Genomic DNA, 72,089 nt, shown 5'->3' with positions numbered 1-72,089 from the left:
GTGTGGCGGTCTTTGATCCCTTATTTCTTGATCATCTTCCTTGTCTTGATCATTTTCATCTCCCCCTTGATCCATGTCCTCCTCTTGAGGTGGCTCATCCTCTTGATCTTCATCTTCATCATCTTGAGCCTGATCCTCGTCTTGGGTTGGTGGGGATGCTTGCATGGAAGATGATGGTTGATCTTGTGCTTGTGGAGGCCCTTCGGATTCCCTAGGACACACATCTCCAATGGACATGTTCCTTAGCGCAACACACGGAGCCTCTTCATCATCTAGTTCATCAAGATCAACTTGCTCCACTTGGGAGCCATTAGTCTCATCAAACACAATGTCACAAGAAACCTCAACTAGTCTAGTGGATTTGTTGAAGACTCTATATGCCCTTGTGTTTGAGTTATAACCTAATAAAAAGCCTTCTACTGCTTTAGGAGCAAATTTAGAACTCTACCTCTTTTGATAAGAATAAAGCATTTGCTCTCAAAGACTCTAAAATATGAAACATTGGGCTTTTACCAGTGAGGAGTTCATATGATGTCTTCTTGAGGATTCAGTGAAGATATAACCGGTTGATGGAGTAGTAGGCGGTGTTAATCGCCTCAGCCCAAAATCAGACCGGTGTCTTGTACTCATCAAGCATGGTTCTTGCCATGTCCAGTAGAGTTCTATTTTTCCTCTCCACTACACCATTTTGTTGCGGTGTGTAGGGAGAACAGGACTCATGCTTGATGCCCTCATCCTCAAGGAAGCCTTCAATTTGTGAGTTCTTGAACTCCGTCCCATTGTTGCTACTTATCTTTTTCATTCTCAATCCGAACTCATTTTGAGCTCATCTTAAGAATCTCTTTAAAGTCTCTTGGGTTTGAGATTTTTCCTGCAAAAAGAATAACCAAGTGAAACAAGAATAATCATCCACAATAACAAGACAGTACTTACTCCCGTCGATGCTTATGTAAGTGTTCGTGCCGAATAGATCCATGAGGAGTAGCTCAAGTGGCCTGTCAGTCGTCATTATGTTCTTGTGTGGATGATGGACTCCAACTTGCTTTCGTGCTTGACATGCGCTACAAATCCTGTCTTTCTCAAAATGAACATTGGTTAGTCCTAAAATGTGCTCTCCCTTTAGAAGTTTGTGAAGATTCTTCATTCCAACATGGGCAAGTCACCGATGCCAGAGCCAACACATATTAGTCTTAGCAATTAAACAAGTGTCTAGTTCAGCTTGATTATAATTAAAATCAACTAAGTATAGCTGACCATCTAGCACTCCCTTAAAGGCTACTGAATCATCACTTTTTCTAAGGACAATAACGCCTATATCAGTAAAAAGACAATTATAGCCCGTTTTGCATAATTGAGAATCTGAAAGCAAATTGTAGTCTAATGAATCTACAAGAAAAACATTGGAAATAGAATGGTCAGGAGATATAGCTATTTTACCCAAACCTTTGACCAAACCTTGATTTCCATCCCCGAATGTGATAGCTCTTTGGGGATCATCATTTTTCTCATAGGAGGAGAACATCCTTTTCTCCCCTGTCATGTGGTTTCTGCACCCGCTATCGATTATCCAACTTGAACCACCGGATGTATAAACCTACAAAACAAATTTAGGCCATGTTCTTAGGTACCCAAACGGTCTTGGGTCCTTATACATTAGAAACAAGCACCTTGGGTAGCCAAACACAAGTCTTTGGACTCTTGTGTTTGCCCCCAACATATTTGGCAACTACTTTGCCTTATTTGTTTGTTAGCACATATGAAGCATCAAAAGTATTAAATGAAACATTATGTTCATTTGATGTAGCAGTTATTTTCTTTCTAGGTATTTTAACATGAGTGGTATGCCTAGAGCTAGAAGCCTCATTTTTGTACATAAATGCATGGTGAGAAACAGAATGAGGTTTCCTTGCATGAATCTTCCTAATCTTATGTTCAGGATAATTTGCAGGATATAAAATGTAACCCTCACTATCCTGAACCATGGGATCCTTGCCCTTCACTAAGTTAGACAATTTCTTAGGGGCATTAAGCTGGACATTGGATTGGCTCCCTTGTTGGAACCTAATGCCATCCTTAATGTTAGGGCGTCTCCCATTATAAAGCATGCTGTGAGCAAATTTAAACTTTTCATTTTCGAGCTCATGCTCGACAATTTTAGCATTTAATGTAGCTATGTGACCATTTTGTTTTTAATCATGGCAAGGTGATCACCAATAGCTTCAATATTTATATCTCTACATCTATTACAAACAGAAACATGATCATCAGTAGATGTAGAGGGTTTGCAAGCATTTAATTCTTCTATCTTTGCAGTTAATCTAACATTCTCATCTCTAAGACAGGAAATCGAGTCATTGCAAACATTCATTTTTTCAACCTTAGAAACTAAACTAGCATTCTCAGTTCTAAGACTTGAAATTGAATAATGACAAATGCTAAGCTCTTTAGATAAGTTTTCACAATTTTCTACTTCTTGAGCATAAGCATTTTTCAATTTAACAATTTTTTTATTTTCCTTAACGAGCAAGTCCTCTTGGCATTCCAAGAGATCATCCTTCTCGTTAATGGTCTCAATTAGATCATTAAATTTTTTGGTTCCATATTAAGGTTGGCAAAAAGAGCAAGTAAATCATCTTCATTATTGCTAGAGCTACCCTCATCACTAGATGTTGTATATTTGGGGGTGGCTCTAGAGTGTACCTTCTTCTTCTTGCCGTCCTTAGCCACGAGACACTTGTGGCCGACGTTGGGGAAGAGGAGACCTTTGTTGATGGCGATGTTGGCAGCGTCCTCGTCGGAGGAGGAGTCGGTGGAGCTCTCGTCGGAGTCCCATTCCCGACACACGTGCGCATCGTCCCCCTTCTTCTTGTAATATTTCTTCTTTTCCTTCTTCTTCCCTTTCTTATCTTTGTCCCTGTCACTTTCACTAGAAATTGGGCATTTAGCAATAAAGTGACTGGACTTACCACATCGGTAACACACCCTTTTGGAGCGGGGCTTGTAGTCCTTCCCCCTCCTTTGCTTGAGGATTTGCCGGAAGCTCTTGATGATGAGCGTCATTTCCTCGTTGTTGAGCTTGGAGGCGTCGATTGGAAGCCTACTTGATGTAGACTCCTTCTCTTCTTCTGTTGCTTTGAATTCAACGGGTTGCACCTCGAGTGTGAGTTGACAATATGTTTGGAGTCTTTGATCATTTGTTCAAAGCTCACAAACTTGCCAATAACCTCCTGGGAGACATTAGTTTATATCTAGGATCCCCACGTATTAATTGAACTTGAGTAGGATTGTGAAATACGAGGGATCTAAGAATAACCTTGATAATCTCATTATCATCCCATTTGGTGCTCTCGAGGTTGCGCACTTGGTTCACCATGGTCTTCAGCCGGTTGTACATGGCTTGCGGCTCTTCCCCTTTGTTGAGGACGAATCGACCGAGTTCTCCTTCGATCGTCTCGCGCTTGGTGATCTTGGTCACCTTGTCCCCTTCGTGTGCGGTTTTGAGAACGTCCCAAATTTCTTTGGCGCTTTTTAGCCCTTGCACCTTATTATACTACTCTTGACATAAAGAGGCAAGGAGTATAGACGTTGCTTGGGAGTTAAAGTGTCGTATTTAGGCAGCCTCGTCCGAGTCGTAATCTTTGTCCCCCACCTTTGGTACCTGCGCTCCAAATTCAACGATGTCCCATATGCTTTCGTGGAGTGAGGTTAGATGATGCCTCATTTTATCACTCCACATACAATAATCTTCACCATCAAAATATGGTGGTTTGCCTAGGGGTACGGAAAGTAATGGAGCGTGCTTTGAAATACGAGGACAGCATAGGGGCATCTTACTATACTTCTTGCGCTCATGGCGCTTAGAAGTGGTGGACGATTCAGAGTTGGACGTGGAGGGTGACGAAGAGTCGGTCTCGTAGTAGAGCACCTTCTTCATCTTCTTCTTCTTCTTCTTGTCATCCTTCCGATGTGACTTGATGGAGGAAGAGGATTCCTCCTTATACTTGTTGTCGGACTCCCTTGAGAGAGTCCTCCCCGAGCTTGCGGCCTTTTCGCCGGTCATGATCTCCCTCTTGGCGTGATCTCCAGACATCACTCCGAGTTGGTTAGACTCTTAATGAAGCACTGGCTTTGATACCAATTGAAAGTCACCTTGAGGGGGGTGAATAGGCGAAATCTGAAATTTATAAACTTAAACACACACTAAGGTCGGGGGTTAGCGTTAGAATTAATTTCAAGTCCAAAAGAATATCTATCTTGCTAGAAGCTGCTCAAGGATTGCAGATGACGTATGGGAGCCAAGTCAAATTCACACTAGCAAGGAAACGTTAGAGAGGGAAAAACAAATCAAGCAAGAATCAAGGCGAGTGAACACGATGATTTGTTTTACTGAGGTTCGGTTCCAAAAAACCTAGTCCCCGTTAATGAGGTCACAAAGACCGGGTCTATTTCAACCCTTTCCCTCTCTCAAACGGTCACTTAGACCGAGTGAGCCTTTTCCTTAATCTCTCGGGTCACTTAGACCCCGCAAGGACCACCACACTCTTAGGTGTCTCTTGCTTCGATTATAAGTCACTTGAGAAATAGAAGGGAAAAGAAAAAGGACAAACCAAGCGACAAGAGCAACAAAAGAACACGAGTGATCCTCTCACAAGCCCTAATGCACTAGAGTTGATTTTGGGGCTTTGAGTGGATTGATTGCTTTGATTGTGTCTTGGAGTGTTGGGCTTTTGCTCTTGCAATGAATGAATAATTCAGAATGCTTGGATAGGAGTGAATGAGGTGGTTGGGGGTATTTATAGCCTCCCAACCACTTCTAGCCGTTGGTTGATTTCTGCTGGCGATGGACGCACCGGACAGTCACTATGCACTGTCCGGTGCGCGCCACGTCAGTGCAACCATTAGGGTTCTGAGCAGTTGACCGTTGGAGATGTTTGTCTTCTAGCTGCACCGGACAGTCCGGTGCCCTCTGACTTTTGCGCTTCTGACTCTGTTGCGGCACTGTTGCTTTTGCAGAGTCGACCGTTGGCGCAGAAAGTCGTTGCTCCGCTGGCTCACTGGATAGTCCGGTGGCACACCGGACAGTCCGGTGAATTATAGCGGAGCGTGCCTCCATTTTCCCAAGAGTGGCTGGTTTAACTCTGTACAGCCCTGGTGCACCGAACACTGTCCGGTGCGCCATTTTTCAGCACCCTCTAGGTCTTGCTCCATTTTTAATTGTGTCCCTAACTTGATTTCTCTCTTGGTTTGTGTTTAACCTTATGCACCTGTAATACATGAATTCTAGACAAACTAGTTAGTCCACGTGTTTGCGTTGGTCATCAACCACCAAAATTAATTATAGGAAATGGTTAACCCTATTTCCCTTTCATCGCCTCCGCCCAAAACCGGTCTGGTGTCTTGTACTCATCAAGCATGGTTCTTGCCATGTCAAATAGAGTTCTATTCTTCCTCTCCACTACACCATTTTGTTGAGGTGTGTAGGGAGAAGAGAACTCATGCTTGATGCCCTCCTCCTCAAGAAATCCTTCAATTTGAGATTTCTTTAACTCTGTTCCATTATCGCTTCTTATCTTTTTGATTCTCAATTCGAACTCATTTTGAGGCTGTCTTAAGAATCTCTTTAAAGTTTCTTGGGTTTATGATTTTTCTTGCAAAAAGAACACCCAAGTGAAGCGAGAATAGTCATTCACAATAACTTGACATTACTTACTCCCGCCGATGCTTATGTAAGCAATCGGGCCGAATAGATCCTTGTGGAGAAGCTCGAGCGGCCTATAAGTCGTCATGATGTTTTTGTGTGGATGATGGACTCCAACTTGCTTCCCTGCTTGGCATGCGCTACAAATCCTGTCTTTCTCAAAGTGAACATTTGTTAGTCCTAAAATGTGCTCTCCCTTCATAAGCTTGTGAATATTCTTCATTCCAACATGGGCAAGTCGGCGATGCCAGAGCCAACCCATGTTAGTCTTAGCAATTAAGCAAGTATCTAGTTCAGCTTGATTGTCATTAAAATCAACTAAGTATAGCTGGCCATCTAGTACTCCCTTAAATGCTACCGAATCATCAGTTCTTCTAAAGATAGTAACACATATGTCAGAAAATAGACAATTGTAGCCCATTTTGCATAATTGAGAAACAGAAAGCAAGTTGTAATCTAAAGAATCTATGAGAAAAAACATTAAAATAGAATGGTCAGGAGATATAGCTATTTTACCCAAACCTTTGACCAAATATTGATTTCCATCCCCGAATGTGATAGCTCTTTGGGGATCTTCATTTTTCTCATATGAGGAGAACATCCTTTTCTCCCATGTCATGTGGTTTGTGCACCCGCTATCTATTATCCAACTTGATCCACCGGATGTATAAACCTACAAACAAGTTAAGACCTTGTTCTTAGGTACCCAAACGGTCTTGAGTCCTTTTACATTAGAAACAAGCACCTTGGGTACCCAAACACAAGTCTTTGGACTCTTGTATTTGTGAAAGGGAATTAGGCTTACACCTAGTTCCTAAATAATTTTGGTGGTTGAATTGCCCAACACAAATATTGGACTGACTAGTTTGCTCTAGTGTATAAGTTATACAGGTGCAAAAGGTTCACATCTAGGCAATAAAAAGACCAAGTGTTGGATTCAACAAAGGAGCAATAAGGCAACCGAGGGCACCTCTGGCTGGAGGCACCGGACTGTCCGGTGTGCACCGGACAGTGTCCGGTGCGCCCGTAGACTTCGTTTTTTTACCCTTCGCCAGAGGACTTCGACTTCAACCCTTCGCCCTCGGGAATTCGCGGAGGCCGGCGCGCTATAATTCACCGGACTGTCCGGTGTGCACCGGACATGTCCGGTGCGCCAACGAACCGCGGCCTCCGGAACTCGTCATCCTCGGGATTTCACGAAGACTGCTCCGCTAAAATTCACCGGACTGTCCGGTGTGCACCGGACTGTCCGGTGTGCCAGCGGAGCAACGGTCATCTGTGCCCAACGGTCGACTCTGACAGTAAACAGTGCAGAACAGTACACGCGGCAGGAGTCAGAGCAGAGGATCAGAGAGGCACCGGACTGTCCGGTGTGCACCGGACTGTCCGGTGCCACATGAGGACAAAGCCTCCAACGGTCGACCAGCTCCAACCCCAACGGATAGGATGACGTGGCTGGGGCACCGGACATGTCCGGTGTGCACCGGACTGTCCGGTGCGCCCATCGCCAGCAGACTTCATCAACGGCTAGTTTTTGGATGGTGGCTATAAATACCACCCCAACCGGCCACTTCAAGGTGTGGGAGTCCAAGCAACATTCCAAGTCATCTAGTTGACATACTCAAACCCTCCCAACCACATATATTCATTGATACATCCTATACACAAGATCTAGCCCACTACAACCAACACAAGTGCCACAAAAGAGAGAGCGAGCAATTGAGAGCTACTCAATTGAGTTTAGCCCTAGTGCCTTGTGAGATTCATTGAGAGATAGTGTATGCTTCATCTTTGTGTTCATTTGCGCGTGGAGTTTTGACTCCCATTCAAACTTCCTCCAAAGTGTTGGAGGCTTGTAAAAGCTAGCAAGAGACACCAAAGATTGTGGTGGTCCTTGTGGGATCGAGAGTGATCCTTGAGAAGAAGAAGAGCTCGTCGATCCTTGTGTGATCGGGAGAGAGGGAAAGGGTTGAAAAAGACCCGTCCTTAAGTGGACTCCTCAACGGGGACTAGGCCTTCGAGGGCCGAACCTCGGTAAAACAAATCACCCGTGTTCATTGTGCTTTTGCTTGTGATTTGTTTGCTTTCCCTTACTCTAAGTTCTCTTGCACTATTCTTTGCTCATATCATTTGGTGTTGCTTCAAGTTAAAATCTCATTTAAGTGAAGCAACACTCCGCAAGAAAAGAACTTGAGCTAGTGCTCTTTTTTCATCTAAGCTTTCTTGCTTTGTTATCATAGAATTATTAGTTGTATTGATTTATCACTTCCGCTTTATTTGAAAGCTATACTCTTTACCAGCAAGAACTTAGTTTTTATACTCCGATAATTGTTCATCTTGTTCTAACCACTAATCAAAGGATCTAGTTGGGGGATAAAGTTTTAATTTTCAGGTTTCGCCTATCCACCCCCCCTCTAGGCGACTTTCAATTGGTATCAGAGCTAGGCACTTCATCTTGAGTCTAACAACTCGAAGTGATGGCTCGTAGAAGATCCCAAAAGAACAAGAAGACTCCTCCAACGAACGCAACTCAAAAGGAGGTAACTCTTGAGATATTACTTGATGATTGTTCTAATTATGATTCATGGTCTACTAGTGTGATAAATGCCTTTAGAACCATACATCCTCAATTAGAACAAATTATTGACAAGAGTATTTTTCCCTCTAGTTTTAATGGAAAAATTAATTCCGAGGAGGATCAAAGATGTTATCGCTTAAACTACCTAGCTTTTGACATCTTAAACAATTCTCTTAGCAAAGAAGATTATCGTGCCTTCATATCAAACTATGACGAATCCATTCTCGATGCGCATGATATTTGGACTAGAATTAAAATCAAGTTTGATGAGTCCAAACATAATAGTTCATTTAATGCCTCAACTTCCTTTAGTTTTTGTGATACTAACCCTTGCAAGGAAGAAGGAGAAAATGAACGATGGAGACCAAACGATGAATCCACCTCTCCAAAAGGTTTGTCTTCCCATTTCGATTCCCACATGTGTTGTGTAGCTAATGAAAATGATAGCGGAAGCACAAACGAGGATGAGGAGGAAGAAAGAAGCTTTGTGCATCTCTACGCTCGCCTAAGCCAAGAAGATAAGGCGGTCATGCTCAAACTTCTAGAAAGAACGAGAGAACAAAGCGAAGCTCGTCAAAGGCTAGAAGATATTCTCTCCATAAAGATGCAACACTTTGACGAGTTGACTAAAGAACATGAGGAGCTAAAGTGCTCTCATGTTGATTTGGTCCAAAGGTATGAAACTATTTCAATTGAGCAAGATAACGCTTTACATTGTATCGCTCAATTAGTAAATAGGAATACCTTGCTTAAGGACCAAATAGAAAAGCTAAAAGTTGAAAATCTAGCTTTTCAAAATAAATATGATATGCTTCTATGTTCTCATGAAAATCTTATAGATGATCATATCATATTAAACATTGCTCATGAGGTTGTGATAGAAAATTTAAAATCCCAACAACCTCACTCATGCACATGTATTCAAATTGATACTATATTACCATGTGCTAATGCTTGTTGTTTGTCAACAAGCAAATCTTCCTTTGAGCAAGAATTTGCAGGAACAAATGATGATTCATATCAAAAGCTCAAAGAAGAAAATGAGAGGCTAAAGAAGAGCTTGACACAACTAAAAGGGAAATGCATTGCCCAACCTTCTCAAGATAACCGTGATCACATGGTGAAGAAGCTTGAGACGGGAACAACCGTGGCATGCACTACATCCCTTGAAGAAAATGTCAAGGATTTGAGGATTGCCATGAGGAGGAAACAAAAAATGAAATTCAACACCTCCTCCAAAAGCCTCAACCACGCCTCCACAAAAGGTAACATCCAAGGTAATGATCAAGCCACACTTCACATTAAGAGGTGTAGTGAATGCTTTGAAATGGGGCACTTGATTAGGTCATGTCCCTATATTAATGGCTTGATTATTAACAAGGATGATAGACTTTGTTTTAAATGCTCTAAGAAAGGACACTTGCTTAGATCTTGTCCCCATTTAAAACAAAAAGGCATAGGGTTAGAAAAGAAAGTTTTTACTAACCATGTAGCAGGCAACAAGCAAGGAAAGAAGAAAACTTCAAAACTTGAAAAACGCCTATGCTACACATGCCGAAGAAAGGGACATCAATGCAAGGATTGTCCCATTGGTAACAATTCCACTCCTAGCTTGTCAATTAATTTTCATGTAACTAGGCAACCCAAAATTGCAACTTGTGCTAGAAAGGTAACAAGTTTACCAAACGCTAGCACAAAGGACACTTGGGTTCCTAGATCTTTGTTTACTAACCTTAACGGACCCATCAAGCGATGGGTACCAAAATGTGCTTGACAAGATTTGTAGGAGAAGGAGATGATATGAACCTTTGGGGTGTTTGAGGAAGTTAATTCAATTCTTATCAACTCAAGCTATCAATCTTCAGATGATCTACATATTCAAGATTGACCCAAAGTTGTTTCAATATGTTATTCAAAACCCATATCATCTCGGGGAAGATATTGATGTTGTAGGAATTAAAGAATTATCATGTGCGGAATTTCAAAGCCTACAACATGGAGGAAAGTCAAAGGATGGTAACATTTATATTCTTAAGTGCAATTATCTTAATTTGTCATGTGTCTTGTGTAGTCACATAGAAATAGAAAGCACTTAAGGATGTTTTAAAATTATGTCATCATTCTTTGAAGAAATTCCTTTCATATGGTAGATTGTGTATTTATCAATTCTATATTATGACAATCTACATGTTTTAAATTGTTGCAATTTTTCATGGCATGTTTTTACATTAATTATTATTGCCATGTTCAAGATATAGAGAGATATTTCATGTTCTTAAAAGAATAAGGTGTCATGTAAGGAATTCAAATACTTAGGACACTTATAAAAGGAAAGTTCTCTCTATAACTAGAAAAGTGAGACTGATGTTTTTATCTAAAGTAATTTAAGTAGTCTCACTTGTAGAGAATAAGTTTCTCTATGGAAATGCGTATCTCATCATGTCTAGGAAATTCTATCCAATAATTCATGTTGTATCTCTTATTGCTTAATTGGATATGATTCTTCTACATTTATCGCTCTCCATGTCATGAATTAGATTTATTCCCTTAAGTCTCAAGAATTTAACCATGCTTGTTTTATGAGTTAAAACTAGGCATACTTCATGGAATAATCTAGTTCATATTATAAAGTTTCCATACTTTAGTAATTCACCTTTTCATTCCCTATCAAAATGATTACTAAAAGGAAACTAGTGCTTGTGTTGCTACTAACATTTCTCTTAAGTTCAAATTATGAAAATCTACAAGAAAGAAAGTGCACAAGCCTCATGGGTTGATCTTCACCCAAAGGAAGAAAGGTAAAAGCAAAGGTATGGGAACTCATTCTCTTAAGTTTGGTTCCCATCTCAATGGGTATTTAATCTAAATTATCATATTCTACCCTTGTGAGGAATAGATTCGCTATTGGACCGAAATTAACTAAGTGTGCTTTCAAATATCATTTTCTTAATGCTCATGTCCATTAGAATCTATTTAATGCCTTTGCGATATCTATATATATGTTATCATATTGTTTTACTTCCAAGTAATGATTAACTAAATTCAATATGATAAAGTAAAATCTCCAATGATTATTAAAAAGCTTAAAAGGTGCTCTCTCATATTTCTCAAATGAAATGCACTAATGTTAAGGATTTTACTTCATGTCTGTGTGACTTGTGGATGATGAATTATGTATGCTAATCATCTAAAGCAATCATCCTTCATCATACACTCCCTTGCGCTATTGACATCTCTCTCAAGTATTTTCAATAAGTTTGGAAGGAAAAAGAGACAACTACAAAGGGAGGGCACTCAAATGAAAAAGGAAGAACATCAAGAACAACAACACCTACTTGGACAATAAGGTCTTCACAACAATCAATGGTGTAGTTGTAAGCATTCTAAATCTTTTTCATTGTGAGAATACAAAGCTTAAGTTATTTGTTGCAAAATTTATGAGCCTTGATCAAAATGTATAATGCTTCCCCCTTTATGTCCTTAAAAGTGAATGCATCGAAATCAATTCTTTCAACTCCTGATGCATATCTTTAGGGGGAGTCCATTCTTATATTTTGATTATGTTGAGACTATTGCTTTATCTTAATAATTTCATATAGTCTCTTGCATGAGAATAATGTTTCTCATATAGTATGCTTCTTCACATCAATCCAACTTGTTAAAATAATGTCGCTTTTATCAAAGATTGTTGCTTTCATTTCTAAAGTAGCTTGCTTATTGGATTCTCCTACTTTTAAGCTTGATTGAAAGTTTAATGTCCTTGTTGCTCTCTTGATCGCATATTGGTTGATCATTAAACAACTTCGAGTATCACTTATGTTTCTTAGTGCCTCATGTAATTTCAATTTGATCTCAATTGATAATTTTAATTGACATCTATCTTGATATGCACTAAGGAAAAAGGAGAATTCATGATTCATTTATGCAACTTGTGATATATGCTAACAATAACTTGAAAAAGATCACTAGTTGTAGAACTCTCTCTTGTGCAAAGTATTTCCACACATTGTCATTGAGCATAGGTCTTAAGCAAACAAGACTAAGGACAAAAGCACAATGAAGAGAGCGTCTACAAGTAAAGGTACAAAACGGGTAAAACTTATTCCTATCATTTACATATGTACCTAAAATCTTCCTCTTATATACACTCTTTGCATATCTTGCATAAAAGGAAGAGAAAGCATGTCCATGCATTTAATCCCTGCTTCATACCTAGTTTAACCTCTTAAAATTTCACTCATGCATTACTGCATCTTTGCTAAAACTAGATGAAGTGATTCTATTGTCAAAGAGCTTAAAGCTTAACCTTGTAACGAGGATAAGCTGCCTTTGTTCCAAAGGTGGATGGTCCTTAAGTCTCTTTGAAATCCTTAAAGGAAAATGCTTAAAATATCTGCAACATGCTTTCATAAGTGCATAAACTGTCTTGAGCATCACTCATATACTATGACACAATGCACTTCACTTTCTCTATGATATAGACTTGTTCTCATTAACCTAATTATGTGCACTTGGCATTTAAGGCCAAAATATGTATTTCTCTCAAGGCACATATTTAGGGGGAGAAATCTATATTATATAGAACTTTGATCATACTTAATTGACATATCTCTTGATCATATCTCTTTTATATGCTATGACTAATGTGTTTTCAAGTCTATTTCAAACCAAGTCATAGGTATATTGAAAGGGAATTGGAGTCTTCGGCGAAGACAAAGGCTTCCACTCCGTAACTCATGCTTCGCCATCACTCCGAGCAACTCTCTATTCCTTGGGGAGAAATGAGCATCAAAGAAAAGGACTTCATCCTTGGAGGAGAGAGTAAAAGCTCAAAAGCAAAAGGACCGGATTTCGTCTTTGGTATAATCTTAACTCATTTACTTTTGACCAAAGGGGAAGAAATTACTAAGGAGGGTTCTAATGATTCCGTTTTTGGCGATTCATGCCAAAAAGGGGGAGAAATGAGCCCAAAGCAAAAGGACCGCACCACCACCACCAAATTCAAAAACTTAGTGCTTTCCAAAAGTCTTTATCATTTGGTATCCTATTGTGTTCAAAAGGGGGAGAAAGTAGTATTTCAAAAATGGTATATCAAAACCCTCTTGAACACTAAGAGGTGGATCTCTTTTAGGGGGAGTTTTGTTTAGTCAAAGGAAAAGCATTTGAAATAGGGGGAGACAATTTCAAATCTTGAAAATGCTTTGCAAACTCTTATTCATGTACCTTTGACTATTTGCAAAAGATCTTTGAAATGGATCTACAAAAAGAATTTGCAAAAACAAAACATGTGGTGCAAACGTGGTCCAAAATGTTATATAAGAAAGAAACATTCCTTGCATATCTTGTAAGTAGTTATATTGGCTCAATTCCAAGTAACCTTTGCACTTACATTATGTAAACTAGTTCAATTATGCACTTCTATATTTGCTTTGGTTTGTGTTGGCATCAATCACCAAAAAGGGGGAGATTGAAAGGGAATTAGGCTTACACCTAGTTCCTAAATAATTTTGGTGGTTGAATTGCCCAACACAAATATTGGACTGACTAGTTTGCTCTAGTGTATAAGTTATACAGGTGCAAAAGGTTCACATCTAGGCAATAAAAAGACCAAGTGTTGGATTCAACAAAGGAGCAATAAGGCAACCGAGGGCACCTCTGGCTGGAGGCACCGGACTGTCCGGTGTGCACCGGACAGTGTCCGGTGCGCCCGTAGACTTCGTTTTTTTACCCTTCGCCAGAGGACTTCGACTTCAACCCTTCGCCCTCGGGAATTCGCGGAGGCCGGCGCGCTATAATTCACCGGACTGTCCGGTGTGCACCGGACATGTCCGGTGCGCCAACGAACCGCGGCCTCCGGAACTCGTCATCCTCGGGATTTCACGAAGACTGCTCCGCTAAAATTCACCGGACTGTCCGGTGTGCACCGGACTGTCCGGTGTGCCAGCGGAGCAACGGTCATCTGTGCCCAACGGTCGACTCTGACAGTAAACAGTGCAGAACAGTACACGCGGCAGGAGTCAGAGCAGAGGATCAGAGAGGCACCGGACTGTCCGGTGTGCACCGGACTGTCCGGTGCCACATGAGGACAAAGCCTCCAACGGTCGACCAGCTCCAACCCCAACGGATAGGATGACGTGGCTGGGGCACCGGACATGTCCGGTGTGCACCGGACTGTCCGGTGCGCCCATCGCCAGCAGACTTCATCAACGGCTAGTTTTTGGATGGTGGCTATAAATACCACCCCAACCGGCCACTTCAAGGTGTGGGAGTCCAAGCAACATTCCAAGTCATCTAGTTGACATACTCAAGCCCTCCCAACCACATATATTCATTGATACATCCTATACACAAGATCTAGCCCACTACAACCAACACAAGTGCCACAAAAGAGAGAGCGAGCAATTGAGAGCTACTCAATTGAGTTTAGCCCTAGTGCCTTGTGAGATTCATTGAGAGATAGTGTATGCTTCATCTTTGTGTTCATTTGCGCGTGGAGTTTTGACTCCCATTCAAACTTCCTCCAAAGTGTTGGAGGCTTGTAAAAGCTAGCAAGAGACACCAAAGATTGTGGTGGTCCTTGTGGGATCGAGAGTGATCCTTGAGAAGAAGAAGAGCTCGCCGATCCTTGTGTGATCGGGAGAGAGGGAAAGGGTTGAAAAAGACCCGTCCTTAAGTGGACTCCTCAACGGGGACTAGGCCTTCGAGGGCCGAACCTCGGTAAAACAAATCACCCGTGTTCATTGTGCTTTTGCTTGTGATTTGTTTGCTTTCCCTTACTCTAAGTTCTCTTGCACTATTCTTTGCTCATATCATTTGGTGTTGCTTCAAGTTAAAATCTCATTTAAGTGAAGCAACACTCCGCAAGAAAAGAACTTGAGCTAGTGCTCTTTTTTCATCTAAGCTTTCTTGCTTTGTTATCATAGAATTATTAGTTGTATTGATTTATCACTTCCGCTTTATTTGAAAGCTATACTCTTTACCAGCAAGAACTTAGTTTTTATACTCCGATAATTGTTCATCTTGTTCTAACCACTAATCAAAGGATCTAGTTGGGGGATAAAGTTTTAATTTTCAGGTTTCGCCTATCCACCCCCCCTCTAGGCGACTTTCAGTTTGCCCCCAACATATTTGGCAACTATTTTGCCTGATTTGTTAGTGAGCACATAGGAAGCATCAAAAGTCTTAAATGAAATGTTATGCTCATTTGATGCATTAAGAATTTTCTTCTTAGGCATTTTAACATTAGTGGTATGCCTAGAACTAGAAGCCTCAATTTTATGCATAAATACATGATGAGAGACAGAATGAGGTTTCCTAGCATGAATTTTCCTAATTTTGTGCTCAGGATAGTTTGCAGGATATAAAATGTAACCCTCACTATCCTGAGCTATGGGAGCCTTACCCTTAACAAAATTAAACAATTTTTGGGGGCATTAAGCTTGACATTGCTTTGGCTCCCTTGTTGGAAGCCAATGCCATCCTTAATGCCACGACGTCTCCCATTATAGAGCATGCTTCTAGAATATTTAAATTTTTCATTTTCAAGTTCATGCTCGACAATTTTTGCATTTAAATTAGCTATGTGATCATTTTGTTGTTTAATCATGGCAAGGTGATCATCAATACCTTCTATATTAGCATCTCTACATCTAGTACAAATGATGACATTTTCAACAGTAGATGTAGATGGCATGCAAATGTTCAATTCATTAATCTTAGCATTTAGACTAGTATTCTCATCCCTAAGACATGAAATTGAATCATTCAAATTTTCAATCTTAGAAAATAAACTAGCATTTTCATCTCTAAGACAGGAAATTGAATTATTGCAAATGCTAAGCTCCTTATACAAGTTTTCACATTTCTCTACTTCTAGAGCATAAGCATTTTTCAACTTAACAAATTTTTTATTTTCTTTAACGAGCAAGTCCTCTTGGCATTCCAAGAGATCATCCTTTTCGTTAATGGTTTCAATTAATTCATTCAATTTTTTCTTTTGGTCCATGGTAAGGTTGGCAAAGAGAGAAACTAAATCATCTTCATTATCACTAGAGCTACCCTCATCACTAGATGTTGTATATTTGGGTGTGGCTCTAGTGTGTACCTTCTTCTTTTTGTCGTCTTTGGCCATGAGACAGTTGTGGCCGACGTTGGGGAAGAGGAGGCCCTTGTTGACGGCGATGTTGGCGGCGTCCTCGTTGTTGGAGGAGTAGGTGAAGCTCTCGTCGGAGTCCCACTCATGCCCCAGGTGTGCCTCGCCACACTTCTTCTTGTAGTATCAATTCTTCTCCTTCTTCTTCCCCTTCTTGTCTTCGTCCCTATCACTTTCACTATAATACGAACATTTAGCGTTAAAGTGACCGGACTTACCACACCGGTAGCACACCCTTTTGGAGCGGGGCTTGTAGTCCTTCCCCCTACTTTGCTTGAGGATTTGGCGAAAGCTCTTGACGATGAGTGTCATCTCCTCGTTGTTGAGCTTGGAGGCGTCAATTGGAAGCCTACTTGGTGTAGATTCCTCCTTTTCTTCCGTCGCTTTGAATGCGATAGGTTGCACCTCGGGTGTAGAGGTGGCGCCTTGCTCTAAGTTGACAATGTGTTTGGAGTGTTTGATCATAAGTTCAAAGCTCACAAACTTGCTAATTACCTCCTCGAGAGACATCTGTTTGTATCTAGGATCCCCACGTATTAATTAAACTTGAGTAGGATTACGAAATACGAGGGATCTAAGAATAACCTTGACCATTTCATGGTCATCCCATTTTTGTTCCATTTTTAGATATTCCTTTATTTTGTCTTTAAGATACACAAACATTACTTTCATGCACCAGCTAATATTTTGTTCCATTTTTAGATATTCCTTCATTTATCTTTAAAATACAAAACATAACTTTCATGCACCTGCTACTATTTTTTATCGCATCATAAATTATAGTAGTTCCTTTTTTAGTTTCATCCCATTATATACTTTAAGCCCTTAATAACTACTTTTAAAATATGTAAGAGATTTCATCTGTAATATATAATAGGCTAATAGGCCCTATCTTATACGTGGCCATAATTTTTCTCCACCTTATCATGACCAATTTAAATTCGTCACTACAACTTTCTTTTATGACGATCTCGATGGTTCTGTCATAAAATATGGGCCGTGAAGCCACCCTGGCAAATCCATGACAAAAAATGATAATTGTCACAAATAATAACTTATTTATGACGTTTTATAGATATGTCACCACGAATCCGTCATTGATTAAGTGATTTCTTGTGGGATCCCCTTTGTTGAGGATGAATCGATCGAGCTCTCCCTCGATCGTCTCGCGCTTGGTGATCTTGGTCACCTCGTCCCCTTCGTGCGCCGTTTTGAGGATGTACCAAATTTCTTTGGCGTTCTTCAACCCTTGCACCTTATTATACTCCTCTCGACACAAGGAGGCGAGGAGTATAGAAGTTGCTTGTGAGTTGAAGTGCCTAATTTGGGTGGCCTCGTCCGAGTCGTAGTCCTCATCCCCACCTGTGGTGCCTGCACACCAAACTCAACAATATCCCAAATACTTTCGTGGAGTGAGGTTAGGTGATGCCTCATTTTATCACTCCACATGCAATAATCCTCACCATCAAAATATGGTGTTTGCCTAGGGGTGCAGAAAGTAATGGAGCGCGCTTTGAAATACAGGGATAGCATAGGGGCATCTTACTATACTTCTTGCGCTCATGGCGCTTAGAAGCAGTGGACGACTCGGTGCTGGACATGGAGGGTGATGAAGAGTCGGTCTCGTAGTAGACCACCTTCTTCATTTTCTTCTTCTTGTCACCCCTCTGATGTGACTTGATGGAGGAAGAGGATTCCTCCTTATACTTGTTGCCAGACTCTCTTGATAGAGTTTTCCCCAAACCCGCGTGCTTTTCGCCGGTCATGATCTCCCTCTTGGCGTGATCTCCAGACATCACTTTGAGTTGGTTAGACTCTTAATGAAGCACTGGTTCTGATACCAATTGAAAGTCGCCTAGAGGGGGGGTGAATATGCGAAACCTGAAATTTATAGTCTTTAAACACATAGTAGGTCGGAGGTTAGCATTAGAATTAAATTCAAGTCCGAAAGAATGTTTCTCTTGCTAAGAGTTGCTCAAATGATGCGGATGACGTATGGGAGCAAACTCAAATTGATACTAGCAAGGAAACATTAGAGAGAGGAAAGAGGGCAAACAAATCAAGCGAGAATCAAAGCGAGTAGACACGGTGATTTGTTTTACTGAGGTTCGGTTCCAAAGAACCTAATCCCCGTTGAGGAGTCCTACAGTCAACACGGCTTTGATACCACTTATGTCACACCCGGTTTTAAAAGGCAAACTGAATGCGAACCATGTACGTGCCAGGATCAGTTATTCACGTACACAGCAGTTACATAATATGGACATCATCACACAGTGCTCAAAATAGTATTAATAAGGGAAATAGTCGATTACATCATACGTCCGAGACGTCCATATAGTTCTTACAATAAATCAAAGTGCGGAAAAGAAACGTAGATAACGCGGCCTTCACAGGCAGCCGACTAGGGGTTGCCGCTAACCCACGCCTAGAACTCGTCGTAGTCTTGGAACTCCTGGAAGTCTCCTTCCACAGCTTCATCTTCGCCTGAGCAGTGGTTGCAATGCTGACAACCTGGGGGGGGTTTGGTGTGTAGAGCAAGGGTGAGTACACATCAACATACTCAGCAAGTATCCTGTTTGGCTGTAGTGGACTAGCTTTATGTGGGGATAAGTCAAGCAGTTGCTTTTAGTTGGTCAGGTTATTACTTACTAGTAGAAAGCCAGGTTTTAACATTAACCCAAGTTATTAGCCCAATGTATCCTTTCCGAACGGAAAGAATACCACTTACCAATACCATAATCGTAATCAGAACCATCAATCTCATTGTCACCTGTACCAAAGCATCTCTGATCAAGTATCACTAATCTCTGGAGCTCCCTTGGCCGCTCATAACCGTGAGCACGGCTGATATATCAGTTTCATAACACTCTGCAGAGGTTGTGCACTTTACCCACAAGCCGTGATTCCCTCTCTGGCCCGGGCTTGCAAGACCCTTATTCACTCCCGAGGTGAATGGCCAGGGATTCACTACGAAGCCTTTACAAAGATTCCCCGGGACTGTAGCCACCCGTTAGGTTTCCTAAATGCACCGCACTCCTCCCCAAGGGGCGAACCCAAACTTGGCAGAGCGAGCCGCATACACCGAGCCCCATTGACGGCACGACGGCTAAGTGAACTACACCCCGGATCCTCTAATTATTCAGCTAAGGGCACCCCATTCCACCCTCATGGTTGCACTGTTTTCCCGGGCGGTCATCCATAGAACAGGTCCTTACGGAGAGGCACTCGAGAAACCGCTCGAGCCCCCTTGAAGACCACAAGTACCACATCATAATAAGAGAAGGGAAAACAGCGTATCATAGATAATCTCATCATGTTCATTGATTAGAGTTTGAGCAATAGCATAAAGCTAAACAGTAATAATCCAACCCAGATAGGTAAACAAGGACATGGATAACAAAAGCTAGTCAATCCTTAGGCATAAATGTGTAAAGCGGGAGGTGAATTAAATAATGAATAGGACAGAGATAGGTCAAAGGACACTTGCCTCCACCAAACGACTGCTGCTCAGGGGCTTCTCCTGCGAATTCCTCGGGCTCTTCGACCGGATCGTTCTCTATGCGAGCGCAAACATACATACATCCACATATTTAATACAAAAGAACAGTACACCATACAAGGGAACAAATAAAGCGAATATGCATCAAGTATGACATTCCATATCGCATTCATTATGGTTAGAAAGAAACGGGGAAAGGGTTTCGCAGGGGGTTAAATCTTATGCACTAACGATCAATTACAATTGGTTCTTAACAAAAGAATTCTGTTACATATACACTAATGGAAACCTAATCATTTTAAGTTGATCAACATTGAACGAGATAAACAGTTAATCACATGAATCAATTAGCGTAACGGAATTTTAAATTAAACTTCCTATTTCAATAACATTAACAATGATTAGCCTACCTAAAATAAAATAACTATGATCACAGAAAGTAAATAAAATAAAATAAAAATAAATAAAAAAACAGAGGGGGGGCGGTTGAACCGGCCCTAGGGGCGGTTGAACCGGGCGCGGGCGCGGACGGCGAGCCAGGCGGCCGGGGCGGCTGAGCCGGCCCGGTTGAACCGGCGGCCAGGCGAGCGCGCGGGGGGGGGTCGGGCTGGCCAGGCGGCCGAGCACGCAGGGGCGGGGGCGCGGCCGGGCGGGCGGCCAGGGCACGGCCAGGCGGCGCGCCGGCCAGGGCGGCCAGGCGGCCAAGGGGCCGGGCGGGCGGACGGCCGGGCGGCCAGGGGGCGCGCCGGCTGGGGGCACGGGGGGGGGGGGGCGGGCCGAGCCGGCCATGGCGGCGGCCATGGCGCCGAGCGGCGAGGGGAAAGGGGAGGGGGATGGGGGAGGGAGGAGAGAGGGAGGAGGGGGGGCTCACCGGCGTTGGGGAGCGACGGCGAGGGGCGGCCGGCAGGGGGCGGCGGCCGAGCAGGGGGCGGCGGTGGCTTAGGGCAGGGGCGGGTAGGGGCGGCGCTAGGGGAGAGAGAGGGAAAATGAGAGAGAGGGAGAGGGATTGGGGGGTTTTGGGGAAAAATAAAGGGAGGGGGCGGCATGGGCCAATTGAGCCCAAAGGGGGGCGGCATGGGCCGGCCGGGGTCGGCCCACGGCGCGGGAGAGAGAGAAAAAGAGGAGAGAGAAAGAGAGAGAAAAAAGAAAGAAAAGATCTTCTCCTCATTTTCGAAATCCGATCTTTCTACATGAATGCATTTGCACTTTCAAAGCAATCAAAAGAAATGCAAGGTTCGGCATGGTGCATCAAACAACATAAAGTATTTAGGGTTTTTCTTACACGGGAAATCCAAACCGAATCCCGCGAGAACTTTGGAAAAGGTCAAGGTTTAGCGAGGGGAAAACGAAAAGGAAAAGGTAACGCCCGAATTTTGGCGAGTAAAGAAAAGAAAAAATTCAACTGCAAAATTCGGGGCGTTACAAACCTATCCCCCTTAAAAGAATCTCGCCCTCGAGATTCAGGGCTGGCTAGCAAACAGCTCTGGGTACTTGGCCATCAAATCATCTTCACGCTCCCAGGTTGCTTCTTCCTCAGGGTGGTGATTCCATCTGACTTTGCACATTCTGATGGTCTTCCTTCGGGTGACTCTATCTGCAACCTCAAGGATCTGAGCTGGCTTCTCAACATAGGTCAAGTCCTCCTGGACTTCCAGACCTTCCACTGGCAACTGCTCTTCTGGCACACGCAAGCACTTCTTCAACTGAGACACATGAAAGACATTATGCACAGCAGACAAATTCTCGGGCAAACTGAGCTGATAGGCCACTTCTCCTCGTCTTGCAAGAATCTGATACGGACCAATGTAGCGGGGTGCTAGCTTGCCTTTCACTCCGAATCTTCTGACTCCTCTGATCGGTGACACTTTCAGATAGACAAAATCTCCGACTTCAAAGCTCAGCTCTCTTCTTCTTGTGTCTGCATAGCTTCGCTGCCTCGATTGCGCTATCTTCAGATTCTCTCGAACCATCTTGATGTTCTCTTCGGCTTCATGCAAAATGTCTGGCCCAAACACTTGCTTTTCTCCAGGCTGATCCCATTGCAACGGAGTTCTACAACTCCTTCCATAAAGCGCCTGAAACGGTGACATCTTCAAACTGGCCTGGTAACTGTTGTTATAGGAAAACTCTGCATAAGGCAATCGCTTGTCCCATCCGGACTGATCTTGCAACGCACAGGCTCTCAACATGTCTTCAAGAATTTGATTGGTTCTTTCGGTCTGGCCATCTGTCTACGGGTGATAAGCTGAACTGAAATTCAGATGTGTGCCCAAGGCTTCATGCAACTGCTGCCAGAAATGAGAGGTGAACTGCGTTCCTCTGTCTGACACTATCTTCTTTGGCACACCATGAAGACAAACGATCCGAGACATATACAACTCTGCCAATACTGCACTGTTGTAGTTGGTCTTGACAGGTATGAAGTGGGCTGACTTGGTCAAACGGTCCACCACTACCCAAATAGAATTGTAGCCGGCTCGAGTGCGAGGCAATCCGACTATGAAATCCATACCAATTTCATCCCATTTCCACTGAGGGATCTGCAACGGTTGCAACAATCCAGCTGGTCTCTGGTGCTCTGCCTTAATTCTTCGACAACTATCGCACTTAGCCACATGCTCTGCGATTTCCCTCTTCATTCCGTACCACCAGAATTTCTTCTTCAGATCCTGATACATCTTCTCACTACCAGGGTGAATCGAATAGGCTGTCTCATGAGCTTCCTTAAGGATCAACTCCCGAATGGACTGGACATTGGGAACACATAAGCGGTCTTTGAACCATATCACGCCTTCAGCATCTTCTCGAAAATCTTTGCCTTTGCTTTCTAGAATCAATCGCCGAATCTCACTGATCTTTTCATCATTCTTCTGCGCTTCTTTGATTTCGCGCTCCAAGGTAGGTTCCAACTCAACCGTGACTCCTCGCGAATTGTTCAGAAATCCGAGACTCAACCTGTCAAACTCTTTGGCCAACTCATAAGGCATCGGACGAGCGACCATCAGATTGACTTGACTCTTTCTGCTCAAAGCATCTGCCACTACGTTTGCTTTGCCTGGATGGTAATGAATCTCCAACTCATAGTCTTTGATCAACTCTAACCATCTTCGTTGCCTCATGTTCAACTCTGACTGAGTGAATATGTACTTCAGACTCTTGTGGTCTGTGTAAACATCGCATTTCTGTCCATACAGATAGTGCCTCCAGGTCTTCAGTGCGTGAACCACTGCTGCCAACTCTAGATCATGGATTGGGTAGTTCTTCTCATGAGCCTTTAGCTGTCGGGACGAGTAAGCCACAACTCTTCCCTCTTGCATCAACACACATCCCAAACCTGTGTAGCAAGCATCACAATACACCGAGAAGGGCTTGTGCACATCAGGCAAGACTAGGACAGGCGCTGTAGTCAACTTCTCTTTCAGCGCTTCAAAGGCCTCTTGGCATTTCTGGGTCCACTTGAACTCAACTTTGTTGCCTAGCAACGCTGTCATTGGTTTCGCAATCTTCGAAAACCCTTCAATGAATCGCCGATAATATCCGGCCAGTCCAATGAAACTCTTGATTCCTCTAGCATCTGTTGGTGCTTTCCAGTTCAAAATGTCTGCCACTTTCTTCGGATCCACAGCCAATCCTTCTTTGTTGATTATGTGACCCAAGAACAGGACTTCACTGATCCAGAACTCACATTTACTCAACTTTGCATACAACTGGTGCTCTCGCAATCTCTGCAACACCATCCTCAAATGATCTGCGTGCTCTTCTTCGCTTTGAGAATAAACCAGAATATCATCAATGAATACCACCACAAACTTATCAAGATAATCCATGAATACACTGTTCATCAGATTCATAAAGAAGGCTGGTGCATTGGTCAAACCAAAGACATCACTGTGAACTCATACAAACCATACTTGGAAATGAATGCCGTCTTCGGAATATCCGAAGGTCGGATTCTGAGCTGATGATAACCTGACCTCAGATCGATCTTGGAGAACACACTGGCTCCTCTCAACTGGTCGAACAGATCTTCTATTCTGGGCAAGGGATACTTGTTCTTGATCGTGACCTCATTCAAAGCTCGATAATCGATGCACATCCTCTTGGTGCCATCTTTCTTTTCCACAAATAAGACAGGGGCGGCCCAAGGCGAGGTGCTTGGCCGGATGTAACCTTTCTCTGACAGCTCATCAATCTGCTTCTTAAGCTCAACCAACTCTGGTCCAGATATTCTGTAAGCTCTCTTAAAGATAGGGGCGGTTCCAGGAAGAAGCTCTATGGCAAACTCAACTTTCCACTCTGGTGGCATACCCGGTAAATCCTTTGGAAACACATCTGGGAATTCAGACACAACCTTGATACTCTCAATTGGATCTGCTTCACTGCTATCGACAGCTATCTGATAACAACTTCCTTTCTTTGGCTCAGACGGGACTAACTCGGTCACCACTTCCTCTCCTAGTGGGGACACCAACTTTATTGTCCTTTTATCACAACTGATAACTGCCTGATACTTATCTAGCCAATTCATCCCTAGGATGACATCTATTCCCTGAGTACCCATTACTATAAGGTTGGCGGGAAACGCTATCCCCCTTATTTTCACACTTATATTTAAACAAATGCTATCAGCTCGAATTCTACCACCAGCTGAGTCAATTTGAATGGGGGTTGACATGGTAGTAATCGGAAGATTATGTGCTTCTACCCATGATGCAGTAATGAAAGAATGCGTTGCTCCAGTATCAAATAACACTTCTGCAATATGGGAGTCGACTGGGAACATACCTACTATCATGCCGGGGGTCTCCTGAACTGCTTCAGCCTCCAAGTGATTCAATCTTCCATGATTATAGCGCTGTTGAGGGCGGTTGCCTGCTCTAGGCTGAGACACATTCTGCTTTGCTGGGGCATTGGGGCCTGACTGCTGCTGGGCTGCCTTCTTCGGACATTGCATCACCCAATGGCCCTGCTCTCCACAGTGGAAACATGCCCTGTTTCCAACCTGAGCTGGTGCTGCCTGACTGTTCTGCTGGTTTGCTGGGGCAGGGAGACGAGGGGCCTGCTGATTCTGCCTTTGAAACTGACCTCCTGACTGATTGCTCTGACGGTTCTGGTACTGATGCTGAGGATACTGCCTTTGGAACTGCTGATGCTGCTGACGCTGCTGAGGTGGACGCTGATTCTGCCTGAACTGCTGAGGTTGATTGCCTGAAAAACGAGGACGATTGCTGCTTCCAGGCTGGGGTCCACTGATCTTGCGCTTATGATCTTCCATCTCCTTACGCTTCCTTTCTGTCATGATCGCTCTATCAATCAGGTGCTGGAATGTTGGGAAGGTGTGATTCATCAGTTGATACTGCAGGGGGTCGACCAAGCCTCTCAGAAAACGGTATTGTCGCTTGGCGTCAGTGTTGACATCTTCAGGAGCATAGCGGGACAACTGCAGGAACCTGTCTCGATACTCACTGACAGATGATGACCCTTGCTTAAGGGCCAGGAACTCCTCCTTCTTCACTGTCATCAGACCTGCAGGCACGTGGTACTGACGAAAGCTACCTCTGAATTCTTCCCAGGTGATGGCGTCAGGATGGGCATGGGTGGCGAGGTAAGACTCCCACCATGATTGGGCTGCTCCTCTCAACAGACGGGGACCATACAAGACTTTCTCCCTGTCATCGCACTGAGCGGTATGCAACTCCCGCTCCACAGTGCGCAGCCAATCTTCAGCATCCATGGGGTCAGAAGAATGAGCGAACGTTGGTGGATGACCTCTCATGAATTCAGCACGCTTATCTCTGGGCATCTGAGGCATCTGAGGTTGAGGTGGTGCTTGCTGCTGTTGCTGCTGCTGCTGCTGCTGAATGGCGGCCAGAGTCTGACCGATGGCTTGAACTGCCTGAGTCTGCATCATAAACATCTGCTCAATCGACATCGGGGGCGGGGGCGGCAGGTGCTGCTGCTGAGGCACCTCCTCCTGTTGAGCGGCTCGCTCCTGCTGAGCACGCCTTCCTCCTCTGCACCTATTCTCTGACATCTGCAGGATGCAACCACACATCAGAACTGATCTGGCAAATCTTGCAGCATAAGAAAAGAGAATAGAATTCTTCAACAGCACTGAACAGATGAGCATCTTCACTGATCTCCAACACAGACCACACAGCTTCTCAGATGGAAAGGAAAGTGGAATAAAAGGGGTTTCCCAACTATATAACTAACTTTATTACCATAATAGATAAACCAAAATGCAGGGGATACCCACACTCTGGTAACAGTAATTACAAAGATCCAAACCAAACATAGTTCATCATGACAAACATAAATGCACAGGATATAGCAAACTACCCTGTCTAACTAAGACTAACTAAGACTGAGACTAACGCTAAGACTGAAGCTTCTATGTATATATTTCGTATTAATTACAAGATCCAACTCTAACGATCTATGGTTCTAGAGTTATCTTGGTCTTGCAGGCGGGATTGCCATAAGACTGGTGTCCACGCTGAGGTGAGCGGTATGGGTGCTGAGTCCCAACGGGAGCGGGGGAACCACCATCCAAATAACGACGTTCCGCGCGCTCAGCCCGCAACAGGGCGATCTCAGCACGAGCCCTACTCAGCTCGTCTAATGCATGGTCCAGCTCCGTGTTTAGCACGGCGGCTAGGTTGACTGTGCTGCTCAACCTAGGATTGCCCTCACCGACCGGTGAGACAATCACGCCTCCTGTGCTGCCAGATGGACGGCGGGGGTAATACTTCAGGTCAAGACCGTCAGCTGCCCCACCGAAAACCGAGCAGTAGTGCGAAAGCGCACGCCGTGCAGCATCTTGCATGGCTGCCTCAGCTGAGTCCCGTTCAGAGATAGAATAGTGCTCTGAACAGGCCTCCGCACCCTGGAGACTGTCCTCCGGGCAGCGCACCAAGCAAGTCGCCTCCCAGCGGTCCGGGTAGACCCCGCGACTATGCTGGTAGACCACACAGCGATACTCGACGGACCAAGTATGCCGGTCAAATGCCCGACGTAACAGGGTGTCGAGCGCATCGTGGAAGTGACACCCGCGAGCAGCGTCGCGAGTGATGGGTCGAGCAACCCATCCTTCCGGCTCAGGGTTAGCAGAGAAGTCGGTGTCGTGGCTCGAGCTGTCGTCGTCATCTCCGTCGTCTGGGTCTCCTCCAGCAGCTACTCCAGAAGCTGGGGCGCCCAGTGGTGGTGCAGGGGGCGGCTCCAGAGGAAGCACAGGAGAGCAGCTCCTCACAGACTCTATCTCCTGGTGGAGCGAGAAGGAAGAGCTCTGCTGCTCCTGTCGTCGACGCTCCTGCTCCTCACGCAGGCGGTGGTGTAGTCTCTCCAAGTGGCTGGACTGTCCGGCCACGGGACGGCGAAGCGGACGCTCAGCAAGGCGGGAGGGTAAGAAGGGGATGACTGACTTTCGTGCAGTGTGTCTAAGTCGAGCCATCTACAAAAAACGTCGCAAGCAAAAGGGTGAGAACAGAATTAATATGACCAGCAAGTAATAAGTAAATGAAGGATCAGAATGAAACACAATTTTTTGGCAAGGTATAATATATAGTAGATAATAGGTTTGGTCGGTAGGACCAACTTTTGAAGGGATATCAAAGTCAAGGAAGAGACAGAGGTCTATAGTCCTTAGAACGACCATTCTACTCTAGGTTAGCGGTCCTACAGTCAACACGGCTTTGATACCACTTATGTCACACCCGGTTTTAAAAGGCAAACCGAATGCGAACCATGTACGTGCCAGGATCAGTTATTCACGTACACAGCAGTTACATAATATGGACATCATCACACAGTGCTCAAAATAGTATTAATAAGGGAAATAGTCGATTACATCATACGTCCGAGACGTCCATATAGTTCTTACAATAAATCAAAGTGCGGAAAAGAAACGTAGATAACGCGGCCTTCACAGGCAGCCGACTGGGGGTTGCCGCTAACCCACGCCTAGAACTCGTCGTAGTCTTGGAACTCCTGGAAGTCTCCTTCCACAGCTTCATCTTCGCCTGAGCAGTGGTTGCAATGCTGACAACCTGGGGGGGGGGGTTTGGTGTGTAGAGCAAGGGTGAGTACACATCAACATACTCAGCAAGTATCCTGTTTGGCTGTAGTGGACTAGCTTTATGTGGGGATAAGTCAAGCAGTTGCTTTTAGTTGGTCAGGTTATTACTTACTAGTAGAAAGCCAGGTTTTAACATTAACCCAAGTTATTAGCCCAATGTATCCTTTCCGAACGGAAAGAATACCACTTACCAATACCATAATCGTAATCAGAACCATCAATCTCATTGTCACCTGTACCAAAGCATCTCTGATCAAGTATCACTAATCTCTGGAGCTCCCTTGGCCGCTCATAACCGTGAGCACGGCTGATATATCAGTTTCATAACACTCTGCAGAGGTTGTGCACTTTACCCACAAGCCGTGATTCCCTCTCTGGCCCGGGCTTGCAAGACCCTTATTCACTCCCGAGGTGAATGGCCAGGGATTCACTACGAAGCCTTTACAAAGATTCCCCGGGACTGTAGCCACCCGTTAGGTTTCCTAAATGCACCGCACTCCTCCCCAAGGGGCGAACCCAAACTTGGCAGAGCGAGCCGCATACACCGAGCCCCATTGACGGCACGACGGCTAAGTGAACTACACCCCGGATCCTCTAATTATTCAGCTAAGGGCACCCCATTCCACCCTCATGGTTGCACTGTTTTCCCGGGCGGTCATCCATAGAACAGGTCCTTACGGAGAGGCACTCGAGAAACCGCTCGAGCCCCCTTGAAGACCACAAGTACCACATCATAATAAGAGAAGGGAAAACAGCGTATCATAGATAATCTCATCATGTTCATTGATTAGAGTTTGAGCAATAGCATAAAGCTAAACAGTAATAATCCAACCCAGATAGGTAAACAAGGACATGGATAACAAAAGCTAGTCAATCCTTAGGCATAAATGTGTAAAGCGGGAGGTGAATTAAATAATGAATAGGACAGAGATAGGTCAAAGGACACTTGCCTCCACCAAACGACTGCTGCTCAGGGGCTTCTCCTGCGAATTCCTCGGGCTCTTCGACCGGATCGTTCTCTATGCGAGCGCAAACATACATACATCCACATATTTAATACAAAAGAACAGTACACCATACAAGGGAACAAATAAAGCGAATATGCATCAAGTATGACATTCCATATCGCATTCATTATGGTTAGAAAGAAACGGGGAAAGGGTTTCGCAGGGGGTTAAATCTTATGCACTAACGATCAATTACAATTGGTTCTTAACAAAAGAATTCTGTTACATATACACTAATGGAAACCTAATCATTTTAAGTTGATCAACATTGAACGAGATAAACAGTTAATCACATGAATCAATTAGCGTAACGGAATTTTAAATTAAACTTCCTATTTCAATAACATTAACAATGATTAGCCTACCTAAAATAAAATAACTACGATCACAGAAAGTAAATAAAATAAAATAAAAATAAATAAAAAAAACAGAGGGGGGGGGGCGGTTGAACCGGCCCTAGGGGCGGTTGAACCGGGCGCGGGCGCGGACGGCGAGCCAGGCGGCCGGGGCGGCTGAGCCGGCCCGGTTGAACCGGCGGCCAGGCGAGCGCGCGGGGGGGGGGGGGGGGGGGTCGGGCTGGCCAGGCGGCCGAGCACGCAGGGGTGGGGGCGCGGCCGGGCGGGCGGCCAGGGCGCGGCCAGGCGGCGCGCCGGCCAGGGCGGCCAAGGGGCCGGGCGGGCGGACGGCCGGGCGGCCAGGGGGCGCGCCGGCTGGGGGCACGGGGGGGGGGGGGGGGGCGGGCCGAGCCGGCCATGGCGGCGGCCATGGCGCCGAGCGGCGAGGGGAAAGGGGAGGGGGGGATGGGGGAGGGAGGAGAGAGGGAGGAGGGGGGGCTCACCGGCGTTGGGGAGCGACGGCGAGGGGCGGTCGGCAGGGGGCGGCGGCCGAGCAGGGGGCGGCGGCGGCTTAGGGCAGGGGCGGGTAGGGGCGGCACTAGGGGAGAGAGAGGGAAAATGAGAGAGAGGGAGAGGGATTGGGGGGTTTTGGGGAAAAATAAAGGGAGGGGGGGCGGCATGGGCCAATTGAGCCCAAAGGGGGGCGGCATGGGCCGGCCGGGGTCGGCCCACGGCGCGGGAGAGAGAGAAAAAGAGGAGAGAGAAAGAGAGAGAAAAAAGAAAGAAAAGATCTTCTCCTCATTTTCGAAATCCGATCTTTCTACATGAATGCATTTGCACTTTCAAAGCAATCAAAAGAAATGCAAGGTTCGGCATGGTGCATCAAACAACATAAAGTATTTAGGGTTTTTCTTACACGGGAAATCCAAACCGAATCCCGCGAGAACTTTGGAAAAGGTCAAGGTTTAGCGAGGGGAAAACGAAAAGGAAAAGGTAACGCCCGAATTTTGGCGAGTAAAGAAAAGAAAAAATTCAACTGCAAAATTCGGGGCGTTACAGTCAACCACCAAAATCGATTATAGGAAATAGTTAACCCTATTTCCCTTTCAATTTGCCCTATATGGTTCATAGGACTGACCGCCCCTTTCCGGTCTTCTAGGCGGAGCCGGAAAGTACTCGTCCCATGGGCTTGGGATGATGTATTAATGGGCTGGTGCATTGTATAGTGCGACGGGAAGTGTTGCTGGGACGGGTGAGGATTTAGGTAACAATCCTCCTCAACCAACCATGTGCTGGACCGTCCGGTCAGATACGCGGACCGTCCGACTGTGTGCGCGAATTGTCCAGCCATATGACCGGACCGTCCGTGATCATATGCGGACCGTCCGTCGCTGTATGCGGACGGTCCGACTGGGTAGTTTAGGGATTGCGTAGCATGTGGCGGCTCGGACACATATTTTGGTAACTCATTAAAAATAGGACCGACCATTGCTAGTCCGGACGGTCCGTGCTCACGTGCGGACGGTCCGGATATGTGTAGATCGGCTAATTTATTGTCGATGTGCGTCGGAGGTTGTGGTTGCTTAGGGTACGTGTCTATCGGCATCCCATATAGGGGTTGTGACTGGTCGTGATAACCTGTAGCTAATGAATTACACGTGTTTTCTCCCAATTCAACCACGTGTGAAGGAAAATTTGCAACAATGGATTTATCAAATGCACGTACTAGCCTTTTATAATCCTTTTGTATAGCTCCTACGATATGTTGCATTTGCTCTCACTGTTCATCTATGTAAGCTTTTAGAGATTGGAGCTCATTGGTGTTACTTACATTGGGAATATCCATTATGGGTTGGAGCGAAGCCAGATCAGTCGCCCGTTGCCGAACGACCTTGTTGTTCTTGTCCACCTTGAAGTTGGCTAGGAACTTCGCCTTTTCTTCTGGGATCAGCTGCTCCTTGTGCTCCTCGAACTGGAGCTGTTCGTCAGCCGACAAGGTTTCCTAAGTCGGCTCTATGATATTACCGGGGGAGATGTCAGAGTTATCCCTCGAACCGGCCACTGAGGGCCGATCTGATAGGTCTATATGTGATGTCCCCAACGGAGTCACCAAAAAGTGTGTTGGCGCCGATCCGGACGCCAATCACTACGTTGAAAACCAGCGGCGGTGCTCTCTGCACAGGCGCAGACGGTCCGCGGCCAGGGGCCGAACGATCCGCGACCTGGCGCAGGGCTCGGGTTTCCTACCTGATGGGCCGGACGGTTCGCGTCTATAGGCCGGACGGTCCGCACGTGCGCAGGGGTGGCGGAGTTCGCCGACGGCGCCTGAACCTCACTCTCGGGAGGGACCCCGTCGGAGAGGAGAGATCTTAGGTGTTGTCTAGGGTCAGCAGACCGACCTAGACACCTCTAATCGACGTAGAGCCGAAGAGAAGCAGAGAATTTGGGGATTGAGAAGCTAAACTAGAACCACTCATAATGCCTAAGATAAAAACGAGAGATAAACTGATTATTGATTCGATTGTTGATGTTTAATCGGACGTATTCCTCTATATTTATAAAGAAGGGTGCTGGACCCGTTACAAATAAATCTTCCGAGTTAATTCCACGAATCTAGCTAACAACTGTAGCAAGAAACTCGGAACCCTAACTGACTCTGTGCGCGCGCGAACCGTCCGCACGGTCAATTTGTTCCAAAAGATATAAATATCGAGATTGGCTTAGGGCCCTCCAAAACCTAGAGCCGGCCCTACCAATATCAGTAGAAGTTTTGATGAATACATAGTATTGTTAATTGTACTGTTCATATGATGAAGTTTAAAACAGGAGATATGATAATATGATGAGATAAGATAAGTAAAGATATCTTCAACAGATTACCTATTTTCATATATGTATTCTAACTCTACTCCGTATATTGTTGTATGGTCTAAGCTGCTGGCGACGGAAGAGCGAGGAGGAGGTTATGGCGGTCTCAACTCTCAAATCTGCTAGCGCGCGCAAACACGCACACGCACGAGTTCCTGTCCTGCCTCCCTAAATCTGGAAGGGCGGGCCCGATGCCTGCCTCGCCGCCGAGTATGCGGAAGTCGCGCCCGGCGGTCCTAGAACCCCGGCCGCACGCACGAGCGAACGGCGGGACGCCACCATCCCTCCCCTCCCCTCACGACCACCCACCCAACCCCCGCTGTCACCGCGCCACCGAGGGCAGAGCCGCGTCGCGAATAACCGTGGGGGCGTGCGCGCGTGCGTGCCTCTCTCCGTCTCTCCCTCCCCGCCCGCCCCACCTCCACCCCCCACCCCGGCGTGCGTCGCGTCTCTCCCGGCCGGAGGCGGAGGAGCGGAGCTGCGGAGGACGACCACCGGCGCGGACGCAGGCGTCCCGCATTCCCCGACCCGGCCCCGCCTGACCCCCGTTGCCACGGCAGCTCGGTCCGACCCGACCAACTCGTAGGCCAGCAGGCGCCACGTAGAAATGTAACGCTCGCACTCCATCCCACTCTTCACCCGCCGTTGTGTCGATTCTGGTGTGTGCTAACGATAGGGATCGCTGGGGTGGTTTGCGGGTGCTCGATCGTGTCCTCAGCTTTGGTTCCTCGCTGCGTCGACGCTGATTGATCATCGAATACTGGTTATCAGTTTTGCAAATTTCTGGATGGTTTCAGTTCTGGTATCATCTTTGTGCGGCTGTCTTCAGTTTTAAATCACTGTCTGTCTGCTTTCATGTTGATTATCGTTTGTTGGTTCAGTTCTTACTGATTCACTCGAAATCCTTTTGAAGTCTTTCCCCCACTTTGGTCAACTCGTTTTTGCATTGTTGTATTCTGGATCACGAAGAGTTTCTCACCGATGCCATTTGCACTGACAGACACGTTCTTCAATTGTTAACGTACAAGTATTACGATGGTATCACTCTGCTATTTCTGCCCCGGGCTCACAACGCGGTCCCGGATGCCCGTGAAGCGGTACAAGAAGATCCTTGCTGAAATCTTTCCCAAAACACAGGTCGGGACATGCCACATCCGTTTTTCTTTTGTCAAATATATGAGCATGTTGACACTTGAACTGTGTTGCTGATTTATTTATCTATCTATGAGCATGTTTATTCCTGTTGTTGCAGGATGAAGAGCCTAACGAGAGAAGGATTGGGAAGCTGTGCGAGTACGCTTCGAAAAACCCTCTTCGAGTGCCAAAGGTTCACCCCTTGCTCCCTCATTGGAATTTTGTTGTTTCCATGCTAGGTGTAGGGGTTCTGACCTTTTGAGCGAATTGCTCTTGCTGATAGAATACAGTTTGCTAGCTCTGTAGCTACTGTAGCCAAGATTATAAATGCAATCAAAGATCGAGTAGTGTAACTTATCTCGAAACTCGGAGATGCCTCATGGGCATTGTTCTAGGCCTCTAGCTTAATGTTTCAAGTATTCCCTTGTCTCCTTGGCGCTCTCATTTAAGAGTAGTAGTCCTTGTTAAGTGTATTGGCTGACATGATTGCCTCGTATTCTGCCCTAGCAAATTCAGTCTCAGTAAGCTTGTCGTCTTATGCATGTTGATATCTGAGCAGATCACAGTTTACTTGGAGCAACATATTTATCGGGACTTAAGAAGTGAGCAATACGGCTTTGCAAAAGTTGTGATGTTGATATACCGCAGACTGTCAGTTTCCTGTAAAGAACAGATGTGAGTCTTCTTTTCAAGTTTCTCTTGCTCATATGGCCCTGGATTCTGTGAAGTTGATATTTTTATTTGGTTTGCGATGGATACTTCTTACACTTTGTTATTGCTTTTGCTTGTTAAAAATGTAATTGTTGTTTTCTTAATTCAGGCCTCTGTTTGCAAGTAGCCTATTAAGCATTGTCCACACCCTTTTAGACCAAAAGAGGCAGGATGATTTATGTATCGTTGGATGCGAAACCTTGTTTGATTTTGCTGTCAATCAGGTATTCCTATTGGAGTAGATGCCATTGTCCATTAGCAGGACTCAGTTTATATATAGATATGTCCCATTATTGGTGATATTGAGTCTGTCTATTCCAGGTGGACGGTACATATCAGTTCAATTTGGAAGGGCTGGTCCCAAGACTGTGTGAAATAGCACAAGAAGTAGGAGAAGATGAGCGAGCAAGTGCCCTACGAGCGGCAGCCCTGCAATCTCTTTCAGCTATGGTAAGTTCTGTGATTGTGCCATATCTAACTGATATCATATGTTGATGTTAGCATGACTTTCTAAAAGTTCTGGATAAATTAATACGAAGTTCAAAACTCAAAGTGTAAGAGAACTGCTATACTCCTATTTTAAGAGGTAAGTTAAAACATTCTTCCAGCATAACTCTAAGTCACAGTTTACTTCGTTTCTTATGATGTAAGCAATGAAAGATCAAAGGCAGTAAGTATTCGTGAGTTGACTAACTTCATATGCATAACTTATAAACTAAAACTAGCTCAGTTGTGTGCGAGTGTGGATGTATGCCTATATCACCCAAGTTCAAACCCTATTTGATGCAATGTTTGGCTCCTATTTCTGCTTTATCAACTAAACATGACAACTTGTAGTTCGGCGGAGTTGGGTTCTCTATTATTGTAACTTCCTATACTCCCTCCAGTCACACGTGCATGTAGTTTTGGATATAGGCATGGTGATGGCATGTTTTGTTTTTGACTGGAGGGAGTAGCTATCTAGAACTTAAATCTCTTTTCAAAAAATATTTCAGTGTATGCATGGCATCTTATTAAAGATTACTGATTTTCTTATTGTTCTATTATGCCAATAACCACTGAGCACTTAAAAATTTTAAACAAAATCTTTGGTAGTCATTATATCATTTAGTTTTCTTGTTGAGCAGGTCTGGTTTATGGGGGAGCTTTCTCATATCTCGTCAGAGTTTGACAATGTAAGTAATATGCAAGTGAGCTCTTTTTCTTGTGTTACTTTCTTGCAAGGAAGGTTCATTGCTTATGTTCATTTTGTTACTACCAAACTGTCACTTTTGCAAGCAGATTGCAGCCACAAATGATTCACCAGCTCTGTTTTTTCTACTGTATCTTTTAGGTTGTTCAAGTTGTACTGGAAAACTACAAACCTCAGAAGATGCAAAATGATGATCAAGGTACCAATGATGCCGACAACCAGTTGGTGCAGGAAGACCAGAAGGCTGAGCACCCCCCTTCCCCTTTCATTATCACTCCGGCCCCCTCTTGGGAGAGCATAGTTAATGTTAAGGGAGGAGTCAACCTACCAGAGTAATATAATCTTAGTTTTGCTCTTTTATTGACTTCGTCTTTTCTTCATATATAATAAGTGGGTGATTCCTAAACATACTCCCGTGCTGCAGGGAAGATGCTAGAGATCCCAAATTTTGGTCCAGAATCTGTGTGCACAATATGGCCAAGCTTTCTAGGGAGGCAACCACATTCCGCCGCATCTTGGAATGTTTGTTTCGGTACTTTGGTAACAATAGTTCATGGTTATCAGAAAATGGACTTGCTTTGTGTGTCTTGTTGGACATGCAACTTTTAGTAGAAAGCTCAGGTGCTACTTTTGCATTGTAGTTACGGAGTCTAAGTATATTGTATACGGTAATGTGGTTGCTTATGTTGTTTAAATGATTTCTGTAGGACAAAATATGCACTTAATGCTTTCACTGCTGATAAAGCATATTGAGCACAAAACAATGTTGAAGCAGCCGGACATGCAGCTTAGCATCGTGGAGGTGGCAGCTACCCTTGCAGAACAATCCAGTGCTATCGCTTCACCAACAACTATGGGTGCCATAAGTGATCTTGTGAGGCATTTGAAAAGGACATTCCATATTACTCTTGGCAGCAAAGATACGGAATTAGTAAAATGGAATGAGAAATTCCGGAAGGGCATAGATGAATGCTTAGTTCAGCTGTCAAAGAAGGTGCATTTGCCATTTTCTCCATATTTTTTTTGAACGTAATGGCAGGAGCTCTGCCTCTCAATTAAGAAGAAGAACGGAATTGACCCAGTTTTAAGGAAAACCGAACCCAAAACCTACACACAAAGCTCATCCAGAGTCATCGTTGCCGAGCTCAACACAAAGGCCGAGCAGCTCCGACTCCCCCAGATGGGCAACACATGACCAAAGGAAATCCGACGACGTCTACACCCACAATACTAGCACAAGAGGAAGACCGCAGTGCACCATCATTGCTAAGCCTTGAGACACCCCACGCGAGGCAACTCCGATTCTTTACCAACGAAACTTCCAAACAAGATCCTTCGCCCCGTCTTCGGCATGCACCCAACCTCCGAAGCAGCCCAGTCTCCACCCGCCTATCGGACGCCGAGAAGTGAAAGCATCAAACGAGAGGCGACGTCGTGGCTGAGACAAACTTTAAAAGCAACACCTTCTGGAAGGGAGTGACATCGGGGACGCCACCATCGTAGGTCTGAGAAGGACTAGGCTTTCGCCGAAGGAAGACATTGCTGGAGGAAGCGACACCCTCAATAGGGAAAGCGGCACCCACAGGCGTCGCCGTCGCCGAGGCTCTCGCCCAAGAATCCCCCAGCACAACGTCAGGTCAAGACGTCGGTCAAAGCAAGCAACCTCCGTCGTCGTCGTTGCCTGACACCTCTGTTCTTAAGGCGTCGCCTAGGCGTCCGGGCGGTGGTCTAACGCCTAGGTGCCTTGCCCGCCTACCTCGCCTAGGCGTAGGCGTCCAGGCGGTGGTCCAACGCCTTGGACCGCCTTACCGCTTTAAAAACCATGCCTGACACCACGCACAAGCCCGTCCAGAGGGGCAACGATGTGTCGGCCGCCGTAGCAGCTGCAAAGCTGCGTCAGCCGTCACCCCCTCTGGCTGGGCACACGGAAACAAAGCAACACAGCCGCCGCCGCCCCAGCCTCCCGCGGCCACAAGCTCCGCAAGTCCCCGGGCGGCAACGCCATCATCTCCACTGCCCTGTCCGCGGCGAGGCGTGCCGCGCCGCCGAGAACGCCGTTCGGCGGACGCACACCGCCAAGGAGGCCAACATGGAGCTGCCTCGCCGAGGCGGTGACGGTCGCGCCCGCGCGGCTTGCCGGGCCGGATCTGAGTCGCCGACGGTCGGAGCCCTAGCGCCAAGCCTGCAACGCCTGCATGCCAGCACGCGGCAGCGTGTCCCGCGCCTGCGGCTGCGAGACGGCTACGGCAAGGCTGCCCGCTCGCGTCCCGCGCACACAGTGCCGCACACGCGTGGGGAGACCAAACGAAGAAGGAACGCCTCGTCGCCATCCTTGGGGCCCGCGTCGATCTCCGGCAGACTCCTCCGACGACGACGAGGGGGAGATGGAGGGGGGAGCCCAGCAGCCGTGCCACTGCCGTCGAGCCCGCGAGGCCGCCATGGAGCTCGCCGGGGACGTCCTCCATGGGGGCACACCAGATCTGGCCATGGACACGCCGGATCCGGGCATGGGCTCGCCGGAATTGGCCTCCGGCGACCCACAAAGACGACCTGGCCGCCATGAACGGAGCAACCCGTGGGGAAGCCAACCACGCAGAGAGGAGAGGAGGGCCCCACCGCCGTCCTTGCACCGACGTGAGCTTCCTGGCCGCGTGCTCGAGCGGCGGCGAGGCGGAGTGAGGCTGGGGGAGGCGGGTGGGGGCGGCGGTGTTTCCGCCCGAGCCGCCCCTGGGAAGCGTCGCGGACGGGGAGCTTGTTTTCACCACACACCCACTCAGTGCTTCCCATTTTCTCCATATGAAAGTTTATGTTACGTTCATGTCACAATATAATGGTGCTACTTCAGTAAATGTGTTTTTTTCAACTGGTCATCCTTACATTTTGGTCTGTATAATATGTTGATTGGTTCCATGTGATCTACACACAATGCATATAAGGATTATCAAGGCTTTGTTGTGTTGATCAGGTGTCTGATGCTGGGCCAGTTCTTGACATGATGGCTGTTATGCTAGAAAACATTGCGAGCACTCCTGTTGTAGCTAGATCAACTGCAGCTGCTGTTTATCGCACAGCTCAAATAATTGCTTCGGTGCCAAATTTGCAATACCAGAATAAGGTATGCTGTTATTATAAATGAGTTGAAGTGTTAAAATTAATCCCAGACAACATTACTTCTGGTTTGAAACCTATCTTCTATACTTGACGCCAGGTGTTTCCTGAAGCTCTGTTTCATCAGTTGCTGTTAACAATGATACACCCTGACCATGAAGCTCGTGTTGCTGCACACCGCATTTTTGCCATTGTCTTAGTCCCATCTTCTGTTTCCCCTTCGATTCAAGCCAGTCCATCTAGCCGACCAAAGAAACATGACATGCAGAGGACACTCTCTAGGGCTGTCTCTGTATTTTCTTCTTCAGCTGCTATCTTTGACAAGATGAAAAAGGACAAGAACTCAGAAAATTCACAAGGAGAAAGCAAGGACAATAGTATGCATAGCGTTGGTGAAGGGACCGGACAATCAAAGAGTCAAAACCTTCACGTGTCTCAAAGCCGCCGTAGCATGAAAGCTCCGAATTTTTCCATGAAAAGAGGTCCTTCAATGGCCATGAGAGCTCCTTCAGTAGCGATCAGAGCTCCCTCAATATCTCTGAGAGGTCCTTCAATGTCTTTGAGAGCATCTTCTATGTCTGTAAAGGAAGACCAAAGTTCCTCAAACAAGTCAGATGAGGAAACGGTATAATCTGTTCTATCCAGAATGTATGAAGTGATAATTAGCTACATTTGAGCAAAATATTTCTTATTATGAATAATTGTTTGTACACTATGCTTAATGCATTCAGGAATCTGTGTTGGTGAAGCTGAGCGCACGTCAGATCACACTTTTGCTGTCATCCATTTGGGCTCAATCAACATCCCCTGAAAATACTCCTGTGAACTATGAAGCCATTGCTCATACTTACAGTTTGCTTCTGTTGTTCTCTGGATCTAAGGTATTCCTGCTTTCTATATGGTATTCTTTTCCTTGATATCAACACCTGCTTGTAAGGGAGGAACCTGGTAATTATTCAATTGTTACCCAGACCAACATGTTGAGATGAGGTGGCCAGGTTATTGCGTAGGATTGCAAGTTCTGTTTGGACCTGGAAATGTCTTGGGGGAAGGGAACACATGGGATCCTGTAAATCCTGCATTTTGTTACTCCAAATCTTTACAAACTATACAGTAGCTTTTCTTTACAGCACTCCTAAAACCAATGATACACCAGGTTATTGCGTAGGATTGCAAGTTTTGTTTGGACCTGGAAATGTCTTGGGGGAAGGGAACACATGTGATCCTGTAAATCCTGCATTTTATGACTCCAAACCTTTACAAACTATACAGTAGCTTTTCTTTACAGCACTCCTAAAACCAATGATACACCAGAAGTTTGTCTTGCTTAGATATGCTGATAAAGACCAATTTTTTAATATGCACTGCACATTTTTTTCTCGAACGCGTAGAAGAACTGCACATCACTATATTAAGAAGAAATATAATAAGAAAAGACGGCTCAACAATAGACCAGAGCATAACAATTCAAATACAAACTTCTTACGGAGGCCACACATTTTTAAAGTTAGAAGATGTCCATGCAAATTTAGGTCCCTCATGTTTATATACTAATTATGACATTGTTTGTTCAAATGATCGTTTAGCCTGTTTAAACATCATGGAAACACTACATGGTGGTACATCGTTTCTATTTAATTGGCCATGTAGCCCGTTTAATGGACAATTTTGTTTGAATAATGGCTAAATGGTAGGTGACCGTCTGTTTACAGTTTAGCGTTTAGGAAAACATTATTATGTGCTTGTGAGGGATGTGGTTTTTGTTGAAGTGTATAAGTGGATTACCTACCTTCTCCTAAGGCCATCTCCAGCAGATCCCATATTATGTCCCCTATCTCATTTCCTATTTTAAACTTCACTCTGCAAACAGTGTCATCTACAGTTCAACGTCCCCTATTTTACGCGAACCACTGGAGACAGTCTAACAACTTAAGCTTTTGGGTTGAAGTGGTCGGTGCGTCCACTCTAATATGCTATCAAAGCCAGAGATCTTGAGTTCGAATCCTGGTAGAGGCTTTGTTTTGTGCCTCTGCCCCTCTATTTCCACATTTGGGCCTTTCTCTCCGGCTACACGTGAGTGGGGGTGTTAAAGTGTATAAGTAGATTGTCTACCTTCTTCTAACAGTTTAAGCTTTTATGTTGAATTGGTTAGTGTGTCTACTCTAACATGGTATCAAAGTCAGAGGTCTCGAGTTCGAATCCTGTCAGAGGCTTAATTTATTCATGCACCCATTATTTTCATATTTGCGCCTTTCTCTCTAGCTGCACGTGAGTGGGGGTGTTGAAGTGTATAAGTGGATTGTCTACCTTCTCCTAACAGCTTAAGCTTTTGGGTTGAACTGGTTAGTGCGAACCGTCCACTCTAATAGTTTTGATGGATTAATCATTCCATTCAACAATCCAACAAAAAAGTTAGTAATCAGAAGATTATTCCTCAATCCAACCAACCCCCTTTAATAGGTCGCTTTGGTTCTTGTTGGCTAGTGCTAACTGCTTAGCTATCCTGAGCAAATGCTCTAGGAACTAGTTTAGATAACGATGTGAGGAACAAATCATGATATTCTATAAACTAACAAGCAATACACAAAAGGGTTGCAATTTTATTTAGAGCTCATTAGAATCCGGTAGAACTAACCTCATATTTCTAGGAATCATATATTTTCACAAGTTTCTCTTACTCTATAGTCTATACATTTCATGATACGAAAGAGTCTCTAGTTGAATTGATTAGATGGTCTGAGTAGCACTCCTCAGGTCTTGAGTTTGACTTCCCGAGAGAGCAAATTTCAAGTTGGGATTAAAAAAATCCTTGTCTGTCCCATGACAAAGCATAGGTCTAATACCCGGCTCTGATCGCGGTTGTTCTGATATGTGCTACTATGCCACTGTGTATGGATGGACCAGGGGTTTGGGGGTTTTCTCGACCTGCATGAGAAGCTCTTAATATAATGCTCAGGGCTATCTTACCCCCCGCATGTCCAGTTTTTTATATGTTTCATGCGGTCTAAATTTAGTGTTATGTTAGTTCTCTTATTTTCAAGGTGGTACTCCCCCTGTTCCAAAATAAGAGTCATTCTCGCTTCTTGAGAAGTCAAAGTTAATATAAAACATAATTAGTAACACTAGGTAAATATTCGAATGTATTTTCATAATAAAGTTATTTGGAGATATAAATGTTGATAATATTTTCTATAAATCTAATCAAACTTAAGAAAGTTTAACCAACATATATCACTATCTCCAGCAGCTTACCCATCTTCATTTTCATATTCAAACTTCACTATGTAAACAATGCAGTGTATAATGCAAAACAGTGTTTTGGGTAACCATATGAGTGAACTACTGGACATGGTCTAACAACACTTATTTTGGGATATTGGAAGTATGTTTCTCATCCCATCCATAAGCAGATTTTATGTGAATTCCTCCTGTTTCTTCTAGTGAACTACTAGCACCTTATACCTTTTCTTTTTCTCAACAAAAACTTGAACAAGGACCTTAGGGAGGGAGAGAGACAATGCCAACTGTTAGGTCCTACTTGCTGATGTTTTCTCCCTTTCTTCCAGGCATCAACTTTTGAGGCTCTTACTCAGAGTTTTCAGGTTGCATTTTCTTTGAGGAGCTATTCACTCACTGAAGCAGGTGATACAGTCAAAATCCCTTTAAAGTGTTACGAGTAAATAAGCATTCAGCGTACCATATAATGTAACTTGTGATAAATAGGCTTCATATCGTACATGATGGCACAGAAGTTACATATATTTAAATGCGTTTTTGATTTTGTTTCCTTTCTAATTGCATTGTTCTTGTTAACCTTGCAGATTCATTACAACCGTCTCGGCGCCGGTCATTGTTTACTCTGTCCACAGCCATGATTATTTTCTCGTCAAGAGCTTACAATGTCTTGCCACTCATCCCGATCTGTAAACAAATGATCAATGATCGTGCGGTATGTAAGATCAAAATTTGAAGGTTTATTTTACTTATTTGCAATTTTCTTTTGATTGTAAAACCCTAACTCCCTATCTGTAAACAAATGATCAATGATCGTGCGGTATGTAAGATCAAAATTTGAAGGTTTATTTTACTTATTTGCAATTTTCTTTTGATTGTTAAACCCTAACTCCCTAAACAAGACTGTACATAATGATGGCATAGAATATTAGTTGGGAAGTGCTAAGAACACATTATGGTACCAATTTGAGGGTCTGAGTAGAATTAAGCTTGTTATCAAACTTTACTTAATCTTGTTGTTCTCAGTATCTCTTGTATGTACCCTACTACTTGTTTGTAAATCCTGAGCTTTTTATGTTTAGATGCTCCTGGGAAGTTTGTTGAAATGATTCACTCTTCCATCTTATCCCGTGGTTATCCTTCTGTGCCCTACGGTTTAGAGTTTAAATTGACAAATGTGTTTTATACATATTGATCACAATAATGATGCCTAGGCTTGGCAGCCTCCCAATTTATTTTTGTTGATACACCAAATTAGAGTTTGATTGCATCTTCATTTACTGTGGAGATCAACAAACTGAAGTTTTGTGGTATTGATTTTCAAAGTACTTCTGTTGATCTTGACTTCTAAGGACTCTTCATTTATGCCATGTGCCTTATATTTCATTTCTGTGCTATTGTGCTTAGGCCGATCCGTTCCTTCATTTGGTGGATGAGAGCAGACTTACAGCTGTTAAGGATTCTTCAAATGATCCTTCAAAAATATATGGATCACCAGAGGACAACAATAATGCACTGAAGTCCCTTTCAGAAATAGAACTATCAGAAAGTCAATCTCGAGAATGCATAGTCTCCACAATCATGAACAACATCGCAAATATGCTGGATGTAATGTTGACCTTCCCGATCGCATCTTGTTCTCATTGTTTTGACCGAGTTCCATGCAGCTGCTGATGACTTTCCTATTTTTGCAGGCGGAATTGCATAATGTGAGAAGCCAATTGCTAAGTGATTTCACTCCCGATGACATGTGTCCTACAAGCACTCAGTTCTTTGAAGTGCATGCTGATAACCCTTCATCAGGGTCTTATGAGACTGGTCACCATCAAGAGGTATATACATCTGGCACAGTGACACACATATATCGATTTCCTACTTCTGATGCTAAAAAAATGTGTTCTTTGTAGCAGGGCTTGCTGATTGACCTAGGGAATGACCATGATGCTTTTGGGGAAGCTTCAGAAAGCGCAGAAGCTTCCGCATCTTCTATACCTGCATCAGATCTTCTGAGTATCGATCAGCTTCTTGAAACGGTATGAGAAATCCTCCTTGCTTTTCCTTGGTTTGTCTGCCCTTGGGTACTGTCATGTTGAGATGGCATTGCATTACAAGTTGTGTTCACTTGGCATGGTAATTTTCTTATTATATTCGTGTGATTTATTTCAGGTTGGTGCAGAACCAGCACCTCAGGCTGGAGTAGTGTCAGCAGACATTGGGTTCAAGGATATGACTAGCCACTGCGAAGCCCTGACGATTGGGAAACAGCAGAAAATGTCCGCCTTCATGAGCTTCCAGCAAAGCGTGCAAGCGGCAGGGCTGCCGAGCAGCCAGCCCAACCAGATGGAGCTGGACCTTTCCCAAGACCCGCAGTTGCCTCAGGTAGAGTACCTCCCATTGGCAAGGCCGTTTATTTACCCCCAATAATTTCATTTGAAACCGAACATGGTGCAAAAACAAGATATTGACATGAACATGTCCAATTCTGAGCAGACCGGGGCACATAGCACGAACCCATTCACTGATGACAGCCTTCAGGGATATCCACAGTACACGAAGGGGCCCAACGGCGACAACGCACAGCCAGGCCAGGACTTCCAACAACAGTCCCTGAAGTTACCGGCGGCGAGCCCATATGACAATTTCCTCAGAGCTGCTGGCTGTTAGAGGTCCAGCTTGCAGCAGCCAAAACATCATTTACATGGACGATGGCAATTTCAAGATAGCCACGAACTTTCCATTCCGCAGGAAATCAAGGAAGAGGTATGTCCGTGTATGAGGTCTTAGCTAGAGACTCAACCGGATTCGACACCCATTCTTTATGTATAGCTGTATATATGTATAGGTTGGCTCTTTGCTGCTGCTGCTGCTGCTGTTTTTGCCAATGCAACGAGTAGAGGGACTGGGGGGGAGCAGTGCCTTCTATCACAGACTGTACATGTAAACATGTTGCAGAAATATATGAAGAAAAAAAATGACGTTTGAAGAAATTCTCCGTCACGATTTTGCAATCATTCTGTAAGCATATGCAGGAGCTAGTGCCGTCGTGCTTCTGGAAGCATGTTGGTGCCGTCAGTGCCTGGATGGCTTGTTTATCTCCCTGTCAGCAGCTGACGACGTCGCAGCCGTTCTTCAAACCACACTGACTGTTACAGTATTGTGAATGTGACCCTACAGCCTGGGTGGCTTCTCTATCTCTCTGTCATCTCATTACGTTCTTGATGACCTGTAGCTGGAGTGTGACTTTCTTTTGCTGTCCCTAGTTTTTTTTAATTGCCCTTCTGGAATTCATATGCAGAGCCTACTCGCTGTCATGGGACACCATGAAGACGTGATCGCAAAGCTTGCTGCAAAACTTACAGGTCAGTTGATTTCCTCTCATTATCATCACCATCATCATGGATTCATCACCAATTGTCAGTTGACGGTTGGTTCGATGGACCTGGAGTATTCTAGTTCTAGATATTCTCCTCAATATACGCAGCGGCTTTTGACTAGTACGTACATGCGTCTGGTCTGCCTGGTACGGCACCCCTTGGTGACTTCACGGAGCCACCAATCCAGCATATATAATATTTTCATAATCTAATCAGCTCACAAGAAGACGTGTGCTGCTGTACCAATTTCTCCAGGCACCTAATTTCGTTTGACCAGTTTAGGCTGGTTGGTCTCCACTAATTCGTACGTACGGACACACACGGAACGGTGACTTGCCACCATTTTTACTTTTCCTCCACCACCACCACTCCTGGACTATCACCCTTTGATTTTTGTTCTTTTTTTGCGAAGGTGACTCGGTAAGAGAGAACTCACATGCAGTCAAGAGAGACGACTCGGCAAGCCTCACATGCATTGAGATGTGCTGCATACAAATATTCAAATGTGAGTTGCTTACATCCCCTCTCCAAGAACTCTTGCTTTCTCCGTTTCTCCCCAATCCAAGCGCTTAGCTTTTCCTGGGAGCAAAAAAGAAAAAAAAGACACTTTTCACTTCTGAGAAAAAAGGCAGGAGTTTCCTTTGACGAACATGGGTCACATACTGAGCCAGTCAAAAAAAGCCACGTGCTACACGAACTGAATGGTTTTGGTACCCAGAAACGTGCAGGGGTTTTGACTGTAGAAAAAAAAAGAGTAGTGTGAATTGCAATATGCTGCGTTTTGCTTTTTTTTTTGCCAGAACGATTGTTCCGGCTTTGTCGTCTTTCCACCCTCTGTTTTGGGCTTTTGGCATGAGAGGAGGCTTCTGCAGGAATACGCCACTTCTCCTCCGTACTAGAAAACGTGCCTCTGCCTGACGACGTACAATGTTCATGGGATGACTGGGAACAGAACTGCACCAGTTAGCACATCGTCATGTGAGCTGGGCACCAATCCAGATGATGGGCGTTGTGTCGTACCAGGACAGTAGGAGTATTACTACTGTATTGGAGTAGTTCGCAGTTGGAGATAGAGTCATGTACACACACAGCACAGCAGCAAGTGCCAAGAGAGAGAGAGAGAGAGAGAGAGAGAGAGAGAGAGAGAGAGAGAGAGAGAGAGAGAGAGAGAGAGCAAAAGAGGCCAATCATTGTGTGCGTGTGCTGACCAAGGAAAACCAGGATTTGATAGAATATCCTGCCATTTCCCTGGGCCAAATACATTCACGGGTCTTGTCCGCTTCATCTCGATCCGTCGTGAGTGAGAGTGATGCAACAAAGTAAGTGTACTAGTTGCAGCTAGCTCCTCCATCCACCCATCCCACCGTATATTCCGAGACACGCGAGATATATACAACTGCACTACCACGATTATCACGGTACTGACTGAAACAGACCCCCTTGTAATCTTCTTGTTTTACCGCCATGTAAGTTAACCTGCTCTGTTCTTTCGTCTGTATCGGTACATATAAACGCCAAACAGTTTACCTGCCGGACTTCTCCGAAAGGAAAAGAAAAAACTGAAGGACACCGTACCGTACGTGCAAAAGCGAAACTGACGCTGGATTTGCGGGCGACAAAAGATCAGGCTGTTCCTCCAAGTCAAATGAAGGTTACATGGGACACCTCAACTCCAGTCTCCAGTTCACACCGCCGTACTACAGTACAACTCCATCATCCTTCGGACACACGTACAGGGCCTTCGTTTTCCACGGCGTACTACCTGTCAATGTCTGCGTGAGCGAGACATATAGATTCTTCTACACACCATGCTCCTATCACAAGTTAAATTTGACCTTATCATAAGTAAAAAGAGAGAGAGAGAGAATTCTGAATAAATCTAATCAAACTATTTTTTTTGAAAAAAAAACTTACGATAATACTAAAGCGATCCATAATGAAATCCTGTCTCTTCAGCGCATGAACTGAAAATACGCGCACCAGAAGTTTTCTCCTTCAAATTAATGAAATCCGTGAAAAACGAGAACCCTCATATAGCGTATATATAGATATAGAGGAAGGCGTAAGGATGACGTGATCCTGCGCTTAAACATTTGCCGGTTGACCGCCGGCGAACAGACGTGCGTCCCATTCCACGCCACGCCGGACAGACGTACGCCGCTCCCGTGACCCGTCCGCCGGCGACGACGGCGACAAGCGGCCGGATATGTATACGGGATACCCAAGCGTGAGCCGTATACTCTGGTTATCCTCCCGGGCTTTCGTACCTTTTTGTCCTGCGCGTCCTTCGCATGTGGAAGTCCACATCCACTGTAGCTAGTCATACTCTTTATTCTACCATATTCTTGTATCCTCTCAAGCCTTTTCGCGTCGCATCGAATTTTTGAAGTGCAATTATGAATATTAAACGCAGTCTAATTATAAAACTAATTAGATATATGAACACTGGACGACGGAACAAATTTTATTAAACATAATTAACCTATGATTAGCGAATATATACTAATTAGGTTTAATATATCTGTCTCGCCGTTTAATCTCATATATGTAATTGGTTCTGTAATTAGACCATATTTAATATTTCTAACTAGCCTCTAAACATCTGATGTGTGAGAAACTAAAATTTAGTGGGAGCATCCAACCCAAGACCCTCTCTTAACTGGTTTACCGTACCTAGGTACGCTTGGTTGGTGATCCTTTTCCCTCTTTCTTGAGTGGCTATTTGTGCTAGAAAATATCAAAAAAATCAAGATGTCACTTTGACTATTTTGTTTTGAATTAACTAGGAAATGTTGCATAACTAGGGTAAGTTTGATAGGGATTCAAATTCTTGTATACACGTTTTGGAACCAAGTTCTCTCAACAAGTGTTTCAACTGATCAATCAGAGTCACATTACGACATTGTTTGGCCGGTGGACCGAATTCTCATTCCCAAGCATGTATATACCCTTTTTTTAAAAAAAGTTATAGGACTAAAAATATGCTTAGAAATGTAAACCTTTTCTGGACAACGACCAGCATAATTAAACTTTTCTTATAGGATCAACTATCTGGTAAGGATACTGTTAGAAAGACATTGGATAAGGTAATGTGGTCTCCATGGCACATAATCTAATCTAGTCGGATTAAGAAATGGACATCTCTGTAATAGGATTAAAACAACACTTATGCCTTAACCGACTAGGAGTAGAATCGTGCATCTGCCATCTAGAATAAAGGGAGGCAAAGATACTACCTTTTAACACAACATACCATACAATACAATACAATACAAGATAATCCATCATACATGACGTAAGGTATTACACTATTCAGTGGCATATGAACTTGTCTAAAACGTTGTCTCATGTTCACCATCGAGTTTAGTCTCTTGTCGAAGCCCATCAATGGTTATTCCGGGCCCGTAGTAGGTTTTTTGATCATTATACATTGACAGCTAGCACGACAGGTAGGGGCTCTTGGCAAAAAAATGCATGTTGGGGAAAAGGCCTCTGCCAAAGGTACATATTAACAAAAGCTGCTATTCTAACATATTCTTAAGAAAAATACCTTTGAATCATTAAATAAGCCAAAGCTTCGAAAATTAACCTATAGAGCTGACTATCGATAAACCGAAGGAGAGGCTAGGTTTTGGACATGACACAGAGCCAAAGGCGATAGAAAAGACAAAGCCCAATCACCGTCAAAACTACCTTTGAAAAAGGAGGCACAAGAAGTTACTAACGGGGGAGAAAGACGTGCACAACACATCCCTTCTATTAAAAACATGATTACACCTCTCTAGTTTTGTAGAACCATTGTATATGATGAAGGGTATTTTTGTAATTCCATTCAGTGCCACTACTATAGGAGTCGGCCATTTGTAATATGACACCTGTAGCATCTTCTCCTGAGAGAACCCCCGAAGGTATAATAGGGACAAAACTTTGTTACTTACATGTTCCTTGTTTGATTTGTTATAAAAAATGATATACTACACAAAGGAATGAGTATTGACTTAAAATGTTAACCAAATAGTTATGATCCTTCCCGCATAGCCACAATAATGAACCCACTATTGTATCAAGCTAGAGTTGCTCTCACCAACATCATAGCATTAACCACCACAAAGCCTTTTACTTATAATAGAATGGGCAGATGTGATCACAACTAGGAGGTAACCAATCATATTGATATCCATACTGAAAGTCGCCTAGAGGGGGGTAGATAGGCGGAAACTGAAATTTACAAACTTTAAGCACACTTCAAGCTGGGGTTAGTGTTAGAATAAAAGTTAAGTCCAGGGGAGAGGGGAAAACAAATCAACCAAGAAAATAAAATGGATGACACGGTGATTTATTTTACCGAGGTTCGGTTCTAAAGAACCTAGTCCCCGTTGAGGTGGTCACAAAGACCGGGCCTCTTTCAACCCTTTCCCTCTCTCAAACGGTCACTTAGACCGAGTGAGCTTTCTTCCTTGATTTCCCGGGTCACTTAGACCCCGCAAGGACCACCACACAATTGGTGTCTCTTGCTTCGCTTACAAGGCTTTGAGAGTAAGAATAAGAGAAAGAAGAAAGCCAACCAAGCAACAAGAGCAACAAAGAAACACAAGACGATCTTCTCACAAGTCCTAAAATACTAGAGTTGAATTGTGGACTTTGATTGAATCGTAGGCTTTGATTTGTGTCTTGGAGTGTTGTGTATTGCTCTTGTATTGAATGAAGAGTAGTGAATGCTTGGATGGTTGGAGTGGAGTTGGTTTTTGGGGTATTTATAGCCCCCAACCACCAATTCAACCATTGGGGGCAAACTGCTGTCGATGGGCGCACCGAACAGTCCGGTGCGCTACCGGACACTGTCCGGTGCGCCAGCCACATCACCCAACCGTTAGGGTTTTGACCCTTGAAGCTTTGTCTTCTAGTGGCACCGGACAATCCGGTGCCGCACCGGATAGGTACTGTGCACTGTCCGGCGCGTCTCTGGCGGCTGCTCTGCTCTGCCGCGCACTGTTCATCTGGAATTCAGCTTTTGCAGGCGACCGTTGCGCGAAGTAGTCGTTGCTCCGCTGGTGTACCGGACAGTCCAGTGAATTATAGCGGAGCGGCGTCTGAAAAACCCGAAGCTGAAGAGTTTGGAGTTGTACAGCCTGGTGCACCGGACAGTCTGGTGCGCCAGACCAGGGCACACTTTGGTTTATTTTGCTCCTTTCTTTTTGAACCCTAACTTGATCTTTTTATTGGTTTATGTTGAACCTTTAGCACCTGTAAAATATATAATATAGAGCAAACTAATTAGTCCAATTATTTGTGTTGGGCATTCAACCACCAAAATTACTATAGGAAAAGGTTAGACCCGATTTCCCTTTCAATCTCCCCCTTTTTGGTGATTGATGCCAACACAAACCAAAGCAAATATATAAGTGCAGAATTTGAACTAGTTTGCATAAGGTAAGTGCAAATGTTGCTTGGAATTAAACCAATTTATACTTCTATTAGATATGCATGGTTGGTTTTCTTTTTATTTTAACATTTTGGACCATGCTTGCACCACTTGTTTTGTTTTTGCAAATTCTTTTGAAAAAGTCTTTTTGAAATCTTTTTGCAAATACTCAAAGGTATATGAATAAGATTGCAAGAAGCATTTTCAAGATTTGAAATTTTCTCTCCCTGTTTCAAATGTTTTTCCTTTGACTTAACAAAACTCCCCCTGAATAAAATTCTCCTCTTAGTGTTCAAGAGGGTTTTACCAATTTTTGTAAATACCAATTGAAAAAGATCAATTACATTTTGATACCAATTTGAAAAAATCTTGAATATTTTGAAATTGGTGGTGGTGCGATTCTTTTGCTTTGGGCTTAATATTTCTCCCCTTTGGCATTAATCGCCAAAAACGGAGATTTTGTGAGCCCTTGTTATTCTCTCCCCCATTTGTATAAGTAAATATGAGCGAAAAGATTATACCAATTTTGGAGAGCGATGTGGAGTGATGGCGAAGGGTAAATGATACCGATAGAGTGGAGTGGAAGCATTGTCTTCGCCGAGGACTCCATTTCCCTTTCAATCTACGACTTAGCATAGAAATACACTTGAAAACACATTAGTCGTAGTCATGAAAGAGATATGATGAAAGGTATATAAATGAGCTATGTATTCAAGGTTTCAATCAAAGTTCTGAGAATCAAGTATATTTAGCTCATTCCTAAGTTTGGTAAAGATTTTCTCATCTAATGGTTTGGTGAAGATATCGGCTAATTGTTCTTTGGTGCTAACATAAGCTATCTCGATATCCCCTTTGTTGGTGATCCATAAAAAAGTGATACTGAATGTCTATGTGCTTAGTGCGGCTGTGTTCAACGGGATTATCCGCCATACAGATTGCACTCTCATTGTCACATAGGAGAGGGACTTTGCTCAATTTGTAGCCATAGTCCCTGAGGGTTTGCCTCATCCAAAGTAATTGCGCACAACAATGGCCTGCGGCAATATACTCGGCTTCGACGGTGGAAAGAGCTACTGAGTTTTGTTTCTTTGAAGCCCAAGACACCAGGGATCTCCCCAGAAACTGATAAGTCCCTGATGTGCTCTTTCTATCAATTTTACACCCTGCCCAATCGACATCGGAATATCCTATTAAATCAAAAGTGGATCCCTTGGGGTACCAAAGAATAAACTTAAGAGTGTAAACTAAATATCTCATGATTCTTTTAACGGCCCTAAGTTGAACTTCCTTAGGATCGGCTTGGAACCTTGCACACATGCATATAGAAAGCATAATATCCGGTCGAGATGCACATAAATAGAGTAAAGATCCTATCATCGACCGGTATACCTTTTGATCTACGGATTTACCTCCCGTGTCGAGGTCGAGATGCCCATTTGTTCCCATGGGTGTCTTGATGGGCTTGGCATCCTTCATCCCAAACTTGTTAAGTATGTCTTGAATGTACTTGGTTTGACTGATGAAGGTGCTATCTTGGAGTTGCTTGACTTGGAATCCTAGAAAATACTTCAACTCCCCCATCATAGACATCTCGAATTTTTGAATCATGATCCTACTAAACTCTTCACAAGTAGATTTGTTAGTAGACCCAAATATTATATCATCAACATAAATCTGGCATACAAACAAGTCTTTTGCAATAGTTTTAGTAAAGAGTGTAGGATCGGCTTTACCGACTTTGAAGCCATTAGTGATAAGAAAATCTCGCAGGCATTCATACCATGCTCTTGGGGCTTGCTTGAGCCCATAAAGCGTCTTTGAGAGTTTATACACATGATTAGGGTACTCACTATCTTCAATGCCGGGAGGTTGCTCAACATAGACCTCTTCCTTGATTGGTCCATTGAGGAAGGCACTCTTCACGTCCATTTGATAAAGCTTGAAGTCATGGTAAGTATCATAGGCAAGTAATATGCGAATTGACTCAAGCCTAGCTACGGGTGCATAGGTTTCACCGAAATCCAAACCTTCGACTTGTGAATATCCCTTGGCCATAAGTCGTGCTTTGTTCCTTGTCATCACACCATGCTCATCTTGCTTGTTGCGGAATACCCACTTGGTTCCTACAACATGTTGGTTAGGACGTGGAACTAAATACTATACCTCATTCCTCGTGAAGTTGTTGAGCTCCTCTTGCATTGCCAACACCCAATCCGAATCTCTTAGTGCATCCTCCACCCTGTATGGCTCAATAGAGGACACAAAAGAGTAATGTTCACAAAAATGAGCAACACGAGATCTAGTAGTTGCCCCCTTATGAATGTCACCGAGAATGGAGTTCACGGGGTGATCTCGTTGTATTGCTTGATGGACTCTTGGGTGTGGCGGTCTTTGACCCTGTATCTCCTGCTCATCTTCCTTGTCTTGATTGACTTGATCTCCCCCTTGATCATTGTCCTCCTCTTGAGGTGGCTCATCCTCTTGATCTTCATCATCTTGAGCCTGATCCTCATCTTGAGTTGGTGGAGATCCTTGCATGGAAGATGATGGTTGATCTTGTGCTTGTGGAGTCTCTTTGGATTCCTTAGGACACACATCCCCAATGGACATGTTCCTTAGCGCGACGCATGGAGCCTCTTCATCATCTAGCTCATCAAGATAAACTTGCTCCACTTGGGAGCCATTAGTCTCATCAAACACAATGTCATAAGAAACCTCAACTAATCCAGTGGATTTGTTGAAGACTCTATATGCCCTTGTGTTTGAGTCATATCCTAGTAAAAAGCCTTTTACAGCCTTAGGAGCAAATTTAGACTTTCTACCTCTTTTAATAAGAATAAAGCATTTGCTACCAAAGACTCTAAAATATGAAACATTGGACTTTTTACTGGTTAGGAGTTCATAAGATGACTTCTTGAGGATTCAGTGAAGGTAGAGCCGGTTGATGGAGTAGCAGGCGGTGTTAATCGCCTCAGTCCAAAACCGGTCCGGAGTCTTGTACTCATCAAGCATGGTCCTTGCCATGTCCAGTAGAGTTCTATTCTTCCTCTCCACTACACCATTTTGTTGAGGTGTGTAGGAAGAAGATAACTCATGCTTGATGCCCTCATCCTCAAGAAAGCCTTCTATTTGTGAGTTCTTGAACTTCGTCCCGTTGTCGCTTCTTATCTTCTTGATTCTCAATCCGAACTCATTTTGAGCCCGTCTCAAGAATCCCTTTAAAGTCTCTTTGGTTTGTGATTTTCCTACAAAAAGAACACCCAAGTGAAGCGAGAATAATCATCCACAATTACAAGACAATACTTACTCCCGCCGATGCTTATGTAAGTGATCGGGCCGAATAAATCCATGTGGAGTAGCTCAAGCGGCCTGTCGGTCGTCATGATGTTCTTGTGTGGATGGTGGGTACCAACTTGCTTTCCTGCTTGGCATGCGCTACAAACCCTGTCTTTCTCAAAATGAACATTGGTTAGTCCCAAAATGTGCTCTCCCTTTAGAAGCTTGTGAAGATTCTTCATCCCAACATGGGCTAGTCGACGATGCCAGAGCCAACCCATATTAGTCTTAGTAATGAAGCAAGTATCGAGTTTAGCTCTATTAAAATCAACTAAGTATAGCTGACCCTCTAATACTCCCTTAAATGCTACTAAATCATCACTTCTTCTAAAGACAGTAACGCCTATATCCGTAAAATGACAGTTGTAACCCATTTTGCATAATTGAGATACAGAAAGCAAGTTGTAATCTAAAGAATCTACAAGAAAAACATTGGAAATAGAATGGTCAGGTGATACAGCAATTTTACCAAGTCCTTTGACCAAACCTTGATTTCCATCCCCGAATGTGATAGCTCTTTGGGGATCTTCATTTTTCTCGTAGGAGGAGAACATTCTTTTCTCCCCTGTCATGTGGTTTGTGCATCCGCTATCAATAATCCAACTTGAGCCCTCGGATGCATAAACCTGCAAAACAATTTTAGGCCTTGTTCTTAGGCACCCAAATAGTCTTGGGTCCTTTTACGTTAGAAACAAGCACCTTGGGTACCCAAACACAAGTCTTGGAGCCCTTGTGTTTGCCCCCAACATATTTGACAAATATTTTGCCTGATTTGTTAGTAAGCACATATGAAGCATCAAAAGTTTTAAATGAAACATTATGATCATTTGATGTAGTAGGAGTTTTCTTTTTAGGCAATTTAACATAGGTTGATTGCCTAGATCTAGAAGCCTCATTTTTATACATAAAAGCATGATGTGAAACATTATGGGGTTTCCTAGCATGAATTCTCCTAATCTTATGCTCAGGATAACCAACAGGATATAATATGTAACCCTCGTTATCCTGAGCCATGGGAGCCTTGCCCTTAACAAAGCTAGACAATTTCTTAGGGGCATTAAGCTTGACATTGCTTCCCTGTTGGAAACCAATGCCATCCTTGATGCCAGGACGTCTCCCATTATAGAGCATGCTTCTAGCAAATTTAAAATTATCATTTTCTATCTCATGCTCATTGATTTTGGCAGTTAGTTGAGCTATGTGATCATTTTGTTGTTTAATTAAAGCTAGGTGATCATGAATATCATCAACATTAATGTCTCTACATCTAGTACAAATAGTAACATGATCCACACTAGATATAGAAGGTTTGCAAACACTTAATTCATCAATCTTAGATTTTAGCATGGCATTTTCATCTCTAAGATAGAAAATAGATTCATTGCAAACATTTAAATCTTTAGCCTTAGAAATTAACTTATCATTCTCAGTTTTAAGGCTAGCAATTGATTCATTCAATTTATCAATCTTAGCAATTAAACTAGCATTATTCTTTTTAAGATTGGTAATTGAATCATTACAAGCATTTAACTTCTCAACCTTAGCAAATAAATTAGCGTTCTCAGTTGTAAGGTTGGAAGTAGTGTCATGACAAGTGCTAAGCTCCTTAGTCAAATTTTTATTTTTTTCTACTTTCTGAGCATAAGCATTCTTCACCTTAACATGCTTTTTATTTTCCTTAATAAGGAATTCCTCTTGGCTATCCAAGAGTTCATCCTTCTCATGAATAGCACCTATTAATTCATTTAATTTTTCTTTTTGTTGCATGTTAAGGTTGGCAAAAAGACAAAGCAAGTTATCTTCATCATCACTAGAACTACCCTCATCACTAGATGTAGTATACTTGGGGGTGGTTCTAGCTTGTACCTTCTTTTTCTTGTCGTCCTTTGCCATGAAGCATTTGTGGCCGACGTTGGGGAAGAGAAGTCCTTTGTTGACGGCTATGTTGGCGGCGTCCTCGTCGGAGGAGTCGGTGGAGCTCTCATCGGAGTCCCATTCCCGACACACGTGGGCATCGCCGCCCTTCTTCTTGTAGTATTTCTTCTTCTCCTTCTTCCTCCCCTTCTTGTCGTTGTCCCTGTCACTATCACTAGACATAGGGCATTTAGCGATAAAATGACCGGGCTTACCCAGTGGCGTAGCTAGGATTTTTTGATGAGGTATGCCATAAGAACTTCAAATTTACCTAAAAAATCATAAAAAACTAAACATCATGGATCAAAATTGCAGAGAAAAACTTAGGGTTTGCTACAAATTCACCATCAGGGCTGAGGTCTAAGAGGGACCGGAGGACAGAACGCTCGCTAGCGGCGATGGTGGGGGCGTGCTGTGCACCTGTCGCCTTGTTGTTGCTTTTGTTTTTGTGATGATCTTCCATCAGGTGGCGGCTTGACTGCTCGTCTCCCACTCTCATATACCCGTATGGACTATTGGTGTCGTATTGTCTTTCTAGACCGGTGGTCCAGTGGGCTGGCTAAGGGTATGCCATGGCCCACCCGGACCACCCACCAGCTACGCCTCTGGGCTTACCACACCTGTAGCACACCCTTTTGGAGCGGGGTTTGTAGTCCTTTCCCCTCCTTTGCTTGAGGATTTGGCAGAAGCTCTTGATGATGAGCGCCATTTCCTCGTTGTCGAGCTTGGAGGTGTCGATGGGGAGCCTACTTGATATAGACTCTTCTTTCTTTTCCTCCGTCGCCTTAGATGCGACGGGTTGCACCTCGGGTGTGGAGGTGGCGCCTTGCTCCAAGTTGACGATTTGTTTGGAGCCATTGATCATCAATTCAAAGCTCACAAACTTCCCTATAACCTCCTCGGGAGACATTAGCTTATATCTAGGATCACCACGTATTAATTGAACTTGCGTAGGATTACGAAAAACGAGTGATCTTAGAATAACCTTGACCATTTCATGGTCATCCCATTTTGTGCTCCCGAGGTTGCGCACTTGATTCACCAAGGTCTTGAGCCGGTTGTACATGGCTTGTGGCTCCTCTCCTTGGTTGAGGACGAATCGACCGAGCTCCCCCTCGATCATCTCCCGTTTGGTGATCTTTGTCACCTCGTCCCCTTCGTGCGCCGTTTTGAGGACGCCCCCAATTTCTTTGGCCGTCTTTAACCCCTTGCACCTTATTATACTCCTCTCGACGCAAGGAGGCGAGGATTATAGTTGTGGTTTGGGAATTAAAATGTCGAATTTGGTCGGCCTCGTCCGAATCGTAGTCCTTGTCCCCTTCCTTCGGTACCTGCGCTCCATACTCAACAATATCCCATATGCTTTTGTGGAGAGAGGTTAGATGATGCCTCATTTTATCACTCCACATACAATAATCCTCACCATAAAAAATGGTGGTTTGCCTAGGGGAACAGAAAGTAATGGAGTGCATTTAGAAATGCGAGGATAGCAGAGGGGCATCTTACTATACTTCTTGCGCTCATGGCGCTTAGAAGTGACGGACGTCGATTCAGAGCCGGAGGTGGAGGGTGACGAAGAGTCAGTCTCGTAGTAGACCACTTTCTTCATTTTCTTCTTTTTGTCACCTCTCTGTTGTGACTTGATGGAGGAAGCGGATTCCTCCTTATGCTTGTGGCCGGACTCCCTCGAATGGGTTCTTCCCGAGCTTGCGGACTTGTCGCCGCCGGTCACGATCTCCCTCTTGGCGTGATCTCTCGACATCACTTCGAGTGGTTATACTGTAATGAAGTACCGGGCTCTGATGCCAATTGAAAGTCGCCTAGAGGGGGGGGGGGTGGATAGGCGGAAACTAAAATTTACAAACTTTAAGCACACTTCAAGCCGGGGTTAGTGTTAGAATAAAAGTTAAGTCCGGGAGAGAGGGGAAAACAAATCAACCAAGAAAATAAAGCGGATGACACGGTGATTTGTTTTACCGAGGTTCGGTTCCAAAGAACCTAGTCCCCGTTGAGGTGGTCACAAAGACCGGGTCTCTTGAAAGGATCATGATGCCCAAGAGTGGGGGTGAATTGGGCTTTTCTAAAAATCAACACTAATTAAAACCTAAGCAAGAGCCCAACTTCACCCCAACAACTAGCACTAAGAGAATAATACTAGAAATACAACAATGCTAAGACAATACTTCAAATACTTGCTAAACAAATACGCAATGTAAAATGCTTGAATTAAGTGCGGAATGTAAAGCAAGGTTTAGAAGACTCCTCCAATTTTTCCCGAGGTATCGAAGAGTCGGCACTCTCCACTAGTCCTCGTTGGAGCACCCACGCAAGGATATCGCTCCCCCTTGGTCCTCGCAAGAACCAAGTGCTCACTACGAGATGATCCTTTGCCACTCCGGCTCGGTGGATCCCTCACGACAGCTTACAAACTTGAGTCGGGTCACCAACAAGATCTCCACGGTGATCACTGAGCTCCCAACACCACCAAGCCGTCTAGGTGATGCCGATCACCAAGAGTAACAAGTTGTAGACTTTCGCTTGACCAAGAGAAGCCTAATGCAAGTGGTGTGTGCTCTAGGTGGCTCTCGCTAGCGCTAATGAGGTCCAAATGCGGGATTAAGATTCTCTAATCTCCTCACTAGGCTTTTGGTGCTTGCAATGCTCTTTCAATGTGTAGGAATTAATGTGGGTAGCAAGACATTGAATATGGTGGGTGGAGAGGGTATAAATAGCCCTCACCCACCAACTAGCCGTTACAGGCAATGTTCTGCGCATGGGCGCACCGGATAGTCCGGTGCGCCATCGGTGCGCCAACGGTCGACTCCAACGGCTAGTTCTAACAGCTAGCCGTTGGGCAGATGACACACCGGACAGTGAACAGTCACTGTCTGGTGCGCTGTCCGGTGTGCTGTCCGGTGCGCCACTAAAATTCCACTCGGGAACCTTGCACTCTCGGGTTTCTGCGTGGGGAAACCCTTCCCTTGGGCCAGCCTGGCCCCACCTGGTAGAGGGTGCACCGGACAGTCTGGTACCCCAAGGCCAGAAACCTTATTTTCTGTTTTATGCTGTTTTTCAAATCGGTTTTCGTTCTACCTTGTGAGTATGTTCTAGAGTGTCACCTAGCACTATATGTGAGTGTGAATATGCAACAACACTACACTAGAACTCTCTTGGTCAAACTACTCATCGACAACCCCTCTTTATAGTACGACTAAAACAGAATAAAAGACCTAACTAAATCACGAGTGTCCACAACTCCTTGACACTCAGACTACGTAGTCCTTCACTTTTTGTTTCGTCGTTTTAGCCGTCGCTTCGAGTTCTTATCTCCGGGATTGTTTTCACCGTTGTAGTACTTCTACCTGTAATGCGACCTAACTTACCATTTGTCTCTGCAAAACATACGTTAGTCACATATAACATTACATTGTCATTAATCACTAAAACCAACCAGGGGCCTAGATGCTTTCAATCTCCCCCTTTTTGTTGATTGATGACAACCCTACAAGTTTTGTGAGAGTAGTTTGTTTTGAAATTTCTATCAATAGAGAAGATGGTTAGTTGTACTCAGTAATCTTTGACAGAAAAGTGTGTAACATAATAATATGAATGAGCGCATACACATCATAAGTTTCTTGTTCATATATAAAAGTGAAATCAAATCGATGAACAAGAACTAAAAGACTGGTGAGAACATATAAGGTGAAAACATAATACACACACAGTCAACATGAGCATCGAGAGTATATAATAGAGTTTGTGAGCCAAAAGCATCATACAAAAGTGAAGCTAGTACAGAGAGTAACAAGCACATATATTACATCAAAATGACTCTCTACTAACTCCCTAACTCCCCCTAGCTCTCACAACTCATATCTCTCCCCCTTTGGCGTCAAACACCAAAAGGGAACCCGAACCTACACATCAGAAGAGGGAGGAGGAAGCGGGGGCGCATCCGGTCGCGGTCGAGGCAGTAGAGCAAACGCCAGCTGTGGGTCAGAGTCAGTCTTGGATCCAGGATCTGCTGTAGAAGCTGGAGCTGGTACTGACTCAGACGGAGGCTGCGCTGCAGGAGCTGCCGGAGCCGAAGAAGTCACAGACACCGCCACAGCGGCAGTGGTAACAGCAGGAGCTGATGGCACTGGCGGCTGAGAGCTGACGGAGCCAATGACCGGTGACGTGAAAACTAGAGTGACCGGTCGGAGTGAAGAGGAGGAAGGACCAACTGTAGGAAGAGGGGGTCCTGGCTGAATAGCTGGCACAACAGGAGCCTCAAGAGGTGGAGGCGGTGCTGACTGAACTAGGGGAATCGGCACACCGGTGTGCTGAAGCATGAGAGTCATGAATGCCCTGTTCTCAGCTCGGTCCTGGAGAAGCTGCTGCTGTAGAGTATCCTGCCTGTCCTAAATCGTTTGAAACATCGAGAGCATTCTCTCGGACATCTGCTGCTGGACCGCTGCCAAGTTAGCCTGCTGCTGAGTAAGAGTCTGGAGGATCGCCGCAAGAGCTGGGTCAATGGCAGCAGGGGCAGCACCACTAGAACTCCCAGCCTCATGATCATGAGTGTGTGGAGGCATAGGAGGCGGAGGTGGAACCCCAAAGTCGTCATCATCATCATCATCATCGTCAGGGACTGCTGCGCCCTGAGTCTCGAACTGGTGAAAGGTGGTATCCTCGACTAGAGTATCAATCACTGGAGCAGGTGCCGACACAGGATCCTCTGGAGCTGGATGGTAGGCCCCAAAGAGGAGGCGAGAGGCCTCAAGAGTACCCTAGAACTGTGGTGGCCAAATCAGCTGAGCAAAGATGTGACACAGATAGTGAGCATAAGGCAGCTGACTGAGAGCACCTAGAGGGGGGGGGGGTGAATAGGTGATCCTGTAAAAGTTCAAAACTTAGGCCACAAAAACTTGTTAAGGGTTAGCACAAGTATGACCAAGTGGCTAGAGAGAACTCAAAACAAGATAACCACAAGAAAGCAATCACAGAGTTGACACGGTGGTTATCCCGTGGTTCGGCCAAGTACAAAACTTGCCTACTCCACGTTGTGGCGTCCCAACGGACGAGAGTTGCACTCAACTCCTCTCAAGTGATCCAATGATCAACTTGAATACCACGGTGTTTTTCTTTCCTTTGATCTTTTCCCGTTTGCGAGGAATCTCCACAACTTGGAGTCTCTCGCCCTTACAATTGAGTTCACAAAGAAATACGGAGTAAGGTGGGAATGAGCAACGCACACAAGACTCGAAAATCAGAGCAACAACACGCACACAAGTCGCAACAAGAGCTCGCAACGCAACACAAAGAGTTCACAACTCCACAAGAGCTCTATATGCTATCACAATGAAACGAATGCGTGAGATTGATGTCTTGGTGCTTAGAAGAGTTGTAGGAATGCTTGGTATACTCCTCCATGCGCCAAGGGGTCCCTTTTATAGCCCCAAGGCAGCTAGGAGCCGTTGGGAACAAATCTGGAAGGCCATCTTTGCCTTCTGTCTCGTGGCGCACCGGACAGTCCGGTGCACACCGGACACTGTCCGGTGCCCGATTTGTTTCCATAGAAAGCGAAGCCGACCGTTGCCGACCGTTGCAGATCTGGCGCACCGGACAGTCCGGTGCACACCGGACAGTCCGGTGCTCCCTTCCGACCGTTGGCTCGGCCACGTGTCGCGCGCCGATCGCGCGGCCGACCGTTGGCCCGGCCGACCGTTGGCTCACCGGACAGTCCGGTGCACACCGGACAGTCCGGTGAATTTTAGCCGAAGTCGCCGGAGAAAAACCCGAGAGCGGCTGGTTTGCGCTGCGCTGATCTGGCGCACCGGACACTGTCCGGTGCACACCGGACAGTCCGGTGCCCCAGCCCGAAGCAGCCTTTGGCTGTACACAGCCACTCTCCACTTCTTTTCTTTTCTTCTTTCTCCTGTTTCTAACACTTAGACAAGATGTTAGTACACAAAACTAATGTACTAAGGCTTAGAAACATACCTTTACTTGTGATTTACACTTTGTTCATCCATGAGCATATTTTCACATTTAGGCCCTTGTGTTTGCACTCAATCACCAAAATACTTAGAAATGGCCCAAGGGCACATTTCCCTTTCAATCTCCCCCTTTTTGGTGATTTATGCCAACACAACATAAAGCAAGTGGAACAAGTGCAAAATCACTTCAAATAAAAACTCAAATTGGTTTTGATTCAATTTTGGCATATATGGATCATCCTTTGCCACCACTTGATTTGTTTTTGCAAATCAAACTCAAATCTCTATCTATAAGTCAAACACACATATTGAAGCATAAAGAGAGTCATTTCAAAAGAATTTGACCACGGATTTCAAAAACTCCCCCTTTTTCCCATAATCAACACTTCTCCCCACAAGAAGCCAACTTTTGAAAATAGAGACAATAAGAGACAATAAAAGCTTTTGACAAAACAAAAACTCTATTCTACTATTTTCAAAATCTCTCAAGTGGTAGCTGATCCATTTATCACTTTGGCCTTTATTTTCTCCCCCTTTGGCATCAAGCACCAAAACGGGATCAATCTTGGCCTGTTAACCCCATTGCCTCACCAAAGTCTTCAATTAAGAGCAAATGGCAATAAGATTTCATGAGATGAACTTGGAATTAGTTACCCTCTCATCGGAGTGCAGTGGAAGTCTTTCATGGTCCAAGTCCACCTTTTCCCTTTCAATCCTCCTTCGAGACTAAATTATCAAACTCAAGCACATGGTTAGTCTCAAAGGGTCAAGTTGTAACACATCTCCCCCTACACATGTGCATCACTTTGCAACGGACTTGTGAGGTCCAGGGAGTGTTTGTACAACTTGAGCACCATAATAAGCAACATAATGCAAAAAGGAACATGATCAAAAGCATAACTACATGTATGCTACAATTCAATCCAGGTTCCGCGAATCTAAGACATTTAGCTCACTACGCAACCTGCAAAAGGTCTTCTCATCTAGAGGCTTAGTGAAGATATCGGCTAGCTGGTTCTCGGTGCTAACATGAAACACTTCGATATCTCCCTTTTGCTGGTGGTCTCTCAAAAAGTGATGCCGGATGTCTATGTGCTTTGTGCGGCTGTGTTCAACAGGATTTTCCGCCATGCGGATAGCACTCTCATTATCACATAGGAGTGGGACTTTGCTCAGATTGTAGCCAAAGTCCCTGAGGGTTTGCCTCATCCAAAGTAGTTGCGCGCAACACTGTCCTGCGGCAACATACTCGGCCTCAGCGGTGGATAGGGCAACGGAAGTTTGTTTCTTAGAGTTCCATGACACCAGGGACCTTCCTAAGAATTGGCACGTCCCCGATGTACTCTTCCTATCGACCTTACATCCAGCATAGTCGGAGTCTGAGTATCCAACTAAGTCAAAGGTAGACCCCTTTGGATACCAGAGCCCGAAGCGAGGCGTAGCAACCAAATATCTAAGAATTCGCTTCACCGCCACTAAGTGACACTCCTTAGGATCGGATTGAAATCTAGCACACATGCATACGCTAAGCATAATATCCGGTCTACTAGCACATAAATAAAGCAAAGAACCTATCATTGACCGGTATGCTTTTTGATCAACGGACTTACCTCCTTTGTTGAGGTCGGTGTGTCCGTCGGTCCCCATCGGAGTCTTTGCGGGCTTGGCGTCCTTCATCCCAAACCGCTTTAGCAGATCTTGCGTGTACTTCGTTTGGGAGATGAAGGTGCCGTCCTTGAGTTGCTTCACTTGGAACCCAAGGAAGTAGTTCAACTCGCCCATCATCGACATCTCGAATTTCTGCGTCATCACCCTGCTAAACTCTTCACAAGACTTTTGGTTAGTAGAACCAAATATTATGTCATCAACATAAATTTGGCACACAAACAAATCACCATCACATGTCTTAGTGAAAAGAGTTGGATCGGCCTTCCCAACCTTGAAAGCATTAGCAAGTAAAAAGTCTCTAAGGCATTCATACCATGCTCTTGGGGCTTGCTTAAGTCCATAGAGCGCCTTAGAGAGCTTACACACATGGTCGGGGTACCGTTCATCCTCGAAGCCAGGGGGTTGCTCCACGTACACCTCCTCCTTGATTGGCCCGTTGAGGAAAGCGCTCTTCACATCCATTTGGAACAACCTGAAAGAATGGTGAGCGGCATATGCTAGCAAGATTCGAATTGACTCTAGCCTAGCCACAGGAGCAAAAGTCTCCTCAAAATCCAAACCTGCGACTTGGGCATAACCTTTTGCCACAAGTCGAGCCTTGTTTCTCGTCACCACCCCGTGCTCGTCCTGTTTGTTGCGGAACACCCACTTGGTTCCCACAACATTTTGCTTCGGACGAGGCACCAGTGTCCAAACTTCATTGCGCTTGAAATTGTTTAACTCCTCTTGCATGGCCAACACCCAGTCCGGATCTAGCAAGGCCTCTTCTACCCTGAAAGGCTCAATAGAAGAGACAAAGGAGTAATGCTCACAAAAATTAACTAATCGAGATCGAGTAGTTACTCCCTTGCTAATGTCACCCAGAATTTGGTCGACGGGATGATCCCTTTGAATCATCGCTCGAACTTGGGTTGGAGGTGCCGGTTGCACTTCTTCCTCCATCACTTGATTATCTTGTGCTCCCCCTTGATCAAGCGCCTCCACTTGAGGTACCTGTTCGTCATCTTTGGTTGGGGGATGCACCATAGTTGAGGAAGAAGGTTGATCTCGTTCATCTTGTTCCTGTGGCCGTACTTCTCCAATCGCCATGGTCCGTATAGCGGCCGTCGGAACATCTTCTTCATCTACATCATCACAATCAACAACTTGCTCTCTTGGAGAGCCATTAGTCTCATCAAATACAACGTCGCTAGAGACTTCAACCAAACCCGATGATTTGTTGAAGACTCTATACGCCTTTGTATTTGAGTCATAACCTAACAAAAACCCTTCTACAGCTTTGGGAGCAAACTTAGAATTTCTACCTTTCTTCACTAGAATGTAGCACTTGCTCCCAAATACACGAAAGTAAGATACATTGGGTTTGTTACCGGTTAGAAGCTCATACGACGTCTTCTTGAGGAGGCGATGAAGGTAGACCCTGTTGATGGCATGGCAAGCAGTGTTCACGGCTTCCGTCCAAAAGCACTCGGGGGTCTTGAATTCTCCTAGCATCGTCCTCGCCATGTCAATGAGCGTCCTGTTCTTCCTCTCTACCACACCATTTTGCTGTGGTGTGTAGGGAGCGGAGAACTCGTGCTTGATCCCTTCTTCTTCAAGGAACTCCTCCACTTGAAGGTTCTTGAATTCGGACCCGTTGTCGCTCCTTATCTTCTTCACTTTGAGCTCAAACTCATTTTGAGCCCTCCTGAGGAAGCGCTTGAGGGTCCCTTGGGTTTCAGACTTATCCTGCAAAAAGAACACCCAAGTGAAGCGGGAAAAGTCATCAACAATAACTAGACCATACTTACTTCCCCCTATGCTTAGATAGGCGACGGGTCCGAAGAGGTCCATATGCAGCAGCTCCAGGGGTCTTGAAGTGGTCATCACGTTCTTGCTGTGATGTGCTCCTCCCACTTGTTTACCTGCTTGACAAGCTGCACAAGGTCTATCTTTTTCGAAATGCACGTTAGTCAAACCTATCACGTGTTCTCCCTTTAGAAGCTTGTGAAGGTTCTTCATCCCCACATGTGCTAAGCGGCGATGCCACAGCCAGCCCATGCTAGTCTTAGCTATTAAGCATGCATCTAGACCGGCCTCTTCTTTTGCAAAATCAACTAAATAAAGTTTGCCGTCTAATACACCCTTAAAAGCTAATGAACCATCACTTCTTCTAAAGACAGACACATCTATATTTGTAAATAGACAATTATATCCCATATGACATAATTGACTCACAGATAGCAGATTGTATCCAAGACTCTCTACTAAAAATACATTAGAGATAGAATGCTCATTAGAAATCGCAATTTTACCTAAACCTTTTACCTTGCCTTGATTCCCATCACCGAATACAATTGAATCTTGGGAATCTTTATTCTTGACGTAGGAGGTGAACATCTTCTTCTCCCCCGTCATATGGTTTGTGCATCCGCTGTCGATAATCCAGCTTGAACCCCCGGATGCATAAACCTGCAAGGCAAATTTAGGCTTGGGACTTAGGTACCCAACTCTTGTTGGGTCCTACAAGGTTAGTCACAATTTCCTTAGGGACCCAAATGCAAGTTTTATCACCTTTGCATTTTGCCCCTAACTTCCTAGCAATTACTTTTCTATCCTTTCTACAAATTGCAAATGAAGCATTCAAAGCACAATAAATTGTAGAGGGTTCATTCACTACTTTTCTATGAACATTTGCAACATTTCTTTTAGAAACAACATTTCTCCTAGTAACATTTCTATTATACACATAAGAAGAACTAGGAGCACACATGGCATGAGAATCATAAACATATGAATCAAAAGCATCATGACTTCTATTTCTAGTTTGTCTTTTATCATGATACAAAAAGGCATGGTTCCTTTTAGCACTAGTAGCCATAGGGGCCTTCCCTTTCTCCTTGGCGGGAATGGGAGCCTTATGACTTGTTAAGTTCTTGGCTTCCCTCTTGAAGCCAAGTCCATCCTTAATTGAGGGGTGTCTACCAACCGTGTAGGCATCCCTAGCAAATTTTAGTTTTTCAAAATCACTTTTGCTAGTCTTAAGTCGAGCATTAAGACTAGCTACTTCATCACTCAATTTTGAAATGGAAACTAAGTGTTCACTACAGGCATTAATATCAACATCCTTACACCTAGTGCAAATTTCAACATGTTCAACACAAGAGTTGGATTTATTTGCTACTTCTAATTTAGCATTTAAATCATTGTTGACACCTTTCAAAGTAGAAATGGTTTCATGACAAGTAGATAGTTCAAAAGAAAGCATTTCATTTCTTTTAACCTCTAAAGCATAGGATTTTTGTGCCTCAACAAATTTATCATGCTCTTCATACAACAAATCCTCTTGCTTTTCTAAAAGTATATTCTTTTCATTCAAGGCATCAATTAACTCATTAATTTTGTCTATCTTAGATCTATCTAAGCCCTTGAACAAACATGAATAATCTACTTCATCCTCATCACTAGATTCTTCCTCACTTGAAGAAGCATAGGTAGAGTTGCGAGTACATACCTTCTTCTCCCTTGCCATAAGGCATGTGTGACGCTCGTTGGGGAAGAGGGTTGATTTGTTGAAGGCGGTGGCGGCGAGTCCTTCATTGTCGGAGTCGGATGAGGAGCAATCCGAGTCCCACTCCTTGCCTAGATGCGCCTCACCATTTGCCTTCTTATAATGCTTCTTCTTTTCCCTCTTGTTTCCCTTTTCCTGGTCACTTTCATTATCAGGACAGTTAGCAATAAAATGACCAAGCTTACCGCATTTGAAGCATGATCGCTTCCCCTTGGTCTTAGTCTTGCTCGGCTGTCCATTGCGACCCTTTAGCACCGTCTTGAAGCGCTTAATGATGAGAGCCATTTCTTCATCATTAAGCCCGGCCGCCTCAATTTGCGCCACCTTGCTTGGTAGTGCCTCCTTGCTCCTCGATGCCTTGAGAGCAATGGGTTGAGGCTCGTGGATTGGACCGTTCAACGCGTCATCGACGTACCTTGCCTCCTTGATCATCATCCGCCCGCTCACGAATTTTCCAAGTACTTCTTCGGGCGTCATCATCGTGTACCTGGGGTTCTCACGAATATTGTTCACGAGATGAGGATCAAGAACGGTAAATGACCTGAGCATTAGGCGGACGACGTCGTGATCCGTCCAACGCGTGCTTCCGTAGCTCCTTATCTTGTTGATAAGGGTCTTGAGCCGGTTGTAAGTTTGAGTTGGCTCTTCTCCCCTTATCATGGCGAATCGTCCAAGCTCGCCCTCCACCAACTCCATCTTGGTGAGCATGGTGATGTCGTTTCCCTCGTGAGAGATCTTGAGGGTGTCCCATATCTGCTTGGCATTGTCCAAGCCGCTCACCTTATTGTACTCTTCCCTGCACAAAGATGCTAAGAGAACAGTAGTAGCTTGTGCATTTTTATGAATTTGTTCATTGATAAACATAGGGCTATCCGAGCTATCAAATTTCATTCCATTCTCTACAATCTCCCATATGCTTGGATGGAGAGAGAATAAATGACTACGCATTTTGTGACTCCAAAATCCGTAGTCCTCCCCATCAAAATGTGGAGGTTTACCAAGAGGAATGGAAAGCAAATGCGAATTCGAACTATGTGGAATACGAGAATAATCAAATGAAAAGTTCGAATTAACCGGTTTCCTTTGTCTGTCGTGGTCGTCGTCCTTTTGGGAAGAAGAGGACTCATCGCTGTCGTAGTAGACGATCTCCTTGATGCGTCTTGTCTTCTTCTTCTTCCCATCTCTTCGCTTGTGGCCCGAGCCCGAGTCATTGGACTTGTCATCCCTTGGCTCGTTGACGAAGGACTCCTTCTCCTTGTCGTTGATCACAATTCCCTTCCCCTTAGGATCCATCTCTTCGGGCGGTTAGTCCCTTTCTTGAAGAGAACGGCTCTGATACCAATTGAGAGCACCTAGAGGGGGGGGGTGAATAGGTGATCCTGTAAAAGTTCAAAACTTAGGCCACAAAAACTTGTTAAGGGTTAGCACAAGTATGACCAAGTGGCTAGAGAGAACTCAAAACAAGATAACCACAAGAAAGCAATCACAGAGTTGACACGGTGGTTATCCCGTGGTTCGGCCAAGTACAAAACTTGCCTACTCCACGTTGTGGCGTCCCAACGGACGAGAGTTGCACTCAACTCCTCTCAAGTGATCCAATGATCAACTTGAATACCACGGTGTTTTTCTTTCCTTTGATCTTTTCCCGTTTGCGAGGAATCTCCACAACTTGGAGTCTCTCGCCCTTACAATTGAGTTCACAAAGAAATACGGAGTAAGGTGGGAATGAGCAACGCACACAAGACTCGAAAATCAGAGCAACAACACGCACACAAGTCGCAACAAGAGCTCGCAACGCAACACAAAGAGTTCACAACTCCACAAGAGCTCTATATGCTATCACAATGAAACGAATGCGTGAGATTGATGTCTTGGTGCTTAGAAGAGTTGTAGGAATGCTTGGTATACTCCTCCATGCGCCAAGGGGTCCCTTTTATAGCCCCAAGGCAGCTAGGAGCCGTTGGGAACAAATCTGGAAGGCCATCTTTGCCTTCTGTCTCGTGGCGCACCGGACAGTCCGGTGCACACCGGACACTGTCCGGTGCCCGATTTGTTTCCATAGAAAGCGAAGCCGACCGTTGCCGACCGTTGCAGATCTGGCGCACCGGACAGTCCGGTGCACACCGGACAGTCCGGTGCTCCCTTCCGACCGTTGGCTCGGCCACGTGTCGCGCGCCGATCGCGCGGCCGACCGTTGGCCCGGCCGACCGTTGGCTCACCGGACAGTCCGGTGCACACCGGACAGTCCGGTGAATTTAGCCGAAGTCGCCGGAGAAAAACCCGAGAGCGGCTGGTTTGCGCTGCGCTGATCTGGCGCACCGGACACTGTCCGGTGCACACCGGACAGTCCGGTGCCCCAGCCCGAAGCAGCCTTTGGCTGTACACAGCCACTCTCCACTTCTTTTCTTTTCTTCTTTCTCCTGTTTCTAACACTTAGACAAGATGTTAGTACACAAAACTAATGTACTAAGGCTTAGAAACATACCTTTACTTGTGATTTACACTTTGTTCATCCATGAGCATATTTTCACATTTAGGCCCTTGTGTTTGCACTCAATCACCAAAATACTTAGAAATGGCCCAAGGGCACATTTCCCTTTCACTGACGCCGGGCACGAAGTCCATCCAACACAGTGTCCTCGATCTCACAAATGAGGAAATCCACAACGTCAAACTCAGAGTGAGAGACCAGGGCACCTAGGAGCCAAAGCTGAATATGAGTGGCAGCCTCCCTATAACCCATCCGTGGCAGAAGCGTCCGTCTCATGAGCTGATATAGAAACTTGGCCGCTGTGGTGAAATCTACCGGAGAACATCGCGACCCATCTGAGAAGGGCGGTCGGAACAAAGCCGCGATGTGAGCTGTACCTGGATCAACTCCGTTGTTAGGGCATCGAGGAGGATCAGAGGTACCGTAGCACAAGCTGTGAAGATGAGTCGATGACTCGAGAAATCCAAACAGCTGGCGAATCTGGCTGGCATGAATAGTGACATCCTCTCGCTCAAAGCGAAACCTCATCCACTAGTGATCAGGGTCGATCCATATAGAAGCATAAAAAACTCGGACCCAGTCCTCAACATATCTGCCGCTGATAGTTAGAAGAGTCAGAAGTCCAGGCAAATAGGAGAGGTGAACCTCAGAGTCGGCACCGTCTGCTAGCAGGAAGGCAGGGAGATCCAATAGCCGGTGCGCTCGCAGAAAGACTCCTGTATCCTGGTGCTGAATGGATCTGCCGCTGCAGGGTCTCTCTGTGCAGGTAACCAAGACTCCACGAGTACGTGTCTGAACCGACGTACCCATGTCGCTGTAGCACGCTGAAGATCAAACAGTCTGGGATCCACAACCAGAGGGCGCACCTCAGTCTCATCGCGCTCCCGGAAGCGAGCAGGTGGGATAGGAGGAGCAGAAGCGGGAGGAGGAGCAGTGGAAGCTGGAGTAGTGGAGGTGGTGGGTATGGCTGAGGTGGTGGATGGCGCAGGAGTGACAGGGGCAGGCGAAGTGGGTGGAGGAGTGGTAGCAGTGGTGGGAGTGGTAGGAGCGGAGGAGTGAGGATGAGAGGCGACGAACTCGATAGGCAATCTGATCAGAAGGAATCTGCAACTGAGCTCCTCGCTCTGCCTGCTCAGTGGCTGCTGCTGCTACTACCGCTGCACGGGCTGCTCTGTCCAGACACCGCTTCTTGCGGCCTTCCTGCTGCTCCAAATAAACGGTCTTTCCCTTGACCTGCCTGAAGGGGTGAGGAGGATCCTCGTCAGCTCCTCCCCCTGGCGCCGACACATTCTTCGTGCACGGCATCCTGACCTGATGACTGCAAATGAGAAAGAGAAGCTAAGCACAAGTCGATAACAGCCGATAGAATATCAAAAGAGTGTATGTCTACTTGGAAAGCTCACACGAGAGGTGAAAATCCAAGTAGGACAAGAAACGGCTCACGGGCAGGCAAGGTCACTGAAATGACAAAAGAGGTGAGCATGTATTAGTCACATAGTCATAAGTATATGAAATGTGAATAAATACATACATAGAGAATTATGGCACAAAAAACGAGAGATATGGCGATCGAGAGGTCAAACGACGCGAAAACGGCGTTTGAACGAGAAATAGTGCCATAGGAGGTTTGAAATTCGAATTGAGGTATGAAATGACGTGGAATTGAGCCGATACTTAACGAATAGGTTTATATGGGTAAATATGAGTGAAGTGTGCGCTTGGTTTGATTTGAGGCGAAGAAAATGGAATTTGGGCACTCGGCTCAGAAACGATCGCTCGAAACATGGAAATGTGTGAAATTGAAGCCTGGTGGATCGGATTGGCGTGAAATTTTGCGACTATGTTACTAGAGGTATTGTGAAGGTGCCTGAAAAATTTGGGAGCAATTGGAGTATTTTTGTCTGGTTTGGGCATTTCATCGAACATGTGATCTGCGGGGAATTAGCGTTTCGGGGAAATGATCAATTAAGGCTGTGAAGCCCTCCCTAAGGAGCTAGGAACCTGCAGGGGATACAATGGAGCACTAGGGAACACAACCATGCATAGGATTTACAAGATTTACACAAGAATTTGAATCAAGCACAAGAGGTGGGCAGGAGCTCCATTTAGCTGAGAGACAGAGGAAAGAGAAAGGAGAGGGAAGATGAGGAGCTCATCAGAGAGGAGTGAAGAGCTCAGCCGAGGGAGATCATCGGAGGATCGCAGGAGGGGAGCAGCTGTCGCCGGCGGGGGTGGAATCACCAGAGACAGAGAAGAACTGAGAGAGGCAGAGAGAGGAAATGAGGCATGGCCTCGGGTAGGAGAAGAATTTTTTAAAAACCGATTATGGGCGCACCGGACAGTCTACAGTGCCTGTCCGGTGCACACCGGACAGCGCACAGGAGAAGGGGATCTTGCGCGCGCGCGGCCGGTGCACCGGACAGTGCACAGTGCAGTGTTTGATGCACACCGGACTGTCCGGTGAGCCCAGACAGAGGGAAATTTTGAAATTTTTGAAATTTTCTATCTAGTTTTCAACCAAACCAAATCCCAACTTATAATCACACAAAATAACACTTATTGGGACAGGTATTGGCACCCTCATATATTTTCTCACAATTTTCAAAATATTTTGCCATAGGCTAGATAATTTTTAGAGAAAATAGGCAAATGGTGAGATTTGCATTATGGCGTTGCACTAGGGGTTTTCATGAAAGATTTGAGTTTTGATAACTCCCCCCTAAGTGTAGTGCATCATGCATTTCTCAAGAACCAACA

At 44.9% G+C, this 72,089-nt stretch overlaps 1 protein-coding gene and 1 long non-coding RNA gene across 3 annotated transcripts; one reads left to right on the top strand and one right to left on the bottom strand.

Annotated features, from left to right (window-relative positions):
* The first annotated feature begins 32,227 nt into the window (after positions 1-32,227).
* Positions 32,228-44,583, top strand: LOC103626409 (ARM repeat superfamily protein). Of its 2 annotated transcripts, none has more exons than XM_008646814.3 (20): positions 32,228-32,826; positions 33,218-33,354; positions 33,470-33,544; positions 33,911-34,026; positions 34,172-34,286; positions 34,384-34,512; positions 35,190-35,237; positions 35,396-35,586; positions 35,679-35,875; positions 35,962-36,248; positions 38,220-38,369; positions 38,463-38,987; positions 39,094-39,243; positions 41,929-42,004; positions 42,184-42,311; positions 43,004-43,204; positions 43,291-43,428; positions 43,507-43,629; positions 43,763-43,975; positions 44,087-44,583. In XM_008646814.3, exons 2-20 carry the CDS (start codon positions 33,253-33,255, stop codon positions 44,258-44,260), a joined length of 3,138 nt encoding a protein of 1,045 aa, XP_008645036.1. In that variant the 5' UTR covers positions 32,228-32,826; positions 33,218-33,252; the 3' UTR covers positions 44,261-44,583. The 2 variants fall into 2 exon arrangements, with proteins under 2 accessions (XP_008645036.1, XP_008645035.1); XM_008646813.4 differs by having other exon boundaries at positions 32,425-32,826; positions 43,504-43,629.
* A 795-nt stretch (positions 44,584-45,378) lies between these two features.
* Positions 45,379-46,969, bottom strand: LOC103626408 (uncharacterized). The gene is made up of 2 exons (XR_552927.3): positions 46,885-46,969; positions 45,379-46,784 (listed from the first exon to the last, which is right to left on the bottom strand). It is a non-coding gene; the product is annotated as an uncharacterized lncRNA (long non-coding RNA).
* Between the last annotated feature and the right edge of the window lie 25,120 nt (positions 46,970-72,089).

Source organism: Zea mays, chromosome 5 (genome assembly GCF_902167145.1).
Source record: "Zea mays cultivar B73 chromosome 5, Zm-B73-REFERENCE-NAM-5.0, whole genome shotgun sequence".
In the NCBI taxonomy this organism is placed as follows: Eukaryota; Viridiplantae; Streptophyta; class Magnoliopsida; order Poales; family Poaceae; genus Zea; species Zea mays.
The sequence above is the reverse complement of the archived record's forward strand: the minus strand, read 5'-3'. Positions and strand labels throughout refer to the sequence as shown.

Bases quoted from the DNA above. Each gene is read 5' to 3' on its own strand.
- LOC103626409 (XM_008646813.4), top strand. From the start codon at position 33,253: ATGGTATCACTCTGCTATTTCTGCCCCGGGCTCACAACGCGGTCCCGG. The intron at 39,244-41,928 runs GTATTCCTGCTT...CCTTTCTTCCAG, and splicing joins TGTTGTTCTCTGGATCTAAG to GCATCAACTTTTGAGGCTCT. The intron at 43,205-43,290 runs GTAATGTTGACC...CTATTTTTGCAG, and splicing joins ACATCGCAAATATGCTGGAT to GCGGAATTGCATAATGTGAG.